Genomic DNA, 72089 nt, shown 5'->3' with positions numbered 1-72089 from the left:
GTGCCATGGAGTTTTGATGAATGGCATGCCTCGAATTCTAAAATTGAGTTAAAATTTAATTAAAGCGAGGGCCACACAATTATAAATTTTGTTTAGCATGACTAAATTAAATTCTTACATTAATTAGTTAATTCTCTCCCACCTATGAAATTGCGGTTACTATTTTAATTTGCAGCCTTAATTACTCATTAATTAAACAGCCATTTGCAAGACTAACTAGCTTTACACTAAAGTAGAGACATTTATCGAGAATAACCACCGTTTGCATTCTTGAGCCTTAGGCTTGAAATATGGAATTCCGACAATTAAATGACTTTTATCATGGCATTACAACACCTAGAGTTTATGATATGGACTGGCCTAAACCACTTAAAGTAAACTCGCATAATTAATAAACCAAACAATATTCAACATTCGAATGCAAGTAATTTTCCTTAAACAAATATACTACTAGTGTAAATGAAGAAAGAAAATGAAGTTGATATTAAGCCCAATGCATAACATGACCAAAACTCAACCCGTTTATCCTCCCGATTACCCGAATTCCTGTCTTATTTAGCAGTAATCCCAACACCCGACTAATGACTATTCTTTTATACTTCTTCAATTAACGGACTGATGATTTAATTAACACAAGGATGCCCGGTTTAGGCTCAAACCTGAGCCCATCAGCCTAACTTATTTTAATTACTAACGAGCCCAGATAATATCTAAATCCTGGGCCCAAAGGGAGCCCAGTATCATGTTACCAATGCCAGCCAATGCCAGCCCAATCCAATGACACAATGTGATGGCCACGTAGAGATTTAAGGTCGAATCTCTGCAGCCACATGATCGATTCAAAGGTTGTCCAAATTACACTAACAACCTTTTTGAACATATACAAGTAAAAAGTTTTTGCAACCTTGTATAAACATAGATACCACTAAACTAGAAAACACCCCTAATACTGACTGTTGCAAAACCAGTACATTAGAATCTGGTTCCCTCATGAATTCCAAAAAAATCATATTAAATCTTTCAATATAATCCTTAGACATTTCAAATTCATTCAGGAACGAATGTAAACACAGAACATGTTTATCAAATACTTTGAACCATGCTGATTCTCAAATAAGCATCATACGTGCATGTCCAATTATCCATACATACAACTATTGAATATGTACAGCAGAATCATACATACATATCCAATTACCCATACATATAACTATTGAACATGCACGACATTAAATGTGCAAATGATAGCTTAGATAACCTCTAAAACTACATATTTATTACAGAATATTAAAGTAGTACGAGAAGCAGGGAAACTAAGTTCAAATGCAGCCTGTATCAAACAATCAATCATCATGCAGGGTCTAAGAAAGTACCTGAGAATAAGGAAAAAATAAAGAGGGAGTGAGGAAGCAGTAATCAACAGCAGCTAACCCAGTTTAATCTTCAGCAATGTAGCAATAACTTCAAAAATCAAAAGAGCTTCAAACCAGAACTTCTCAGAATTACATCATTTTTCAACCAAGAATCAGAACTTCTTTTAACAAACCAATTTAAAGAACATAACTAAGACCAATTTATATCAAAAGATTGCAGAAATTCCTTATGTAATTTTTTTTCGTTTCTCCAACTCTCTTTCTGCGTATATTTCTGTGTGTTCCAGCTCCCTTAAATGGCCATTCAATTAGTGCCTTTTCCACTACAACTTATCTTCTCCATTTTAAATTATCCACTCAGATTAGTGCTTTTAGTTAATTCAATAATGCAAATACTACCCTACCACTATTAGAAGTTTCTCAATTAGTGCCCATTTGCATAAAACTTATAATAGTCAATTCTTATCAACACAATTAAACAAGAATTTAAACCAAATTATTGAACTGATCCTAATTACTCTGACTAAACCTAGAATACGAAGGGCTCAGAGGTTGCCATAATTAACAGAAGAAATCAATAAGTCAGATGACATGAACAATAACTAAAGAAACTCATGAATAAACCAGACCAAATTGACGAACAATTTTTAGTTCGACACAGAAACTAACTAGAACAAATTGAATTCGACGAAATAACCATTCTGAAAAATAAAAGAAAGGAGTAGAGGAAGAAAAAATAAAAATGAATTAGGAAAACTAAAATTAGGACACCTACCTCCAAATGATCGAACCCCATCTTGAATTAGATCTTAAATTTTTAATATGAAGCCGGAATAGACCTTAATCGAGTGTTCTCGACTGAGAACACACAACTAAGGTCGATTTCGACCTCAAATCCTCCAATATCTAACTGATTTGGAGTTTGTGATTTTAAGGTTTTTTTTAGATTCGAACAGTTATGGTGTCATTTGAAGGGTGTGAAGTGGGGATCTGGAAAGAGGGTAGTGAGATGGTTCTGGGTATCGATTTGGGGTTGGTTGGGTAAGCTATAGTTCGGGGTCAGATCTTCGATCCAATATTCGAAGAGCTACGGGGTGATTCGAGGAAAAGGGAGTGGGGATTTGTCATGAGGGGAGTGATGGGGTTCTGCAGTGTAATTTTGAAAGGGATTGGACCACCGGAACCGCCGTGAGGCGATTTCCGGTGGGCGGATGGCGATGGTGTGAGGTGGCGTTGCATTGGGTCTCTGAAGAGATGAGAGACGAAGGAGGGGGGGTTTTGAGAGGGGTAAAGGGATTTGGATTTTTGGTATATTAAAATGGGGGATTAATTCGGGCCGTTGGATAATTGGAATCTAACGGCTCAAATTAGCTCATTAAATGAAACGGAGTCGTTTTGGTTTCATGGGGGGCGGACCGATTCAGGGGTAGGTCGGGGTCGGGTAATGGAAATGGGGCGAAGTTCTGGTCGTTGGATGTAGATGAATGGACGGTTGAGATCTATTGAAATCGAAACGACGTAGTTCTGTACCTATACTACGTCGTTTCGATGGTTTCAGAGGATGGAAGTTTTGACCGGGTATGGGGCATGTTTTTGGGCTGGGTTAATTGATTTGGGCTAGGGATTTAATTTAAATTTGGCCCAAATTTTATTTCCTCTCTTTATTAACTCTTTTTTTCTTTTCTTTTCTTCTTTTCCTTTCAAAAATTAAAACTCAAAAATCTTAAATTAAATTATAAAACACTAAATTAACTTAAAAACACTAATTAACTCTAACTAATAATTATCACAAATAATTAAATGCCAAATTAAAAGAAAATCACACAATTTGACTAAAATTACAAAAATATGTTATTATTTTTTGAATTTTCATTTTTGTAAAACACCTAATTATTAATTAATTCCAAAAAACGTAAAATCAAATCTTAAATGCCAATGCTTTATTTTTTTTATTTTTAATGCATTAATAAAATTAAACATGCCCACAAATATATGCAAACAATCAGAAAAATCACGCAATAATTCCTAAAAATAACAAATAATCAAAGCCAAAACCTAATTTTGGGAATTATTTTGGAGTAATTCGTATGAGGCAAAAATCACGTGCTCACAGCTGCCCCTCTTTGTCCGGAAACATGAAGAGTTTTCGTGCAAAGATAAAGTGAGCGGATACGAGCGATTTTTGCCTATTTGAACACTCCGTGGGAAGCATTTTTTGAAAGATTTGACCAAACCTCTACTTCAAAGGTTTCTACATATCCTTGGCTATAAATGAATCAGGTCAATGTAGTTCGGAAAGTTTGGTAGCTGGGACTACCATGAAGCTGCAGTTTTATTGTTACTGCTGTTGCTGCTGCTGATACTGCCTACTGACCTCCTTGTTACACCATGACAAAAATAAAGAAGCTAGACTAAGCTATAATCTATGCTTTACAAAGATTTATTTTCAAACTTGATCTTGTGACTGATGTTGCCTCGTTGACTTGTATTTTCCTCAGAAGTTCCTTGGTGGCTGACTCGAATGGTATTCTTTGAAATGCTTTCCCTTCTTCTCCAGGCGGGCACCTGACTGCTGAACCCTTTTAAATGTCTTCCTTTGACTATTGTTTCCTTTCCTCTGTTCTCCAGGCGGGCTCCTGATTATTTGAAATTTGAATTGCTTCTTCCCTTCGTTCTCCAGGCGGGCTCCTGACTACTTGAAATTTGAATTGTATTCCCTTGTTCTCCAGGTGGGATCCTGATTGCTGAGACTCAAAATGTATTCCCTTGTTCTCCAGGTGGGCTCCTGATTGCTGAAACTTGAGTTGTATTCCCTTGTTCTCCAGGTGGGCTCCTGATTGCTGAAACTTGAACTGTATTCCCTTGTTCTCCAGGTGGGCTCCTGATTGCTGAAACTTGAACTGTATTCCCTTGTTCTCCAGGTGGGCTCCTGATTGCTGAAACTTGAACTGTATTCCCTTGTTCTCCAGGTGGGCTCCTGATTGCTGAAACTTGAACTGTATTCCCTTGTTCTCTAGGTGGGCTCCTGATTGCTGAAACTTGAATTGTATTCCCTTGTTCTCCAGGCGGGCTCCTGATTTCAACAAAATAGATAAAATCAAAGAAAATTTCTACCCCAGTTTGGTAGTTGGGTATATATATGAGTGTAAACTAAATCATGTTACCAAATATTATTACGAATTTGAAAGCTATGTCCCGTTATCTAGGGGGGTCCTGACAACTCCTAACTAAACGACAATTTTAAATCTAAGCTATATCTTTTAAAGGCATGACTTCTGCTAAATCCTGTTATCTAAACCAGTTTTAAACTATGTCCCATTATCCAGGAGGATCCTGATAACTTACGCGAATTTTGAAGCCAACTTATATTCCTTTTGGTGCACATTTGTCCTATATTTACTACTTATGATTGTTTTAAAGTTTAACCTAGGTCCCATTTTCCAGGAGGGTCCTGAAAACTTCAAATTAAATCCTATCTTAGCAATAAAAGCTTTTAAAGCCAACTTATATTCTTTTGGGGGGGTACATTTATACTATATCTTGCTACTCATGATTGTTATAAATTTTAAACTAAGTCCCATTTTCCAGGAGGGTCCTGAAAATTTATACGATCAAACCTGCATGGTACTTGCTTCCCTCACATGGTGCTTCCTGAAACAAATGCCATCTTGCCCCTGTTTCAAATCAAAGAAAATCTTGTCAGTTCAAAATGTGGTGGTTAGTTGTGGCATTCTTGCTGGGGAGGGTTTTCTCTTTGCCTTGCTTTGCTTCAACAAACTGTCTTGAACTGGTCGAAAGGACTGTTTTGACCTCATGACTGATCCTCAACTGCAAGATCTCCAACGGTTGTTTTTACTTCTGACCCTTCTATCTGAACTCGTATATATCCCATGACATTACTGAACCATTCCATCTATTCCACTTTTGCTTACACCCTATGTCTCATTTTTCATCATATTATCTCCAGCATGTCCTAGCCGTATTTTGCTTTGTGCAATTTTGAATCTTGGTAGTATACTTCGACATTCCTTCTTATTTGTCGGAACAAAGATAACCTTAGAAGAGCTTCAGGGGAGTAAAAATTAACAGGAATGAAATGCGACGATTTTGAGAATTAAGAATAAAGAAGAAAATCCAGATTTGGATGACTGTTGGAGATAGGAAAAAGGAACTTATCTGAGTGGAGTCACTGGAACCAATGATCATGGTATGCATTTTGGATTAATCAGCCAAGTCTATTTAACCAATCTCCTTTTCAATTGTTTTACTTTGTTCTCTACGATTTCCACAACCCAATTTTATTTTCCGCCAATTTACGGACCTTGTTCGACTTGCGGTGCCCTGAAAGGTTTTCACCGACAAACCTCTCTCATTTGTTTGTTCCTCAATTCCTTGTCACCTTATGTGCCCGCGAAGGTTTTCACTGATAAGACTCTCTCATTTTTACTTTCTCTCAGCTTTTGTCGCCTCATGGTGCCCGTGAGGGTTTTCACCAATATGATTTTCTCATTTTCATTACTTTTCCTGCTTGGACCAGAGTGTTATCCTGATATGAATCACCTCTATTTGCTCAACTTGGCGTCTCTCAAAAACTGATCGAAAGGTCTTTCTTTGGACCGTAATGTGGGCTTTTGGATATGGTTAGAAAGAAAGGGTATCAAAGGCTCAAAACAATTTGATATGGGTTTAAAATTACAACTCTTGGAATCATATTTCTTATTACAAGTACAACTTCTGCCCCAGTATCTTGCTTGGGGATCTTTTGATTTTTTATTTTACTATGACCGAACGGTGAGGCTGCCTACGTATCCTTAACAGGAATCAGGTCAAACGTAGTTCACACCTGAATTTCCTTGTTGTTATACTTTCTCTTTTCACTTCTTTTCTTTTCTCTTTTTTTTTCTCTTTTTGTTATTGATTCCAAAAGAGGGGTATGAAAGAAACAAATGCGGCTCAAAAGGGGGAACAAAGGGTGAAGTGTTTAGATAGCAGAACAAATTGCCTTCGTTATTTCAATCTTTGAAATAATGCCAAATACAAACAATCAACAGTTATAACAAAGAAATCATACATAATATCTTTTTACTGCGTCAGAATTGATAGCCATGTCTATGCATTTTCCTTCGATATCTGTTAAACATAAAGCACAGTTGGACAATACTCTGGTCACAGTGAATGGCCCTTGCCAATTTGGGGCGAACTTGCCTTTTGCTTTAGCCTGGTGTGGAAGGATATGTTTCAATACCTGTTGGCCCACTTCAAACTTCCGGGGACGTAACTTTTTGTTGTATGCTCTTTCCATTCTCTTTTGATATAACTGGCCATGACACACTGCTGCTAATCTTTTTTCATCAATCAAATTCAACTGCTCCAAACGGGTCTTGACCCACTCATTATTATCAATTTCAGCCTCAACGACAATCCGAAGGGACGAGATTTCAACTTCCGCAGGTATCACTACTTCAGTTCCATATACCAACAAATAAGGAGTTGCACCTACTGAAGTACGGACAATAGTGTGATAACCCAGCAACGCAAACGATAATTTTTCATGCTATTGCCTGGAACTTTCTACCATTTTCCGAAGTATCTTCTTTATGTTTTTGTTGGCTGCCTCAACTGCTCCATTCTCCTTGGGACGATATGGGGTAGAATTGCGATGTGTAATCTTAAACTGTTGGCATACCTATTCCATCAATTTACTGTTAAGATTAGCACCATTATCCGTGATGATCACCTTTGGGATGCCGAATCGACAAATGATATTTGAGTGAACAAAATCGACCACTGTTTTCTTGGTCACCGATTTGAAAGTTTTGGCGTCAACCCACTTGGTGAAATAATCAATGGCTACCAGAATGAATCTATGTCCGTTGGAGGGTGCTGGCTCAATTGGTCCAATGATATCCATGCCTCAAGCAACGAAGGTCCATGGTGCCGACATCGTGTGCAATTCTGATGGTGGAGAATGAATCAAATCTCCGTGTATCTGGCATTGATGACATTTGCGCACAAAACTGATACAATCTCGCTCCATGGTGAGCTAATAATAACCTGCTCGGAGAATTTTCTTTACCAGCACATACCCGCTCATATGTGGTCCACAAACTCTTGAATGTACTTCGGACATGACAGCCGTAGCTTGTCTAGCATCTATGCATCTTAACAATCCAAGGTCTGGTGTTCTTTTATACAAAACTCCTCCACTTAAGAATAATCCACTTGCCAACCGTCGAATTGTTCTCTTCTGATCCCCCGTGGCTTGCACTGGATATATCCCCATTCTGATGTACTCCTGGATATCATGGAACCATGGTTCGCCATCAAGTTCTTCTTCAATCATGTTGCAGTAAGCATGCTGATCTCGTACTTGAATATGCAAAGGATCGACATAGGCTTTTTCCGGATGGTGCAACATTGACGCTAGGGTAGACAATGCATCGGCGACCTCATTATGGACCGTAGGAATATGCCTAAACTCCACTGATCGAAACCGTTGACAAAGATCATGCAAACATTGTCGGTATGGTATGAGCTTCAAATCTCGTATTTCCCATTCGCCTTGTATTTGGTGTACCAGAAGATCCGAGTCTCCCAAGACCAAGACTTCCTGGACATCCATGTCTGCAGCTAGCCTTAAACCCAAAATGCATGCTTTGTACTCAGCCATATTGTTGGTACAATAGAAACAAAGTTGAGCTGTAATAGGATAGTGATGCCTTGTTTCAGAAATACGCACGACTCCTATCCCTACTCCTTTCATGTTAGCAGCCCCATCGAAGAAAAGTTTCCAACCTGGTTTTTCGGCCTGTTCTAGCTTGTCAATATGCATTACCTCTTTATCAGGAAAATAAGTCCTCAGTGGATCATACTCTTCATCGACCGGGTTTTTGGCCAAATGATCGGCCAATTCTTGGCTTACCTCTTTATCAGGAAAATAAGTCCTCAGTGGATCATACTCTTCATCGACCGGGTTTTTGGCCAAATGATCGGCCAATGCTTGGGCTTTCATTGCAGTCCGAGTCACATAGATTATGTCAAACTCTGTGAGCAAAATCTGCCACTTCGCCATTCTTCCTGTCGGCATAGGCTTTTGAAAGATATACTTCAATGGATCCAAGCGTGAAATGAGGTAAGTAGTGTAGGATAACAAATAATGTTTCAATTTCTGTGTCACCCAAGTTAGGGCGCAATATGTCCTTTCCAGGTGAGTGTACTTAACCTCATAAGCTGTGAACTTCTTGCTAAGATAGTAGATGGCTTGTTCTTTCCTGCCGGTGACATCATGATGCCCCAATACATAGCCAAATGAATTTTCCAAGACTGTCAAGTAAGGAATCAAAGGTCTTCCTGGTTCTGGCAGAACTAGCACAGGTGGGTTTGACAAGTATCCTTTTATCTTATCAAATGCTTTTTGACAATCATCAGTCCACTTGACCGCAGCATCCTTCTTTAGCAATTTGAAAATAGGCTCACAAGTTGTCGTGAGCTGAGAAATAAACCTGCTGATGTAGTTCAACCTCCCTAACAGACTCATCACTTTAGTCTTGTTCCTCGGAGGTGGCAATTCTTGGATGTCTTTGATCTTTGATGGGTCCAACTCGATGCCTCGCCGGCTGACTATGAATCCCAACAGCTTTCCGGATGGAAAACCAAATGCGCACTTGGCAGGGTTATGCTTGAGGTTGTACCTGCGAAGTCTCGGGAAGAATTTCCTCAAATCCCCAACGTGGTTGGCCTGATGCTTTGATTTTATGATCACATCATCCACGTATACCGCAATCTCCTTATGTATCATGTCATGAAACACTGTAGTCATTGCTCTCATGTAAGTTACCCCGGCATTCTTCAAACCAAATGGCATTACCCGGTAGCAATAAGTTTCCCACGGCGTGATGAATGCCGTCTTTTCTGCATCTTCTTCATCCATTAGAATCTGATGATACCTGGCATAGCAATCCACAAAAAATCCTATCTCATGCTTGGCACAATTATCGATCAAAATGTGGTTATTGGGTAGTGGAAAGTTGTCCTTCGGACTTGCTTTGTTGAGATTGCGGTAATCGACGCATACTCTGATCTTGCCATCTTTCTTTGGCACAGGCACGATATTAGCCAACCAAACAGGATATCGAGTGACCCGGATGACCTTTGCATCTAACTGCTTGGTGATTTCTTCTTTAATCTTCACACTCATATCAGTTTTGAATTTCCTCAACTTTTGCTTGACGGGAGGAAACACTGGATCGGTGGGCAATTTGTGGACCACTAAATCGGTGCTCAAGCCTGGCATGTCATCGTATGACCATGCAAAAATATCTTTGAATTCGATGAGTGCTTTAATTAACTCTTCCCGGATCTTTGGCTCGAGGTGGACACTTTTTTTAGTCTCTCGGATATTATCCGTGTCTCCTAAATTGACGGCTTCTGTATCATACAGGTTGGGTTTGGGTTTTTCTTCGAATTGAATTAACTCCTTACTAATCTCTTCGAAAGCCTCATCCTCATCGTATTCTGATTCGTAATCACAACCTACTTCTTGAATTATTATTTCAGAATCAGATTGATTTTTAAGACTGGGCTGAGGATTCCTTATGCATGTCATATCACTAGAACCAGCGTAAAAAGAACTGTACAGAAAAGAAAAACAAAAGAAAAACTATCAGGAAAGGGAAATTGCATTTTATTGAATGATGAAAAGATAACAAGGTTTTCACACTTCACACAGACTGAAAGATAAAAATCTGGATTACAACCCTGGAATGATCCAGACAATCTGAAGGAAAATCAAAATAAACTACCAAGACTCCTTTCGAGTGGGGAGAGGAGTGAATTTCCAATTATTAAGCTTTGTTTCTGGCCCAACGAATTGAATTTCTGCGTTGCTAGGACCTTCACCACTTTCCACCATGTTCACACCATCAAACAACTTTTCAAATCTTTCAATTAACTCCTCGTTAGGATTAATCATAGAACTAGGAATTGTTGTTACCGGGCGACTTCTGGTACCGGACTTGACAAATGATTTGGAAGGACGTGGGACTGGCTTTGGAAGGACCCATGCTTTCTGTTTTAGCTTTCTGGCCTTTCTTATGTCTGCGGCAGTGGGCTTGAATCCCAAACCAAATGTTCCCAAGTTTTCGGGAAGAGACACCGGCTGTATGATGCCTTACAAAGACGAGCCCAAACCTTTACCTAGTACAAAACCATTCTTTAACATCTCATAGGCTACCATGATTGATGCGGCGGTTATCTTTGGATTTGGAATGTATTTCCCCTCCGGAACTTTCTCTACCAACATCGTATCCGAAACCTGGTAGACCCATGGTCCCTGGTCATCTTCTACTTCAATGACTGGTACAATGGCATTGCTGCGATCACATAAGCTGTCTTCCCCATGCACAACTATTTCTTGTCTATCCCATTCAAATTTGACTACCTGGTGTAGTGTTGATGGGACTGCTTTAGCGGCATGGATCCATGGTCGACCCAACAGTAGGTTATAGGAAATAGCTATATCCAGCACCTAAAACTCCATTGTGAACTCGACTGGCCCTATCGTCAGCTCCAGCACTATGTCCCCAATTGAATCTTTACCTCCGCCGTCAAATCCCCGCACGCAAATACTGTTCTTATGGATCCTCTCCTCTTCTATTTTCAACTTGCTTAGAGTGGAGAGAGGACAAATGTTTGCACTTGATCCGTTGTCAACCAATACCCGGGTCACCACAGAGTTTTCACATTTTAATGTGAAGTAAAGAGCTCTATTGTGCTCAGTACCTTCTACAGGCAATTCATCATTAGAAAACGTAACTTTGTTTGCTTCGAAGATTTTGTTGGTTATTTTTTCCAAGTGATTTACGGAGATCTTATCAGGAACGTGTGCCTCATTCAAGATCTTCATTAAAGCTTGACGGTGCTCGTTCGAATGGATCAATAATGACAATAGGGAAATTTGAGCAGGCGTCTTCCTTAATTGTTCCACGATAGAGTAGTCATGCAACTTCATCTTCCTTAAGAATTCTTCTGCTTCTTCTTCAGTTACGGCTTTCTTCATTGGTGCTGGATTATTTTTAGCTCTTCTTAACTCCTCGGGAGTAAAACACCTTCCCGAGCGAGTCAAACCCTGTACTTCACAGATTTCTTCCTTGACTTCTTTCCCTTTGTACATCACCGTTACCCATTAGTAATTCCATGGAATAGCCTTGCTGTTGATTACTGGTAATTGGGTTACTGGCTTGATAATAACCCGATCTGCACAGGCTCCTTCCACGATTATGATGGGTTTGCTGGCCGCTCCTGTACAATCACCTTTACCCCATCCTGTTTCGTTGCAACTTTGCTTAAAGACCCCTTCTCTACTGCCATAGATGGCTCAACACTTTTTTTTCTCTACTTGAGCACCAACTTCTCATCTGCTGATTGTTCATCTATCTTGACTCCACTGGACCGAATTATCATGACGGTCTGTGATGGCTTCTTGGGTTCCCCCTTCGCATGTACTATTTCGATCATATTTGCCTCCTGATGGGCTGGCATCGGATTCCTGTTGATATTGGGTGCTTCGGGAGCTTGAATTTCAATTCTATTGGTATCAATAAGCTCCTGTATCGCACTTTTCAAGTGCCATCACTTTTCTGTATCATGACCCGGAGTACCAGAACAATACTCACAGCTGACAGTATAGTCAAGATTCTTTGGAGGAGGATTTGGTAGTTTGGACTGTATCGGCCTTAGCATATCTAGTTGTTTTAGCCTGTGGAACAGACTAGTGTAGGATTCTCCCAACGGAGTAAAGGTTTTCTTTTTCTGCAACCTTTCACCCTTGAGTGCTTGACTCGTCCTGAAACTTGGTCCGGGAGTATTTTGGTAGGCTCGCGGATGTGGATAAGTATTTGGTAGGACAGGAGCACGCCATTGAGCGTGGGCAGGAGGTTGGTTGTATACGTGTGCATGGTGGACGGAAAAATGAAGTTATGGTGGGGGATAGTAGTGTTGGGGTGGATTGTGGTGATAAGTTTGTTGGTGGGGTCGAGGTTGATTGTAGTGGTAAGGTGAACCTCTGGATCCAGACCAAGTTCCTTAATCAACCATTGCCGCTTTCTCTCTCTTCTTCTTCCCAATCCCTCCTATGCCACCCTGAATAGCCTGAGTAGTCGCTTTAATAGCCGAATAGCTCATGATTTTATTCGACTTGAGGCCTTCTTCTACCATGCCCCCCATCTTTACTACTTCGTTGAATGACTTTCCCACAGCTGAGACCAAATGGCCATAGTAAGTAGCTTCCAAAGCCTGTAGGAAGTAATCTACCATCTCAATTTCCTTCATTGGGGGATCTACCCTTGTTGCTTGCTCCCTCCATCTGAAACCATATTCTCTGAAGCTTTCACTGTGCTTCTTCTCAAGTTTAGTCAAGGACAATCGATCTGGAATGATCTCAAGATTGTATTGAAAGTGACAAGCAAATGCTTGCGCCAGATCATCCCATGTGTACCATCTCACATGGTCTTGGCGGGTATACCATTCCAATGCTGATCCACTCAAACTCTGACTGAAGTAAGCCATTAAAAATTCATTTTTTCCTCCAGCTCCCCTCATCTTGCTGCAAAAACCCCTCACGTGGGCTACTGGATCACCGTGCCTGTTGTATAGATCGAACTTGGGCATCTTGAAACCTCTGGTAATTGCACATTAGGGAACAGACATAGGTCCTTGTAGGCCACGCTGACTTGACCTCCCAACCCCCATATGTCTCGGAACGATTGTTCTAAGTTTTTAACTTTCCTGAACATCTCCTCTTGTTCGGTATTTTTGATTGATTTATCAGCTTCTATTGGGAGGTCAAAGCGAGGAGTATATGAATGGGTTTCTGAAGCTTTGAAAGTGGGCTCCGAAGGGTAGTATTAGTTGTCCTCGACCTGGAACATAGGCTCGCTAGGAGATTTGTGGAGTGTAGCTGGTGGAGGTGCTACGAAGACAGGAGTTACTGGTGGAGGAGGGTATGGAATTGGTTTAGGGGGTGGCGATTGTGGTGTATGAGACGTGGTGCCCCGGTAGTGCTGGTAAATGGGAAAGCTCGGGGATAGATCAGTGGCAGGATGATCTTGAGTCTGAGCCGGTGGTGGGGTGGAAGCAGGGTTAGCAGGGTAAGCTGGGGTGATTGTCCTTTAGACCAGGCCTGATACATCTCGGCCATTTGTTGCTTAAGTTTGAGCATCTCCTCTTTCATTTTACTAACGTCCAACTCCTCTACCTCAACACTTGTGTCGATATCTGGGATAGACATGATTTCTGGTATTGGTCATTTTGATCTGGTTTGGTAATGATAATGTGCCAGTATACTCTAGATAAACTAACTGCTTGAATTCTCTGAGAAAACAACAAACTTGTTAGTTTTTAGAGTTTAACACATATGTAATTACACATTGGGATGCAATGTACCTAGGCAATTAACCATTTTCTATCATGTATTTGCTCGGTTGCTTGTGTCATCCCAGCTTTTCCTGATCTTTCCTTTTATTGTCACTCACACCTATCTTTATTTCCCTCCCCTTTCTTTCATTTTATTCTCTTTATTGTGGTCGAATCTTATGAAGATTGCCTACGTATTATGACCCTGCATGAATCAGACCGAGCGTAGTTCTGGTGGAAACAATTATTAATACTCTTATTTATTTTTAATAAACGAAACAATTCAAAGACAGAAATGACATTACATTTGGACAACACTTTAAGAAAATGGTTTAAAAGACTCGACACGGACTAAAACTAAAACATGACTATTATACAAAAAGTTCCAACAACTATGACTATGCTTCACTCCACAATCTTTTGCTTTTAATTACTGGAACATCTGCTCACGGTGGGGCTTGACCCGGCTGACCTCCTAGTGTACGGTATATCCTCTCTAACTCCATTGCAAGATGACGGGCAAAAGTAGGTGCATGCTCTAAAAACCTTTCATAATCCATCCCTTGGCAGTTCACGTAACTTTGAGAAGTATAAACGGCCAAATCATGGATTTGTGCTCTGAAATCTTGGAGATTTTGGTCTTGGTTTTGCAATCGCTGTTGGCGAGTGGTGGCTATATCTCTTATGCGGTCTTCGCGATCTAAAGCTGACTCCAATTGAGCTCGACGTCTGGCCTGATCGAGTCTTGCCTGTGCTCTCTCCCTATCAATATCTGCGTGCTGATGTTCTTTATTGTACCTTCTCATTTCTTCCAACTGTGCATGGAGTTGAGCTTCTGAATGTATCCAATGGTCCTTCTCTCTCTTGAATTGAGCCATGTCTTTTTCGAATCTTATTACTTGGCATTCCTTACTAGATTTGGCCTTCTCATTTAACTGTATAATTTTTTTTCTTAGCTTTGTCTAACGCCTTTTCAGTCTTTGTCAAGATGGAATCATAATCTTGCATTTTTTCCATCAGATTGGCAATGATTTTCTGATCTTTCCAACTTCTCACTGGCGCTTCAGAGGCTTTCTTCATCTGTTGAAACTGAGCTCGGAGAGTTTTATTTTTGCTAATTAGACTCTTCTTTTCACCTTCTGCTTCTTGTTCCTGTAAGTCCTTCTCCAAATTGAGGTTCCTCAAGCTTTCTTCCAAGGTATGAATAGTTGCTTTGTACCCCTTTTCCTTTTCACCCCAAGCCAACCGTTCTTGGATTTTGTCATCAAAGGCTTGAACATGCGTTCTTTTTATGGGCCTTCTAGGATCAGGTTCTGGTGCATCATCCACACGGGATCTTTTCTCAAACCACCTAGCATAACCGGATTTATCTCACCTTTTGCAAGATCTGGAACTTGGGTATCATCTTTCAAGTATCGACAACCATTCCAAATCTGCTGGATTAAAGCATCAGGGAGAGTGGCTTCAGGGTGTAGTTGGATCACTTGCACACTCAATTCTTCATCATCAGGCACCACTTGGTATCTTCCTAACTGTCTTAGAACTCTCTGTGGCGCATACGACTGGACACTTATTAAACCCAACAGCAGCAAATAACTCTTCAAGGTTGACATGTGTATCACCTCTCTTACCGGGAGCCATCCCAAAGACCACTCAATTTGACTTGCCATTAAAGATCTTAAATGGGATATCCAGGCTTCCACCCCTTCTGGAGATTTATAATCTTTTATTCTTTCTTCATAACTCGATGAAATTGTCCTTGCTTGGACCATACTTCATGAACTTGGGGTGATGTCGGAGATGTTCGATCAACCACATTTGCAACAAAATATTGCAACCTTCGAAGAATTTTGCCCCTGATTTACACAGAGTCAACGCTCGATAAATGTCTGAGAGAATGATCGCGGCAAGAGTGTGATGTTCTTTGGTAGTGAGGACTTGTATGACTCTGGTTATGCAAACATCAATCGTCCGCTCTTTGTTTGGGAAGACCATAATTCCCAAAAAGCCACCATGAAAGCGAAGCGACGGTGAATCTGCCAAGTGTCCTTGTTTTGTTTGTTAGTAAGGCCCTTTTCATGAATTTCAAATCCATCCGACTTTTCGAACCTTGAATATAGGAAGTTGAAAGAACAACACCCTATGACAACGTTGCTTTTTCTGATTAGATTACTGATATTCAGAAGAACAAAAAATCGGTGTACTGAGGGAGCCTTTGGGAATATAAGATTCTGGTTTCTCAAATCTCCGTCAAAACTGGAATATCCAGCTATTTCTTCTAATGTGGGAGTAAGATCGAAATCAGAGAAGCGAAAGACATTGTGAACAGGGTCCCAAAAAGTCACTAGTGCCGTAATCAAATCATCGCGTGGTTTAACTTTCATAATATCTGTGAGAGCTCCCAAACACTTAATGACCCATTTCTAACCATCTCCTCATAATTCATACCACCACATCTGAAGCCGAAATAGAAATTCATCTACATCTGTGAACGGTGGGTTTTGGATGGTGCTCATTTTGTACCTGTGAGTGATTTTAATTTTAAACAAAATCAAGACTCATTTTGAAAAAAAATAAAAATCATTAATGTTTCTAAAAAAAATTCATTTAAAACACTTCGATGAAGATGATTTAAAGTCTGTGTTTGCTAATCGGCAAAATTTCTTTTTTTTGAAGAAAAAAAAACGACCAAAGGCGGTTGTTCTTGCAAAAACAGCCTTCCGGCGCCCTTTTGGGGACATTCGGCATATTTTGGACAAGAATGGCATCGCCTTACTTATGAAAACACAGTGATATTTATGTACCCATATTTTAATTATTTATTTTTATTTTTATTTATTTATTATTTTTTTAAAAAAATAGTTGGGCCCGACGTGGGTTGCCTACGTATCTCACATCCGGCGAGAATCAAACTTACATAGTTCGAAATAATAAAACCATTTTTAAAAGAAACACGACATTTCCTTTCCTTTTTAGAATTTCAAACTATTTTGGAAAAAAAAATTTCCTGTAAACAACCAATTTTCTTTCTCGGTTCTCACATTGATTTTCCTTTTCTAACTTTTCCTATAAGTTGGTCAACATACAAATCCGAAACAAATGGATGCACAAGTAGCAAGTAAGATGCATCAGGATGGTTTTTTCATTTCGGATGCACCTATCCTAGACAGACCCAACCCCTGTGTTGAGTCTCCGAAGTCAAATGCACATGATGCAAACAAACGTTCCTACTAGGAATCCGGCATGAAGCTGAGTTATTCTAAGTGTAAAACCTGGGGTATACTATTCTAGACCTGGCTTACCCAAGCGGACAGCTTGAGCCGAAGTGGGGGCAACGTACCGGGAGCACGAAAGTCTACCCGGCCTAGTTACTTGGCCCAACTTCGTTCTATTTGGTATGACTTCTAACAGAAAGGTGGGCCACGCGCACGTGTGCACCATAAATTCAGAAGACTCAGAAAGAAAAAGGGTTTCGTAACAGTTTAATATACAGTTCAGATAATATCAAAGCGGTAAAAAGCAACATTTAGCACATTAGGCCCAAACATGTGAATAAACTAGATAATAAATAAAGCTAAATATAACAATTATTCTAAGCTCAAATTCTTGAACCCAGAACCAGAGATTCTAGGTTCGGTCCCCAGCGGAGTCACCAGAGTTGTCGCACCTCCCTTTTTACCTACACCCGTAGGTATATAAGGGAGTTTTTCCAATTAAAGTGACATTATTCGAAATGGGATTATTTAAGTATTTCAGAGTCGCCACCTGGGATAATTTATGGTGTCCCAAGTCACCGGTAAAAATCCCGAATCGAGGAAAGTATTGACTCTGTATTACAGTCCGCGAGCCAGAAATCCAGGTAAGGAATTCTAGTAACCCGAGAGAAGGTGTTAGGCATTCCCGAGTTCGTCGTTCTAGCACGGTCGCTCTACAGTTATGTCCGGCTTAATTATCTGATATTAAAACAATTTGAACCTACGTGCAATTTTATCTTTAACCTCTTTTTAATTAAGAAAATTATCTTGAAATGGGTTACGCGTACGTATACCCATTTGTTTGGCGTGTCAAAAATCATGTCACGCGTACGTGTCCACGATTAATAACGCTTTATTAATGTTAAGAAAATTAGGCCAAAATTATGCGTACTCCGATTTTGCTTTTAGAATCGTAATTATGTCATGCGAACATGTACACAACCACGATAGTATTTTATCAAAATTAAGATTGTTTCGCCCGATGTTGCGCGAACGCATACGTTGGTCTACATTCTGGAACCTGTAATCATGCCACATGAAATACACCCGTGATCCGCGTCATACGTTGTTAAGATTTGGATTTGGGTCACATAAATGTGCACCCGAGTTTAGGATTAAAGTACGCGCCTAAAGCAACTACGCATTTTATCTCCGCGAGTGCCATGAAGTTTTGATGAATGGCATGCCTCGAATTCTAAAATTGAGTTAAAATTTAATTAAAGCAAGTGTCACACAATTGTCATTTTTGTTTAGCATGACTAAATTAAATTCTTACATTAATTAGTTAATTCGCTCCCACCTATGAAACTGCGCTTACTATTTTAATTTGCAGCCTTAATTACTAATTAATTAAACATCCATTTGCAAGACTAACTAGCTTTACACTAAAGTAGAGACATTTATCGAGAATAACCACTGTTTGCACTCTTGAGCCTTAGGCTTGAAATATGGAATTCCGACAATTAAATGACTTTTATCATGGCATTACAACACCCAGATTTTATTATATGGACTGGCCTAAACCACTTAAAGCAAACTCGCATAATTAATAAACCAAACAATATTCAACATTCGAATGCAAATAATTTTCCTTAAACAAATATACTACTAGTGTAAATGAAGAAAGAAAATGAAGTTGATATTAAGCCCAATGCATAACATGACCAAAACTCAACCCGTTCATCCTCCCGATTACCCGGATTCCTGTCTCATTTAGCAGTAATCCCAACACCCGACTAATGACTATTCTTTTATACTTCTTCAATTAACAGACTGATGATTTAATTAACACAAGGCTGCCCGGTTTAGGTTCAAACCTGAGCCCATCAGCCTACCTTATTTTAATTACTAACGAGCCCAGATAATATCTAAATCCTAGGCCCAAAGGGAGCCCAGTATCATGTTACCAATGCCAGCCCAATCCAATGACACAATGTGATGGCCACGCAGGGATTTAAGGTCGAATCCCTGCAGCCACATGATCGATTCATAAGTTGTCCAAATTACACCAACAGCCTTTTTGAACATATATAAGTAAAACGTTTTTGCAACCTTATATAAACATAGATACCACTAAACTAGAAAACACCTCTAATACTGACAGTTGCCAAACCAGTACATTAGAATCTGGTTCCCTCATAAATTCCAGAAAATCATATTAAATCTTTCAATATAATCCATAGACATTTCAAATTCATTTAGGAACGAATGTAAACACAGAACATGTTTATCAAATACTTTGGACCATGCTGATTCTCAAATAAGCATCATACGTACATGTCCAATTATCCATACATACAACTATTGAATATGTACAGCAGAATCATACATACATATCCAATTACTCATACATATAACTATTGAACATGCACGACATTAAATGTGCAAATGATAGCTTAGATAACCTCTAAAACTACATATTTATTACAGAATATTAAAGTAGTACGAGAAGCAGGGAAACTAAGTTCAAATGCATCCTGTATCAAACAATCAATCATCATGCACGGTCTAAGAAAGTACCTGAGAATAAGGAAAAAACAAAGAGGGAGTGAGGAAGCAGTAATCAACAGCAGCTAACCTAGTTTAATCTTCAACAATGTAGCAATAACTTCAAAAATCAAAACAGCTTCAAACCAGAACTTCTCAGAATTACATCATTTTTCAACCCAGAATCAGAACTTCTTTTAACAAACCAATTTAAAGAACATAACTAAGACCAATTTATATCAAAAGATTGCAGAAATTCCTTATGTAATTTTTTTTCGTTTCTCCAACTCTCTTTCTGCGTATATTTCTGTGTGTTCCAGCTCCCTTAAATGGCCATTCAATTAGTGCCTTTTCCACTACAACTTATCTTCTCCATTTTAAATTATCCACTCAGATTAGTGCTTTTAGTTAATTCAATAATGCAAATACTACCCTACCACTATTAGAAGTTTCTCAATTAGTGCCCATTTGCATAAAACTTATAATAGTCAATTCTTATCAACACAATTAAACAAGAATTTAAACCAAATTATTGAACTGATCCTAATTACTCTGACTAAACCTAGAATACGAAGGGCTCAGAGGTTGCCATAATTAACAGAAGAAATCAAGAAGTCAGATGACATGAACAATAACTAAAGAAACTCATGAATAAACCAGACTAAATTGACGAACAATTTTTAGTTCGACACAGAAACTAACTAGAACAAATTGAATCCGACCAAATAACCATTCTGAAAAATAAAAGAAAGGAGTAGAGGAACAAAAAATAAAAAAGAATTAGGAAAACTAAAAATAGGACACCTACCTCCAAATCCTCCAATATCTAACTGATTTGGAGTTTGGGATTTTAAGGTTTTTTTTAGATTCGAACAGTTATGGTGTCATTTGAAGGGTGTGAAGTGGGGATCTGAAAAGAGGGTAGTGAGATGGTTCTGGGGTATCGATTTGGGGCTGGTTGGGTAAGCTATGGTTCGGGGTCAGATCTTCGATCCAAGATTCGAAGAGCTACGGGGTGATTCGAGGAAAAGGGAGTGGGGATTTGGCATGAGGGGAGTGAGGGGGTTCTGCGGTGTAATTATGAAAGGGATTGGACCACTGGAACCGCCGTGAGGTGATTTCCAGTGGGCGGATGGCGGTGGTGTGAGGTGGCGTTGCGTTGGGTCTCTGAAGAGATGAGAGACGAAGGAGGGGTGGGTTCTGAGAGGGGTAAAGGGGTTTGGATTTTGGGTATATTAAAATGGGGGATTAATTCGGGCCGTTGGATAATTAGAATCTAACGGCCCAGATTAGCTCATTAAATGAAACGGGGTCGTTTTGGTTTCATGGGGGGCGGACCGGTTCAGGGGCAGGTCAGGGTCGGGTAATGGAAATGGGGCGAAGTTCTGGTCGTTGGATGTAGATGAATGGACGGTTGAGATCTATTGAAATTGAAATGATGTAGTTCTGTCCCTATACTACGTCGTTTCGATGGTTTCAGAGGCTGGAAGTTTTGGCCGGGTATGGGGCATGTTTTTGGGCTGGGTTAATTGATTTGGGCTTGGGATTTAATTTAAATTTGGCCCAAATTTTATTTCCTCTCTTTATTAACTCTTTTTTTTCTTTTCTTTTCTTCTTTTCCTTCCAAAAATTAAAACTCAAAAATCTTAAATTAAATTATAAAACACCAAATTAACTTAAAAATACTAATTAACTCTAACTAATAATTATCACAAATAATTAAATGCCAAATTAAAAGAAAATCACACAATTTGACTAAAATTACAAAAATATGTTATTATTTTTTGAATTTTTATTTTTGTAAAACACCTAATTATTAATTAATTCCAAAAAATATAAAATCAAATCTTAAATTTCAATGCTATATTTTTGTATTTTTAATGCATTAATAAAATTAAACATTCCCACAATTATATGCATACAATCAGAAAAATCACGCAATAATTCCTAAAAATAACAAATAATCAAAGCCAAAACCTAATTTTGGGAATTATTTTGGAGTAATTCGTATGAGAAAAAAATCACGTGCTCACACCCACTGGTCAGCACTATCCAGCCACATCCCGACTTCAGTTTTTCTGTATGAACAACATTGCCAAGTATGAAGCCTGCATTATGGGCATGAACATAGCAATCGATCAGGATGTGGAAGAGTTATTAATTTTGGGAGATTCCGACCTGATTATTCGACAAGCTAAAGATGAATGGGAAACTCGAGATATCAAGCTTATTCCATACAGGAAACATGTGGAAGATCTTAGAAAGCGATTCAAATCTGTTGAGTTCAGGTACATTCCTCGATTTCACAATGAGTTAGCCGATGCACTAGCTACTTTGGCCTCGATGCTGCCGTATCCAGGCAATGTCCACATTGACCCATGAGAAATTCAAATCCGAGAAAGACATAGTTACTGCAATACAGTTGAGATGGAACCAGATGTTCATCCATGGTATCATGATATCAAAAGATTCTTGAAAATAAAGGAATATCCCGAACAAGCCAGTGACCAAAAGAGAACCATTAGAAGGCTCGCCAGTAATTTCTTCTTGAGCGGAGAAGTCTTATATAAAAGGACTCCAGATCTGAACCTTTTAAGATGCGTGGATACCCAAGAGGCTGGAAGAATAATGAATGAAGTGCACGCAGAAGTATGCGGACCCCATATGAACGGATACGTCATTGCAAAGAAAATCCTTCGAGCAGGTTATTACTGGATGACCATAGAAAAGAATTGCTTCAGTTTTGTCCGAAAGTGTCATCAGTGTTGGGTACATGGTGACCCGATTCATGCACCGCCTTCAGAATTGCACCCTATGTCAGCACCGTGGCTGTTTATTGTTTGGGGTATGGATGTCATTGGGCCAATCGAGCCGAAAGCTTCAAATGGGCACAGATTCATCTTAGTTGCCATTGACTATTTCACAAAGTAGGTTGAAGAAGTCACTCTCAAAGCCGTCACCAAGAAAGTAGTGGTGGACTTCATGCATTCCAACATTATCTGTCGTTTTGGTATTCCTAAAACTATCATTACGGACAATGCTGCAAATTTAAATAGTCATTTGATGAGGGAGGTATGTAAACAATTTAAGACCACACATCAGAATTCTACCTATTATCGGCCCAAAGCTAATGGTGTTGTTGAAGCACCGAACAAAAACATCAAGAAAATTCTTAGGAAAATGATTCAAAGTTCTAGACAATAGCATGAAAAATTGCCTTTTGCATTGTTGGAATATCGCACAACCGTGTGCACATCAGTTAGGGCAACACCTTACCTATTGGTTTATGGCATTGAAGCCGTAATACCCGCAGAAGTGGAAATCCATCCCTTCTAATCATCGTTGAAGCTGAGGTTGAGGACAATAAATGGTCAAGACCCGTCTAGAATAGTTAACCCTAATTGATGAAAAGCGAATGGCCGTAGTTTTCCACGGGCAGTTGTATCAACAAAGAATGGCCCGTGCCTACAACATGAAAGTGCGGCCTACGAACTTTGAAGTGGGACAGCTCGTTTTGAGACGTATTCTCCCGCATCACAAGGAAGCAAAAGGAAAGTTCGCTCCAAAATGAAATAGTCCGTACATTATAAGAAAATTATTGACAAAAGGGGCATTGTACTTGGGAGATATTGAAGGAAATGACCCTAAAATAGTTGTCTATGCAGACGTGGTCAAAAGGTATTACGTTTAACCCTTCTGCCGTACAGATATTCTCCGATTGACGAAGGTTTTTTTTTGGTAATTAAAATTTTTTATTAATCATTAAAAGTGAAGGCATTACAAAGCATAGCTTAGCTACTCCCAACTAGCTAATTCTCATGAGATTTACAGGAAAAACACTAAACTATCTTAGCATACTAGACCATATTGCTATCAATGCACTATGCTAAAAATACAACTTTTGCACTAGTTTCTTTACATTCCCAATAGCTCTAAAATACATATGTAGACTATCTCCCTTGCCCAGCTTGAATGATCTCTGAATGTTTCTTGAAATATTCTCTAATTCCTTTCTTTCCATAGAGCATGTGTATATTCTGCATACATGAGAAGTTTTTCTACAGTTGATTTCCCTTTTGTGTGCTGACAAGTGATATGTAGTTGTTGCTCCAATGTTTAACTACTAATGTTCTGTACCTTTGCCCATTGACTCAGTCCACACCACAACCTTTTAGCATAGTCACATTCAGCAAATAGATGATTCCTTGTCTCCAAGTTAGTTTGCATAACACACATGAGTCATTTACACTAAGTCCCTATTTCTTAAGTCTGTCCACAGTAAGTAACCTCCCTTGGCATTGAAGCCACATTGTGATTATAGCCTTAGGTCTGGCAGCATTGCTACACATTAGACTTCTCCAGGTAGTTTTAGGTAATATTGGACTCAGTTGAAGATATATCTGCTTAATGATGCTTTTCATATTCTTTAATGGTATGTGCAGCTGATTTATGATCTCCCTTGCTTCCAATATCTTCCTCACCATCCAGCTTGCATTCATAAGGATAGGCATAGAATTTATACACTGCTCTTTGATGTACACAGTATGAATCCACTTAATCCACAATTTGTCTTGCTTGTGAGATAAATCCCAGAAAGTTTTGACAATGGCAGCAGTATTCCAGATGTGAAGGTTGCTTAAGTTGAGTCCACCAACTGTCTTAGGTAGACACACTTTATCCCAGGCAATGAGGGACCTTTTTGTGATTTCATTACCACCAGACCACATGTAACTTCTACAATAAGCTTCTATTAATTTAATCACTTTGACTGGTAATTGAAATATTTGAGCCCAATATGATTGGATTCCAAACAGCACAGTCTGTATTAATTGGACCCTTCCAGCATAAGACAACTTTTTTGTAGTCCATGAAGTAATCTTTGCTACTATTTTAGTGATGAGAGATTGCCATTGTAACATATTCAGCTTCTTTGTGTCCAATGGTACTCCTAGATATTTGAAAGGTAGTTGACCTTGAGTATATTCCATATTCTGGCATATTGTTTCTATAGTCCCTCTTTCCATTCCTCCATAGTATATAACACTCTTATTTAGATTTGCTTGCAATACAGAAGCTCTTAAAAAGGTTGTGAAGCATTCTTGTAGCCTTTTAGTTGAGGATATGTCCCCTCTAGAAAACAACAAGTCATCAGCATAACTTAGATGAGTTATTTGCTGCATCTGAGATGATATTTGAACCACTTATCCTAGTGTAATTCATTGAGAAGTCTGCTCAAGTATTCCATAGCAATGGAAAACAAGAAAGGAGTGATTAGATCTCCTTGCCTTAGGCCTTTAGCAACATTAAATGGCTCATGAGATTCCCCATTCAGTAGAATGGTGTAGTTAATGTTTTCACACAAGCCATTAACCATTTGATAAACTTTTCTAGAAAATTCAATCCTTCTAGAACCTGTTCCAAGTAAACTCATTCTATAGAATCGTAGGCCTTTTGCAAGTTAACTTTGATCATACATCTAGGAGAGATGTGTTTTCTTCCATATGACTTAACCAATTCATGTGCAAGTATAAGGTTGTCCACAATCCTTCTCCATGGCATGAAACCTTCCTAAGCTTCTGAGATGATGCAATTCATAACCTTTTGTAATATCCCAGCAAGAACTTTTGCAATTAACTTGTACATCATTGTGCAACAAGCATTATGTCGATAGTCCTTCACAATATTTGGATTTGCTATCTTTGGAAGCAGGGTTAGTGTGGTGCAATTAATAGCTTTAAACATGATTCCAGTGTTAAAGAACTCTGTAATAGCATCACATACCTCAAGTTTGATGATTGGTCAAGCTTGCTTAAAGAAGGTAGCATTAAATCCATCAATCCTAAGAGCCTTGTGATCACCAATTGAACCAAGTGCTTCACAAATTTCAGCATTTGTAACTTTGGCACATAACTCAATCTGTTGGCAGTGGGGCAGTCAAGGTCCATTTCTCATCACCATCATATTAACACTTGGAAGAGAAACTGTGGTTGATCCCATCAAGGATTTATAAAATGTTGTAAACTCCTCATTGATAGCTTTAGGATATTTCAGCTTTATGCCTGACAGGGAAGTGATATCCAGAATCTGTCTCTGGTGCTATTTTTCCTTCATTACTGTTGTAAAATACCTTGTGTTTGAATCATCTAGTTTGATCCATGTAGCTCTGGATTTTTGCTGCACCACACTTTCTTCAATCATAGACCATTTCTCCAATTGTTGTAAACACTGCTTCTCTTGCTCAGCTAGGGAGTCAGAGTACCTATGTTGCATTTCTTTTTGAAGCTCCTTCAATGCAGTTCTAGTCTTTGTGATTTTCTCAGTGAGCCCTTTAAAATCTTCATTGTTAAGTTGCTTTAAAGTTGGTTTCAGTTGTTTCAGATTGAGCCATACATTTCTCATTTTCCCTCCTGTCTCCCTTCTTTTCCAACCATCATCAACTATCTATTTGAAACTTCTATGTTCAGTCCAAACATTGAAGAATCTGAAGGGTATTTTCATGTTATTCTTAAGGGCTCTGAATGGTATCATTATGGGTACATGATCAGAAATAAAAGGTTCTCCAAACTCTACTGTCAGATGTCCATATTGCACCATTCATTCATCATTTGCTATCACTCTATCAATTCTACTACAAACTCTGTCTGCTCATTATTGCTTGTTTGTCCAAGTAAAGTATTCACCTCTCCAAAGAATTTCATTTAAAAGAAGACTATTACAGCAATTTGAGAAGTCATGTAATTCTGCCATAGTTATTCGTGAACCTTGTCTATCATATGGGTATAGGACTGCATTGAAATCACCACATAATAACCAAGGTTTATTACTTCTAGAAGTTATCCTCTGCAACCCATCCCATAGAGCTTTCCTCTGTTCAACTGTGTTATAACCATAGATGACTGTAAGTAAGAACTTGATTCCATTTTGTAAACCAGTGACCTGACAATGTATGAATTAAGCAGCTTCTTGAACCAGTTGGATATCATACTATTTAGGATCCCAAGTGATCCATATTTTGCCATTTCTTGCTTCCTTATAGTTTGATAATCTTTCCCATTTAGGAGTAACTCTACCAGCAACATGTAATGCCTTATTTTGTTTAACTCTAGTTTCTATGATAGCAACTAACTTTATATGATTGTTTTAAGGTACTGCTTTAATTCCTTCTGCTTGTACCTCTTATTTATTCCCCTAATATTCCAAAAGAGCCAGTTGTTTATGATAGCCTAGTGTTACCCCATAAATTAGGAGGTTTAGCTTTCACAATTTTCTGTTCCTCATCAGGCAAAGCTTGAAATCCATTTACTGTTGCAATATCCCTAGGAGCAAGATAATTTTGTGTTGTTGCTTTTACACCTGAGCTTGCTCCTTTGATCTAACCTGTGTCCAGCCTCCTTCAGTATTCATATCTGGTGTTGCACAGCACTTTTCCGTTTAACTTGGTTATCTGTATCTTCATTTTGTTCCATCTGTACTGGTTCCTTTTTTTGTTGCTCTTTGTTCTTAGGTACCTATGTTGGAACTAGTCTAGATCTTTTGTTCCTTTGGTTTTGAACTGGTTTGTCTATTTGTTTTTTCTTCAAACAGTCATGTCCAATCATCAATCATTTTGAGCAAAATTTTGGTTTCCATTCAAACTCAATGGGCTGTTGAAACTGTCTACCAGACGGATCATTAACAATTATTTCAGTAGGAAGCTTCTTTGTTACATTTACCTCTATCAATATTCTAGCATAAGACACTCTAGTTTGCTTGGTGGTGCATTGATAAGCAAACAGAAGATTACCTAGAGTACTAGCCATCCTGCTCAAAGAATTTATTCCCCAACAATTCATCAAAAGTTTAGGGAAATTTACCAATAATGGAATCTCTATTAAGAATTCTGCGTTGAAATCAAATTCCGACAACCATTGCTTAAGAATAACAGGCTTGCTATTAATAATATAAGGCCCTCCATACAGGATTTCTCGTAAATCACTCAGACTGGGGAATTTGACTGTGTAATAACCATTTTCATGTAAAAATAGATCTGGTTTAGCTATGTTATTCTAGTGTTGGGAAATATAGCGATGCATCTGGTTATAGCCCGGCGTTTCCCCAATTACATAAACAATCAGAGCTTCCTTCCATTTTTCTGTCTCATTTTCTACCTCTAATTTGTCTAAATTCACCACATATTAACCATCTACTACTTCTGGAGCAATATAGGATAAGGCCATACCATTTTCTGCAGATCTATTTCCAGCAAAGAGTTTCACCCAAGGCGTTCCAATCAAACTTACTTTCTCCTCTGCAATTGGCTCAATTCGAATCTGATTAATCTCAATTAGGCCTGAGCATGTTCTGGTCTCTTTTTTAATCATCTTCTCCACATTGCTAATTGACTTTCCTTGATTAATTGAGGGACTTGGGCTTAGAACCAACTTTTTTGATGCACCTGTGTGAGCACTAGCATTCCCCACTTATAGAGTTCTAGTCGTGAATGGTGGCCCAGTTGGGGTTACAATTTGTTGTGTATTACCACATTCAATGGTATCAGCGATAATAGTTGCACTGACGGAACTTCCAACCGTAACAAGCGGTGGATTTTTGAACGACCGACCTCTTTTCTTAGCCATGGCTACCAAGGTCGGTGCAGGTTAGCATAACCTACGCCGAGAGCAAAGCTAGAGGATAATGAAGGCTTTCATTCTCGCTACCCAAACACTGTTAACCTTTTGTAAACCCTTTGAGCCGGTTACCTTTATTTGACTACCCTCTTTGGAACCCGAAAATGTTTGTCAAAAAAAAAGACAAAACAAAACAACAAAAACAAAAAAAAAATCAAAAACAAAGCTTCCTGAACTACGTTTGACTTGATTCTGAAAGGATACGTAGGCAGCCTCTCTCTTGGGTTCAGTCACACCAAAACAAAAATCCACATTTTCCCAAAAGTTGAAACTTGGGTAGGATTTATAATGGTTCGGCGAGGGTCCGCCTGAGAGGTTCCAAAATTATAATTCAATCCAAACTCTTTTTACCCCAAATTATGTTCAAGCCCTTCTGATCAACCGGTAAAAATGTTCAAAATGGAGGATATGGTTACTTGAATCTGATACAACCAAATGAGAGAAATAAAATGAGAGAGTCTTATTGGTGAAAACCCACACTGGCATCATAAGGCGATGGTAAGCAGAGAAATTGAAAATGAGAGAGCTTGTTAGTGAAAACTCTCAAAGAGCACTATAAGGCGGCGTTGAGAAGAGAAATGAGAGAGGTCAGTTAGTGAAAAACCGCAAAGGGCACCACTGATCAAAAAACAGATCCCTTACAACCATCGGCACTGATAGAGTCCTGATAAGGTTTCTCGATTTTGAGGTATGAGTTATGATGGGTTTATGAGAGTTGGATGGTTTGCGCAGATCGGGTATCCAGTCCAAGAAGCATGTCATGTCTATTGAAGTCTGCATGCATTCTAGATAAGTCCTTTTTTCCTTTTCCCGAAAGGGACACTTCTCGTTTAAATTCATTATCTTGTCCGTTATTTACTTTTCTTTGAATCCCTTTCGATTTAATTCTCGTCTGAAACTAATACAAAGGAAAGATGGAAAGATTGGTTTTACAGGGTTTTGTTGACAAAAGCTGAAATTCAAGAAAAGCACCCGGCCTCAGCAGGTGCATCAAGTCGACCTCAACTAGCCATGTTAGCCGATGCTCTAGAGTAAAAAACTCTTGAAAATAAAGGAAATCATAGTCAAGTGCCCATAAAGGCCAAATAAGATGGAAAAAGGTCAAGCCCCACATGGGTTAATCATTAGGTGGAATTTGGGAAAGTCAAGTCCCCTAAGGTTTAGAAATGAAACCAATTTCCAAAGAGCCAACGAGCAACGAAAATATTTATTGAAAAAACTGGGTCGAGATCAAATGATTGAAACAATCAAGGCCATAAAACTAACCACCTTTTCAAACTGACATTCCCAGCATAACCCGTGGACCTTTCCGGCATAACCCAATGACTTTCCCGGCATAACCCGTGGACCTTTTCGGCATAACCCGATGACCTTCCCCAGCATAATCCGAGGACCTTTCGGATAACCCGATGACCTTCCATGGCATAACCTGAGGACCTTGCCGACAAAACCCAATGACTTCCCCGGCATAACCCGATGACCTTTTCGGCATAACCCAATGACTTCCCCAGAATAAACCGAGGACCTTTCCGGCATAACCCGATGACTTTCCCCGCCATAACCCAAGGACCTTTCCGGCATAACCCTGTCACGACCCGAATCAGAGGGCCGCGACGGGCACCTGGTGCTTTACTCAACCGAGTACCAACGTAACATATCTTTCTTATCATACTATCATGAGTAAATGAGCCAGAAAACCGGTCATGAGATAACAAGAATAAAACATAAGGGAATACTCAATATATGAAGACCCAAAATGATATACAAACTCATATATGTGACATACGGGCCTATAAGGCCGACATGACCATTTGTAAACTCAAAACATAGGACGACAAGGCCATACAAGTGTCCCTACACCTGACATCTATCTACAAACCTCTAAGAGTACATAAAATCATAAAGATCGGGACAGGGCCCCGCCATACCAATTAATACATATCCAAAGCATACTAACCAACTAGGCAACTCCGGAGCAAGTGGAGTGCACCAACACCTTCGCTGAGCTGATAGCCCACTAGGAGGACTGTCAACCTATCAATCGGGACCTGCGAGCATGACATGCAGCATCCCCAGGCAAAAGGGATGTCAGTACGAATAAAGTACCGAGTATGTAAGGCAGGAAAGCATAAACAAGAACAGTAATGTAAAGATAGATATAGGAGATACAACTTGTAACATCTGAGTGCCTCTGGGAGCTACTGACATGAAATGCATAATACATATATATACATGAACTTTTTAAAAACATTCGCCTCTGTGGGCATCATCATCATCATATCATAACCGGCCTCAAAGAGGACTCGGTAAAAATGTACCTGGCCATCATAAGGCTCAGTAGAATCGTACCCGGCCACGTGGAGCTCGGTAAACCCAACTGATCAGTGGTTGCACAATAGGTGCCATACCCGGCCGACTATACCACGGCTCGGTAGAGTAAAATAGATACATATATATAATGCAGGCTCGACTCATGGAATCACGTTCTAACCCTTTCGGAGTGATGTAAGGTCATTGCACCTTCGATTAACATTATGGACATCCCTACCATCAATATGAACCTTAGTGGGATTTAAGGATCATACACACTTGTTTAGAATAACTTTATAAGGAAAGAACAACATGGACAACCTTAGTTTCTAGGAGTAGATCCGTTATGAATTAGCATACCGTTTATGTTCATGTCACTTTAGATCATGCCAAAAGAAAGAAGTAAGTGCCTTAACATACCTTAAACCCAATTCTACATGAACTCTCACGTAAAGCTAGAAGACTGATAGTTGTGCATGACGTACTAACAGCTTCAACTGTTCAGGATGAATGAACTATATCCAATACTGAAGCTTATGTTTTCCACAACACTTTTCCTTTTACTACTTTTGTACATTCAGCGGGCAAGAATCTTCCTCAGCTCTGTCCCAACTGATTCTCAACTGCTTAAGCTTGACCTTCCAATTCTTGACAATTGTTTTTCACCAGATTTCATGAGTTTAACAGATTGCAAATTGCCAGAACGTTTTGTCCGGACATATCTATGATACGTGCAAGGAAGTGGAAGGTGGATTCTTTGAATTAGTTAAGTTGCTTTTCCATGACAAATTTCAATGGGTCCATTAAATCTAGTGGTAATTCCAGAAAGAAAGTCCTCCACTGTTGATCATAATAAAATCTTGGAATGGCTTGACTTGATTATTATACTATTCTAAATAAAGATACTTCCATCTACAGAAACTACCTAATAGATAAGGAGGATTGTCTACTAATAGATATTTAAAAAATATCTTCCACAAGACATCAAAAAGATAAGTTGCCACCTTTCTATTCCATCTTAAGAGTCATGAATATGGTCAAGGCCTTGCTGCCACGTGGGGTAGGGATTTGATAATCATTATCTGCTTATAAGGTAATTAGGTAGTGTCCTATTACCCGATAATTAATCAATTATCCGCATAATTAAGAATTATCTTAAATTACTGAAAATTGTACTTATTTTTTTAATACACTTTAAACATCCTAATATCATGGTCATATAGTACCTTGTATGGTACTAGTCTGTAAATATTGGGTATCATCGCTCGGCCGTATTTTATCCCAATATGTCCACTTGGATGAAAATTCATTTTCCTTGACTTCCTTCCCCTCTCACCTTCACGAATTTACCCATCACTTGTTTGAAATAGCATAATCCGTATAATCTCCAAATAATCTTTTCCTTGGACTGGTGTCAATTACCCTACAAAAAATTCAATGTAAAATACTACAATGTGCAACATCATCGTAATATAATACAGCGGAACATGATATCAACGTAATATTGCGGGGCGTAACATCATTCCCCCCTTTGGAACATTCGTCCTCGAATGTTGACTAATGCTCTTATCATTTTCATAACTTATATCTTCCGAATACATTAGAACTTCCCTTGCCAACTAAGCGACTGTTCTGTGAATAATTCCAAGGTCTAGGGCATTCCCCTCTTAGGCCTCCGTCTCACCCCACAACTTGTAGTCAGAATCCTTCCAATCTTGTAACTGTTGCTACCTTTCATTATGCAGCCTGTGCGATTTTGACCTTGTAAGTGTGTCCAATCTCTAGGCTTTACATGTAGATCTTGATAGGATGTCCCTTTGGGCATTTATGAGTATACTGAAGTTCTTTGCTCGGTACTTGGTTGAATTCACGAATATTGTTATATCTTATCGCATAGGTTCGTTTAACCATCTGTATGAATTTACTACCATAACTCTTACTTTAAGTTATCGTTTCTGAGGTCTGCTACCAAATCCCAGCTCACTCTCGTTGCTCATTCCATATGTATAAATTTAAGTCCTTTAATGTTTCCTTATTATTGCTCATCTTTAGAATGACGGCCTAATCTTATGTCATACTTTCTAACTTTTGTCTATCCATTGTTGATTCACCTCAATATTGATCTACAATATACCACTGATAACTTAACCTTTTATGTAATATTGCTGCTAGGATTCACGTTTTATCGGGCAACATCTGGAATGATTAGATTGATCCACTCGGGGCGATACCCAGCACTTTCATAACTGTACCTCATGCACTGGCCTCTGATCTATCAATGACATTTCGGGCAGGAACCCTTACTTCCTTTCCTTGACGTCGTGTTTGTATAATGCACTGATATCGTAGCATATCTGTAGGCTTTGAATAAGTACAATCTCATACCTTTTTCACATTACCGCATTATTCTTCTACCACTCCATGATTAGTAGAACCACTAAATTCTGACTTCATGCCACATCACTCCATATTCCCCCCTTTAGAGGAGTACTAAGAGCTAGAGCTACGACGATCTACCTAAAGATATTTTACCTCTATATATTTGACGTCTTTTCACATCATCGATTATCCTTACTCGCCTTGTGGTAATGCTTTTTGTACCAAGGATAATAAAATTCCTGGCTCACAAGGATGACACTTAGTGTAACTGGCGCACATAGTCCCTTAAGCTTAACTTTGATCATATTGCTTGCTTTAGGGAAGCGACTTCCTGAATGACCATTAAAGGGCATTCTTTTGTCATCCATTCTATTATCGCCGGAATGCAACCTCTGAAATTCTCATGATGCCGACTATTATGTTATCATTTAGTCCCTAGTTCACGTTTAATTTATCTTGTTTACCAGCCCATACTGATTTCTACTACTCCGGGGGTATATCTTTTCCTGCTGGTAATCGCGTTAGAGTTGCGAACTTATTTCTCGAAAAAAAGATATGACTTTATGGCCTATACTCCTTTGTTGTTTCAAGTCCTGTCACCTCTCATCTTTTTCCTTCACTGAACTATAGACTCTATAATTCTGTCATTTTCATCATCATTGTTTTTCCACCATTGTCATCCATGTGGACATCTTACTCATAATTCTTCATTAACTCTATTCTTATTTTCCTACTAACATTTATGTCTATCACTTTATTCTAAAAGCACAAACAAGACATTCTTTTGCTTTTAACTCCCCTTACTTCATTTCACTGGCTCTTCGGGATGCCTAAAATTCTCTCTCTTAGGGACACGAGCCATGCTAAGGTAATATTTATCCCTTCAAGGCTTCTAGTGGCTATCTTTATAGTACTCGTATCTAGTTGTACTATTTTAGAGTGCGCCATCTGGGTATCTCACAAGGAGATTTATTAGCACATTTGCATTATGCTTCAGAAATTGTCAACTAACACAAACAATCAATTCACCATTATGGGTTATCCTAACCCCAACCGGATCTTGATATCTCGTCTTTTTCTTAATCTACACATGTTAGCCCCCAATAGGGTATAACTGAGATGGTATGCTCAATTATACATACCTCTGTTATTGTTGAGGGTAACTTACAATGCTTATATTTTTTTGCCGGAGATGAAAATATTGATAATCTTTATTAATTAGGTGCCTTGTACCCTTCCCATCTTTCTCCTTTTACTTGTTGAAGCTTGTATCTATCTTTTGAATCTTTCATTGCCTTTAGGGGTGGATAGATATTCTTTGCCTTAAGGCTCCTTATCGAGAAGCTTACACTTCTTAGTACACACATGGTCTACTGAAGACCTTATATTTACCCATCATATGCATCATGCAAAATCGAGCTCCTGTAACTCAACTCTTTCACAGCCATATACAATCTTTTACCAACCATCTTTTTAAATATAGGTATCGTTGTATTATGACTAAAGTCGAATTTAGGAGTTTGAATTCTTACAACAGAGCTCTGCCACACGATCTAGAATAAGAAGAAAGAGTGAAAGTCCTAAATGCCTATAGCCTCCTGCTTATAAGTGTGGTGCACTACACACCCATAAACAAGACTCTACTAGACACGACTTGTAGAATCCCTAGGACATAACTGCTCTGATACCACTTTTGTCACGACCCGAATCAGAGGGCCGCGATGGGCACCCGGTGCTTTACTCAACCGAGTACCAATGTAACATATCTTTCTTATCATACTATCATGAGTAAATGAGCCAGCAAATCGGGCATAAGATAACAAGAATAAAACATAAGGTAATACTCAATGTATGAAGACCCAAAATGATATAACCACTCATATATGTGACATACGGGCCTATAAGGCCGACATGACCATTTGTAAACTCAAAATATAGGCCGATAAGGCCATACAAGTGTCCCTACACCTGACATCTGTCTACAAGCCTCTAAGAGTACATAAAATCATAAAGATCGGGACAGGGCCCCGCCATACCAATCAATACATATCCAAAGCATACTGACCAACTAGGCAACTCCGGAGCAAGTGGAGTGCACCAACACCTTCGCTGAGCTGATAGCCTACTAGGAGGACTGTCAACCTATCAATCGGGACCTGCGGGCATGACACGCAGCATCCCCAGGCAAAAGGGATGTCAGTACGAATAAAGTACCGAGTATGTAAGGTAGGAAAGCATAAACAAGAACAGTAATGTAAAGAGAGATAGAGGAGATACAACCTGTAACATCTGAGTGCCTCTGGGGGATACTGACATGAAATGCATAATACATATATATACATGAACTTTTTAAAAACATTCGCCTCTGTGGGCATCATCATCATCATATCATACCCGGCCTCAAAGAGGACTCGGTAAAAATGTACCCGGCCATCATAAGGCTCAGTAGAATCGTACCCGGTCACGTGGAGCTCGGTAAACCCAACTGATCAGTGGTTGCACAATAGGTGTCATACCCGGCCGACTGTACCGCGGCTCGGTAGAGTAAAATAGATACATATATATAATGCAGGCTCGACTCATGGAATCACGTTCTAACCCTTTCGGAGTGATGTAAGGTCATTGCACCTTCGATTAACATTATGGACATCCCTACCATCAATATGAACCTTAGTGGGATTTAAGGATCATACACACTTGTTTAGAATAACTTTATAAGGAAAGAACAACATGGACAACCTTAGTTTCTAGGAGTAGATCCGTTATGAATTAGCGTACCGTTTATGTTCATGTCACTTTAAATCATGCCAAATGAAAGAAGAGTTTAGCCTTAACATACCTGTGAGCTTAATTCTACATGAACTCTCACGTAAAGCTAGAAGACTGATAGTTGTGCATGACGTACTAACAGCTTCAGCTGTTCAGGATGAATGAACTATATCCAATACTGAAGCTTACGTTTTCCACAACACTTTTCCTTTTACTACTTTTGTCCATTCAGTGGGAAAGAATCTTCCTCAACTCTGTCCCAACTAATTCTCAACTGCTTAAGCTTGACCTTCAAATTCTTGACAATTGTTTTTCACCAGATTTCATGAGTTTAACAGATTGCAAATTGCCAGAACGTTTTGTCCGGACATATCTATGATACGTGCAAGGAAGTGGAAGGTGAATTCTTTGAATTAGTTAAGTTGCTTTTCCATGACAAATTTCAATGGGTCCATTAAATCTAGTGGTAATTCCAAAAAGAAAGTCCTCCATTGTTGATCGTCATAAATTCTTGGAATGGCTTGACTTGATTATTATACTATTCTAAATAAAGATACTTCCATCTAAAGAAATTACCTAATAGATAAGGATTGTCTACTAATAGATATTTGAAAAATATCTTCCACAAGACATCAAAGAGATAAGTTGCCACCTTTCTATTCCATCTTAAGAGTCATGAATATGGTTAAGGCCTTGCTGCCACGTGGGGTAGGGATTTGGTAATCATTATCTGCTTATAAGGTAATTAGGTAGTGTCCTATTATCCGGTAATTAATCAATTATCCACATAATTAAGAATTGTCTTAAATTACTGAAATTTTACTTATTTTTTTAATACACTTTAAACATACTAATATCATGGTCATATAGTATCTTGTATGGTACTAGTCCGTAAATATTGGGTATCATCGCTCGACCCGTTTTTTATCCCAATATGTCCACTTGGATAAAAATTCATTTTCCTTGACTTCCTTCCCCTCTCACCTTCACGAATTTACCCATCACTTGTTTGAAATAGCATAATCCGTATAATCTCCAAATAATCTTTTCCTTGGACTGGTGTCAATTACCTTACAAAAAATTCAATGTAAAATACTACAATGTGCAACATCATCGTAATATAATACTGCGGAACATGATATCGACGTAATATTGTGGGGCGTAACAAACCCGATGACTTTCCCGGCATAACCTGAGGACCCTTCTGACATAACCCCGACATAACCTGAGGACCTTTCCGGCATAACCTGATGAACTTCCCCGGCATAACCCGAGGACCTTTCCGGCATAACCCGATGACTTTCCCCGGCATAATCCGAGGACCTTTCCGGCATAACCCGAGGACTTTCCTCGCCATAACCCGAGGACCTTTCCGACATAACCCGATGACTTTCCCGGCATAACCTGAGGACCCTTCCGGCATAACCCGATGACTTTTCTGGCATAACCCAAGGACCTTTTTCGGCATAACCCGAGGACCTTTCCGGCATAACCCGGTGATTTTTCTAGCATAACCTGGTAATCTTTTCCAACATAGGGTACCACTCCCTAGCTGATGCCAGCATAACATGTTAGTCTTTTCTAGTATAGGGTCTCACTCCCTAGTTGATGCCAGTATAACCTAGTAATCTTTCCAATTTAGGGACTCCGGTCCTCATTTGGTTTCATTTTAGATATAAGGTCTCCACCCCCTAATCTCTTTTTCTCAAGGATACACAATCCTGATTTTATTGCTTTCAATAAAGAATTAGTTTAGTTTTTTGCAATAACTCACGATTTTTCCTAGTGAAAATTGGGGCAGAAAATTTCGTTCGTTTGTTTTGGTGCCTAGACAGGCTTTCACCATAAGGCGCGAGGTTTGATATGACCAAAAGAAGAAGTTTCAATCCAAATAAAAGAAAAGAAAAGGAAAAGAAGTGAACCCAAAGTGCAAAAGTGGAGAAAAGATATGCATTGCTCAAGATATGATTGAAATCACAAACTTTGCATGTCCTGCCTTGATTTGAAAAGCTGAAGAAAAATAAACCAGCAGTTGCAACTAACGAGCATCAAGATTCACATCAAGTCTGCAGGAAGAACCAGCGAAGACTCAAGATCAAGCTTCAGAAGGTCTATGGATAGGAATCTTGTAACTCATGGTTGATAGGCTTAGTTAGTTTAGCTTTTCATCTTTCATTTTGGGGTAATAAGGAGCTCAACAAGCAGAAACAGCAGTGAAATCACAATTTTTCGGTAGTCCCAGCTACCAAAACTTTCAGAACTACACTCACCTGATTCTTTTATATCCAAGAATATGTAGGCAACCTCCGAAGCAAGGTTCGGTTAGACTTTTTCCAAAAAAAAAAAATTCTTCCCATGAAGCTTCAAACGGGCAAAAATCGTTAGTAGTTGCTTATTTTCTTTGCCCGAAAACTCTTCATGTTTTCGAGGAAAGAGGGGCAGCTGTGAGCATGTGATTTTTGCCCTATGTCAAATACTCCTATAAATTAAAGAAATAAATATTTTCCAAATTGTTTGCAATTTTATAGAATTTTTGTAGGATTTTATTAATTGTTTACATTTTTGTACACGTTTAATTTTGTTAAAATCATGAAAAAATGTCAAAAATACCATGCATTGCATTTAGATTTTTGTTTTGATAATTTAAGGATTAATTAGTTCATTAATTGCTTTATTAAAATAAAAATCACAAAAAATATCATTCATTTATATTTTTTAGCTTTAAATGCTAGAATAGTATTTTTCTCTTCATTAATTTAGGAGTAACTAATTTTTGTAAATATTATAATAGATAATTACTTTAATTCTATAAATTAGATTAATTTAGGATTTAATTTAGGATTTTAGTTAATTAAAGGGGAAAAAAAAGAAGAAAAACAAAGAAAAGAAAAAAATAGGAAAAAGTATTTGGTTTTATTTCTTTGAAATTAGGCTAATTTTAAAATTGGCCCAGTTTAATTGTTAAAATCTCGTTCAAACCCAAGCCCAATACCCAAATATACTCGGTCCAATCCCCTTAGTCACAAAACAATACCATTTTCTTGGTTTTAATCCCAGCCGTTGATCTCCCATGATTTAACGGCTGGGAACTAATTGTCCCTTTTGTATAATACTGTTCGAACAGCCTTCCCGCTAACTCCAAAAACCCATATCAGTCTCTCATCTTTCTCAAAGAGACTAAACCCTAGCCGCCTCTATATCCTCTGTCAGCTACGCCTTGATTCGTCGTCCGGAAATTGTCTTGCGGCGGTGGAGCTTTTCCAAACTACACCAAATTAACACCCTGTAATCGCCTCTCCCTCCCCATTCTAAATCCACAAACCATTTCCTCCAAATCCTTACCAAATTGCTCGAATCTTAGATCTGGAATCTACGCCCAAACCCTAAATTGACCAAATCACACCAAAATCACAACCCACACTCCTCACACCCCTCTGAACCCTAATCTATAGTCAATTTCCCTAAAACCCTCGCCAAGTTCTTTGAATCTCAAATCTAAAATCCCCTGAACCCTAACGTTTTCCCCTTTTTTGATTTCCGGTCAATGATTGGTTGTTTGAACCCCAAACTTTCATTAATCGACTATTCTTGTTGAGAACAATCGATTAATGTTAGTTCAAGTTCATGTTACCCTATGAAAGCTTGGTCAAAATTCGTAGTTGGTCCGGTCTTTTAAAATGAATTTAAGTAATTCTTTTCACTCTCCTACTTATTTTTGTTATTGTTTCTTTTTTCTTTTGCATGTTCAGTTTCTTATCTAGCCGCATGATTTAGATTTTCTCTTTTTCTTTGGTTGTTAGTTTGATTACTGACATCTATTTTATTAGAATAACTGAAATATGTTTTTAAAATTTCACCATTGGAAATTCGATTTGCTTAGGTTCAAGTTTAATTAGGTTTAATGTTTTACGTTTTGATAAATTATTTGTTCTATTTTTCCTTTTGTGTTTGTTTCTCTCTTATGTTTATTTCAACGTTTAATTAAGTTGATTAGGATAATGTTAAGAGTTAATTGATATCATATTTAGCCGATTCCTGATTAGCTTTAGAAAACCTTCGCCTTAGATTTAATCTGTTTAATTGAAACTAGTTGAGTTTGATTTCTGTGTTTTCTTTGCATTAAGCATTCTTGATTTTTTATAGTTGTTGTATGGTTACAAATTAAATGCAATTTTGTTTAGGATTAGTTAGATAAAACTTGTCTATTAGGTTTAAACCTTAGAATTGAAACTTAGACCCTTTGTTTAATTTTCGAAATAGAATGTGAATACCCTAGGGCTACAAATTGAAGCAAGTTTAAGAAATCCTAATCATCTAATTGATTCTAGAAAGTCCTAAATAGATTTCTAGAATCACAATAGGATCAGATTTGTTTAGAATTGAAATATCTAGCAATTGAAAGGGTAAAAGTAGGGTTTCACATAAGGTAAAAAATCAGAATATTCTAGATTTGAGACAGTTGCCCCATTCTTAGTAAAAATGTGATAAAATTGGGTGGGAAAAAGGGCATACTGTTGTCCAGAGATGATGTACTATTCTGAAACTTCAGAATATAAGTTAGAATATTCTATTTTGATGCCATATTTGTGCACTCTATAAAAAGAAAAGCATTCACTCATTCTAAAGGGGATGAACCAACATTTTCTGCATCCAAAAGGCTCTGAAAATAAAAAAAGAAAAATTCCCTAAAACTTTTCTAAAAACTTCAGTTTTTTCTAGTTAGAATTCTAGGCTGATTTTTTGATACTCTGATTTTGGGAGACATTTGAGTGTTTGGATTCTGGGTTTTCTGGGTGATTTCATATTGTTGCTGCTTGGTTTTGTTGGCTGCTCTTTCTTTAGAGTTTTCGATCAACATTTCATCGGTCCACTACTTGGTTCTTGATGTTGTAAGGTACTGATTTCACCTCTTTAAATGTACTGCCTGCTTTGAAGTGATATAATATCAACAAATTTGCAAGTTATGTATATTGAATGAGTTTCATGTGATAGTTGATTAATCTATTATTGATATAGAAGATTTTACTGTTTGAGCTTAAAATAGGGAATGAGCTAGCATGATCCCCTTTTGTTTGGTTTACTAATGCTTGTAACTCCTTCTTTGAAAGATGTTTAAGTTTGAAGATTTTTTTAGTCAAGACCTTATACTAAATTTGAACTTTGAAATGATATTTCTTCTTTCTTTCTGCCTACTTTATTATTTAATTAGCAATACATCAGTAAATGGAATCCCACAAGTACTGAAACCTGTATTTTGTTTTTTGCTCTTTTGTATGTGAGTGGCAATAAGGCAAAGAAACCTCAAGGCCGGAATTGAATGTTGGCTTGTAAGCAACAGCTCTATAGCTGATTTCTTAAAGTTGAAGCTGGTTTGAAGGATTTTGTAACAACTGAAAGGCTCAGAATTAGGAAGAAATGTCATTTTTTATCCTATCTTAAAATTATTCTTTCTTTAGACATATAGTTGTATTTAAAAGCATATTGTAAATTTGTGGATTGTCAGTAGTAAATGGACTGTTGGAACGTTTTAATTTCAAATTTTTGTTATGTTTAATTATTAGTTTAGGTTCATAACAATATAATTTCTTGGTAATAAGCACAACCCATTATCGCAGAACTGTTTGAACGTAACACAAGTTGGCCCAGACTTGCAACAAGGCCCAATCTAGGAATCACCTGAGCAAGTCTAGGTCCAGGCAGATGGGCCTGGGCATTAAACCCAATAGTTTGACCCTCAATTATAAACTTTCCTTGTGAACTCTAATGTAAATCCATTTCCGTTATATTTTGCAAATCATAGTAGTGCAATTAATTTCCAAACATGAATTGTATCTTGACTTTTAGGTTCTGATTTTCTTACATAAAAACGAATTGATTTATAATCTTTGACAAATGTGTATATCATGTAAGATTTGGCTAGCTTTAAAACGTAAAGTTAGATAGGCCCAACCTGTAAATATTCGCGATCGGGCCCGCCTATTGTAAGCCCAATGTGGGCCAGCTTTAGTTTTAAAAATCGGACTGGGCCAAATTCCAAGCCCAATGCAGCTTCAAATGCTGATTGATCCCTAGCCAATTAACTAATGGGCTATTGCTGGTGTCACGACCCGGATTTCTCGCCCTCGGGAGTCGTGATGGCACCTACTAATGTGAGCTAGTCAAGCCGACTATTTGAACCAATTACCTTTTTACCCCTTCTATATTCTTTAACAATTATAAAGCAATAATGTGTAGACAACAGAATTTACAATAAGCGGAAGAAAAGTAATAAATTATCTGAATATGTATCTAATACAACAGTTTAAGCAACGACTACCCAGAACCGGTGTCACAGTTTCACAGACTATCTAAGAATACTACATACAAAGTCTAAAAGATAAAAGATACACTGTTTCTGAACTAAGTAAATAAAACATGAGTAAAGGGATAGAGGGAGATGCCAGGGCCTGCGGACACCTGCAAGACTACCTTGGATCTCCGCGTGGACTGAAGGCAGCCACCCAATCTACGGTCCAAAAGCTACTGCTCCAGGATCTGCACGCAGTGCAAAGTGTAGTATCAGCACAACCGATCTCATGTGCTGGTAAGTGCCTAGCCTAACCTCGGCGAAGTAGTCGACGAGGCTAGGACCAAACTACCAATGATAAACTGTGCAATTCAACTATATATAACGAAAAAGAAGAACAGTAATATACAGTCAAGTATGGGAGGGGTACGTAACATGCTGCGGGGAAACTATCAATTTAGAATAGAAAGACAATAGGTAATTGAAAGAAACAACATATCTCAAATATCAACAAAGAATCAGAAATCAATAAGTGTACGACATCAACCTTCGTGCTTTTACTCTCATCCTTACCATAAAATCAATATAATAGGCACGGAATGGTACATCGTGCGGCACAACATCACCCTTCGTGCTTTACACTCTTTCCTCACAAATCATACATGGCATCACCCTTCGTGCTTTAACACTCTTCCTTACCAAACAATACACGGCATCACCCTTCGTGCTTTAACACTCTTCCTCACCCAAACAACAATCACAAACAAAAGGACAAGGAAATAAATGAAATTACAATAAAAATTCTGGCAAGGAAAATAATATAATGATTCTCTTCTCTTTTTCACTTTTACTTCTCAACTCACTTCACAACTTGAGCCAATTCTCTAAAAGGTTCAATTACCACTTATACTTTCACATTTCATTATACAACTTGAGCCAACGCTCCTTAATGTTCAAATGTCACAATTACTTCCACAAACTTTGCCCAACGATAAAAATCATCACCAAAGCATGAATAATTCAATGAAGTCATAATAATCACAATATAAGACTCACGTGCATGATTGACACCAATGTATAGATACTCGTCACCATGCCTATACGTTGCACTCAACAAATACCATATAGCAAATAGGACTCGACTCTTAATCCCTCAAGCTAAGGTTAGACCAAACACTTACCTCAATTCCACGAACACAATTCAAGTATCTGATATCGCTTTACCTCTTGATTCCACCACCAATTCACTCGAATCTAGCCACAAGTTACTTAATTACATCAATGAATGCTAAATGAATCAATTCTAATGCATGAAAATAAGTTTTCTAAAGTTTTACCCAAAAAGTCAAAAATTGCCCCCGAGCCCACATGGTCAAAACCCGAGGTTCGAACCAAAACCCGATTACCCATTCCTTCACAAACCCAAATATATAATTTATTTTGAAATCAGACCTCAAATCGAGGTCCAAATCCCCAATTTTTGAAAAACCTAGGTTCTACTCAAAACACCCAATTTCCCCCATGAAAATCATTGATTTTAAGTTGAAATCATGTGAAAAGGTGGTATTGATTGAAAACAATGAGTTAAAATTGACTTACAATCGATTTGGAAGAAGAGTTGTCTTTGAAAAATCGCCCAAGAGAGTTTTGGTTTTGAAAGAGTGTGAAAAATAAAAGATTTCCGGCTAAGTTATAAAATTGCAGGTTGAAGATGTCGCAATTCGACCATGGTTCGCAATTGTGAACCCAGACTTCTGCTAAGCTCGCATTTTCAAAGCAGCTTTCGCATTTGCAAAGTGGGAATTGTGAACAACATGTCGCATTTGCGATGATTGGGGATCCAAACCAAACATGCACACCAACCTAAAACATCATTCGGACTCGCTCGCGTAATCAAATCACTAAAATAACATCAACAACTATGAATTTAGCATCAAAATCATGAAATTTCTTAAAAACTTCAAATTTTCCAATTTTCTCAAATATGGTACGATTCACGTCGTTTCAGGTCCGCTTCTTTCCAAATTTTACAAACTCATCCTAAATCACATATAAGACCTGTACCGGGCCCCGAAACCAAAATACGGGCTCGATACCATCAAGTTTTAAACACATTTTATTTTCAAAACTCATAAATATTCCAAAAAATAATTTTCTTTAAAAATTCATTTCTCGGGTTTGAGACCTCGAAATTCGATTCCGGGCATACGCCCAAGTACCATATTTTTCTACGGACCCTCCGGGACCATCAAATCACGGGTCCGAGTCCATTTTTCTAAAATGTTGACCGAAGTCAACTTAATTCGTTTTAAAGTCAAAATTTATCATTTTCCATATATTTTCACATATTGGCTTTCCGGCTATGCGCCCGGACTGTCCACGCAAATCAAGGTGAGATAGAAAGAGGTTTTTAAGGCCTCGGAATGCAGAATTTACTTTTAAAACAAGTGATGACCTTTTGGGTCGTCATCACATTCTCCACTTCTAAAACAACTGTTCGTCCTCGAACAGACAGAAGAAGGAAGTACTTGAGTCGGGGAAAAGATGGGGATAACAGCTCCGCATATCGGACTCAGACTCCCAGGTCGATGCCTCAGCAGGCTAACCTCTCCACTGAACATGAACAGAAGGAAAACCTTTCAATCTCAACTGACGAACCTGCCTGTCTAGAATAGCTACCGGCTCCTCCACAAAGGACACGTCCTTGTCCAACTGGACAGTGCTGAAATCTAACACGTGGGATGGATCGTTGTGATACTTTCGAAGCATGGACACATGAAACACTGGATACATGGCTGATAAACTCGGCGGTAACGCAAGTCTGTAAGCCACCTCTCCCACTCGATCAACAATCTCAAACGGGCCAATGAACCTAGGGCTAAGCTTGCCCTTCTTCCCAGATCTCATCACGCCCTTCATAGGTGACACTCAAAGCAACACCCGCTCACCGACCATGAAAGCCAAGTCACGAACCTTGCGGTCGGCATAACGTTTTTGCCTGGACTGAGCTGTACGACGCCTATCCTGAATAATCCTGACCTTGTCCATGGCATCCTGAACTAGATCCGTACCCAACAACCAAGCCTCTCCCGGCTTGAACCATCCAAACGGTGACCGACATTGCTTACCATAAAAAGCCTCATAAGGAGCCATCTGTATACTCGACTGGTAGTTGTTGTTGTAGGAAAACTCTGCTAAAGGCAAAAACTGATCCCACGAGCCTCCAAAGTCAATGACACAACCTCGGAGCATATCCTCCAAAATCTGAATGGTCCTTTCGGACTGTCCGTCCGTCTAAGGATGAAACATTGTGCTCAACTCAACCCATATGCCCAACTCTCGCTGAACTACTCTCCAAAAATGGGAGGTAAACTACGTACCTCAGTCCGAAATGATAGACATGGGCACAACATGAAGGAGAACTATCTCCCGGATATAGATCTCAGCTAACCTCTCGAAAGAATAGGAGACTGCCACAGGAATAAAATGTGCTAACTTGGTTAGCCTATCAATAATAACCCACACTGCATCGAACTTCCTCTAAGTCCATGGGAGTCCAACAACGAAGTCCATAGTGATGTGCTCCCACTTCCACTCAGGAATCTCAATCTTCTGAAATGAACCACCGGGCATCTGATGCTCGTACTTAACCTGCTAACAATTCTAACATCGAGCCATATATACAATGATATCCTTCTTCATTCTCCTCCACCAATAATATTGCCGCAAATCCTGATACATCTTCGCGATGCCCGGATGAATAGAGTATTAGGAGCTGTGGGCCTCCTCCAAAATCAACTCTTGAAGCCCATCCACATTAGGCACACAAACTCAACCCTACAATCTCAAAACTCCATCATCTCTTAGGGTAACTTGCTTGGAACCTCCGTGCTGCACCGTGTCTCTAAGGACACACAAATGAGGATCATCATACTACCGATGTCGGACACGCTCCAATAAAGAAGAACGAGCGACTGTGCAAGCTAACACACGGGTAGGCTCAAAAACATCCAACCTCACAAACTAATTGTCCAAAGCCTGAACATCCAAAACAAAAGCGGTCTCCCAGCGACTGGAATATAAGCAAGACTGCCCATACTGGCTGACTTCCTGCTCAAAGCATCGACTACCACATTGGCCTTTCTCGGATGATATAAGATGGTGATATCATAGTCCTTTAATAGCTCCAACCACCTTCTCTGCCTCAAATTTAGCTCCTTCTGCTTGAACAAATACTGCAGACTCTTGTGATCCGTGAACACCTAGCATGCCACACCATACAAATAATACCTCCAAATCTTCAATGCGTGAACAATGGCTGCTAACTCCAAATCATGAACTGGATAATTCTTCTCATGAATCTTCAACTGCCGCGAAGAATAGGCAATGACCTTGCCATCCTGCATCAACACTGCACCAAGTCCAATACGAGATGCATCACAATAAACTATAAAAGGCCCTGAACCTGTGGGCAAAACCAATATCGGTGTCGTGGTCAGAGCTGTCTTGAGCTTTTGAAAGCTCGCCTCACACTCGTCCGACCATATAAACTGGGCACCCTTCTGGGTCAACCTAGTCATCGGGGTTGCGATAGATGAAAACCCCTCCACAAACCGACGATAATAGCCTGCCAATCCCAAAAAACTCCGGATCTCTATAGTTGATACTGGTCTAGGCCAGTTCTTGACTTCCTTAATCTTCTTCAAATCAACCTGAATAACCTCCGTTGATACAACATGACCCAGGAATGCAACTTAACTCAGCCAGAACTCACACTTCGAAAACTTAGCATACAACTGACTATCCCTCAAAGTATGAAGAACCACTCTAAGATGTTGCTCATGCTCCTCCCAACTACGGGAATAGATCAAAATATCATCAATGAAGACTATAACGAACGAATCCAAGTAAGGCCTGAACACTCGATTCATCAAATCCATAAAAGCTGCTGGGGCATTTGTCAACCCGAATGACATCACCAAGAACTCATAATGCCTGTACCGAGTGCGGAAAGCTGTCTTAGGGACATCAGATGCCCTAATCCTCAACTGATGGTAGCCAGATCTCAAGTCAATCTTCAAAAATACCTTGGAACCCTGAAGCTGATCATCAATTTTCGGCAATGGATACTTATTCTTGATTGTAACCTTGTTCAACTGCCGGTAATCAATACACATTCTTATCGATTCGTCTTTCTTCTTAACAAACAACATCGGCACACCCCAAGGCGAGACACTAGGTCTAATGAAGCCTTTTTCAAGCAAGTCTAGCAATTGCTCCTTCAACTCTTTCAACTCAGGCGGGGCCATACGATACGGTGAGATAGAAATGGGCTGAGTGCCCGGAGTAAAATCAATGCAAAAGTCAATATCCTGTCGGGTGGCATACCCGGCAAGTCTGAAGGAAATACCTCAAGAAACTCACGAACAACAGGCACAGAATCGATAGGAGGAACCTCAGCACTAGAATCACGAACATAGGCCAAATAGGACAAACACCCATTCTCGACCATACGTTGAGCCTTCATATAAGAGACAACATTGCGGGTAGAATGACTAGGAGTCCCTCTCCACTCTAAACGAGGTAAACCCGGCAAGGTTAAGGTCACAGTCTTGGCATGACAATCCAAGATAGCTTGATAAGATGATAACCAGTCCATCCCCAATATGACATCGAAATCGACCATGTCCAGAAGAAGCAAATCTACACGAGTCTCAAGACCTCCAATCACAACTATACATGAATGATGGACTCGATCTACCACAATAGAATCACCCACCGGTGTAGATACATAACTGGGAGTACTCAAAGAATCACTAGGCATGACCAGATACGGTGCAAAATAAGATGACACATAGGAGTATACAGATCCCAGATCAAATAAAAATGAAGAATCTCTGCTACAAACCATAACAGTACCTGTGATAACTGCATCGGAAGCCTCAGCCTCAGGCCTGGCTAGAAGAGCATAACATCGGGGCTGGGCCTCACCACCCTGAACTACATCTCTAGGATGACTTGTTGCTGGCTGGCCTCCACCTCCAGTGGCCTGAGCTCCACATCTAATACCTCTACCTCCACCTCTAGCACCTCTACCCCCACCTCTAGCTGGCTGGGGAGGGATGTGGAACACTTGGTGCCTGAACCATGGAACGGGAACCCTGATGCTGAGAGATACTCGGTGCTCGAGGGCAAAATCTAGCAATGTGACCCATATCACCACAAGTGTAACAAGCCCTTGGCTACTGAGACTGCTGACCCTGATGACTTGAATGACCACCCCGAAAACTCTGAAGCGGCGGTGCACTGATAGGAGCTGGTGGTGCATTGTAGGACTGTTGATCAGAATACTACATATGGGAACCACAACCACCTAAAGCACCGTGAGAAACCTGAAGTGTTGACTGAAAAGGCCTAGGAGGATGGCCTTTGCCATACGAATATCTGCCTCCAAACGAGGTACCATTAAATCGGCCTAAATGACGAGGCCTCTTGTCAGACCCCTAACCACCTCCCTACGATAGAACCGTCTCAACTCTTTTGGCCACATTGGCCGCCTCCTGGAAAGAAATCTCACTCCCAGTCTCCTTGGCCATCTGAAGTCGAATTAGCTGAATAAGTCCCTCAATGAACCTTCTCACCCTCTCTCTCTCTCTCGGTGGGAAGTATGATAAGAGCATGGCGGGCCAAGTCGATGAATCTGGTCTCATATTGAGTAACAGTCATAGAACCCTACTGGAGACGCTCAAACTTCCTCCGATAGATCACTCTCTGAGTGATGGGGAGAAACTTCTCCAGAAATAGCTGAGTAAACTTCTTCCAAGTCAAAGCCGGTGATCCGGCTGGTCTAGCCAAACAAAAATCTCTCCACCAAGTCTTGGCGGATCCAGACAAGCAAAAAGTAGCAAAATCGACCCCATTGGTCTCCACTATCCCCATGTTCCTAAGAACCTCATGACAGCTGTCTAGATAATCCTGGGGATCCTCAGAAGATGCACCGTTGAAAGTAGTAGTGAAGAGCTTGGTAAACCTGTCCAACCTCCACAAAGCATCGGCAGATATAGCTCTTCCATCACCGGTCTAGGCTTCCACTCCCGGTTGAACTACTCCAACTGGCTGGATTGCTGGAGTTTGGAACTAGGGAGCTACCTACTCTGGAGTGCGAGTAGCAGGAGTCTGGGCTCATTCTCCAGCCTGAGAGACGGCCGGTGCTAAAGGAAGCAAGCCTGCCCGGGTGACACTCTCTATAAGGCCCACTAGACGGACCAGAGCATCCTGGAGTACGGGGGTAGCAATAAACCCCTCTGGGACCTGAGCTGGGCCCACCGGAACTGCCGAGGCGGAACCTCATCATCAAAGTCAACTTGAGGCTCCGCTGCTAGTGCTGCTGCTCTGGGATGAGCTCTGCCCCTACCTCGGCCTCGCCCTCTGCCTCTCGTGGGAGCTGCTGTTGGGGGCTCGGGCTGTTGGTAAGTGGATGAGGAAGCACGTGTCCTCACCATCTGCAAAGAACAGAGTAGAAATTCAATTAGCATTGAGAAACTAAGCTGCACGACAGGAAAGAATAAATGTGAAGTTTTGCCTAACTCTACAGCCTCTGGGGGATAAATACAGACATCTCCGTACCGATCCCTCAGACTCTACTAAGCTTGTCTGTGAACTGTGAGACCCATGTAACCTAAAGCTCTGATACCAACTTGTCACGACCCGGATTTCCCGCCCTCGGGTGTCATGATGGCACCTACTAATGTGAGCTAGGGAAGTCGATTGTTTGAACCAATTACCTTTTTACCCCTTTTATATTCTTTAACAATTATAAAGCAATAACGTGTAGACATCGGAAATTACAATAAGCGGAAGAAAAGCAATAAATTATCTGAATATATATCTAATAGAACTATTGCTCCGGGATCTACACATAATGTAGAGTGTAGTATAAGCACAACCGACCCCATGTGCTAGTAAGTAACTAGCCTAACCTCGGCGAAGTAGTGATGAGGCTAGGACCAGACTACCAATGAAAACCAATGCAATTCAACTATATATAACGGGAAAGGAAGAATAGTAATATACAGTCAAGTATGGGAGGGGTAACATGCTGCGGGGGAACTATCAATTTAGAATAGAAAGACAACGGGTAATTGAAAGAAACAACATATCTCAAACATCAACAAAGAATCAGAAATCAATAAGTGCACGACATCACCCTTCATGCTTTTACTCTCGTCCTCACCAAAACAATCAAGTAATAAAAACGTACACGGCAGCACCCTTCGTGCTTTTGTTCTCGTCCTTACCATATAATCAATATAATCGGTACAGAATTTTACATCGTGCGGCACGACATCACCCTTTGAGCTTTACACTCTTTCCTCACAAATCATACACGGCATCACCCTTCGTGCTTTAACACTCTCTCACCAAACAATACACGGCGTCACTCTTCGTGCTTTAACACTCTTCATCACCCAAACAACAATCACAAACAATAGGGCAAGGGAATAAATGAAATTACAATAAGAATCCCGGCAAGGAAAATAATATATCTCTTCTCTTTTTAACTTTTACTTCTCAACTCACTTCACAACTTGAGTTAGTGCTCTAAAAGGTTCAATTACAACTTATACTTTCGCATTTTATTATACAACTTGAGCCAACGCTCCTCAATGTTCAAATGTCACAACTACTTCCACAAACTTTGTCCAACAATAGAAATCATCACCAAAGCATGAATAATACAACGAAGTCATAATAATCACAATATAAAACTCACGATCATGCTTGACACCAACGTATAGATACTCGTCACCATGCCTATACGTAGTACTCAACAAATAATACATAGCAAATAGGTCTCGACTCCTAATCCCTCAAGATAAGGTTAGATCAAACACTTACCTCGATGCCACGAACACAATTCAAGTCTCTACTATCGCTTTACCTCTTGATTCCACCACCAATTCGCTCGTATCTAGCCACAAGTTACTTAATTACATCAATGAATACTAAATGAATCAATTCTAATGCATGAAAATGAGTTTTCTAAAGTTCTACCCAAAAAGTCAAAAATCGCCTCCGGGCCAACATGGTCAAAACCCGAGGTTCGAACCAAAACCCGATTGCCCATTCCCCCACAAACCCAAATATATTATTTGTTTTGAAATCGGACCTCAAATCGAGGTCCAAATCCCCAATTTTTTAAAACCCTAGGTGCTACCCAAAACACCCAATTTCCTCCATGAAAATCATTGATTTTGAGTTAAAATCATGTGAAAAGATAGTAATGATTCAAGAAAACGCGTTAAAATTGACTTACAATCGATTTGCAAGAAGAGTTGTCTTTGAAAAATAGCCCAAGAGTGTTTTGGTTTTGAAAGAATGTGAAAAATGAAAGATTTCTGGCTAAGTTATAAAATTACAGGTTGCAGATGTCGCAATTGCGACCAAGGTTCGCAATTGCGAACCCAGACTTCTGCTAAGCTTGCATTAGTGAAGCAGCTTTCGCATTTGCCAAATGGGAATTGTGAACAATATGTCGCATTTGCGACGACGGGTTACAAACTGGGGGATCGCATTAGCGATAAATCCCTCGCATTTGAGAGGCAAGCTGGCCTGGGCTATTTTTTCACATTTGTGGCATAGCCTTCGCATTTGCGAACTCGAATTTGTGAGCCGCAAATGCGAAGCCTGCAATGCAACAGCTGAAGTCTACAATTTTTCAAGTCCAAAATCCACCCTGTAGCCTATCCAAAACTCACCCGAGCCCTCGGGGCTCCAAACCAAACATGTACACCAACCTAAAAACATCATACGGACTTGCTCACGCATTCAAATCACTAAAATAACATCAACAACTATGAATTTAGCATCAAAATCATGAAATTTCTTAAAACTTCAAATTTTCCAATTTTCTCAAATATGGTCTGATTCATGTCGTTTCAAATCCGCTTCTTACCAAATTTTACAGACTCATCCTAAATCACATATAAGACCTGTACCGGGCTCCGGAACCACAATACAGGCCCGATACTATCAAATTATGGGTCCGGATCCGTTTTCCCAAAATATTGACCGAAGTCAACTTAATTCGTTTTAAAGTCAAAATTTATCGTTTTTCACAGATTTCACATATTGGCTTTTCGGCTATGCGCCCGGACTGCGCATGCAAATTGATGTGAGATAGAAAGAGGTTTTTAAGGCCTCGGAACGCAAAATTTACTTTTAAAACAAGTGATGACCTTTTGGGTGATCATAGTTGACCCCAATTTTCCTTATAAAAAATGATTAAAGTTCCAACACATATACCCAAAAGCATGTACATAGTTAATAGCTTTATATTGAATTTCAAGATAGTTTTAAATATGAACATCCATAGGTTGCTTTTATTGAGTACAAATCTTTTTAAAATAAATCGAGGCATGCCATTCACAATTGAATCACCTAATCTATGACCCTCGCATTAATATCATAACTAGTGTAGAAAATACTTTGAATATTCGTAGTTTGTTTTAGGTGTGTTCATAATGAAATTATCATAGCTACGGGTACGGTTCTCGTGACGTAGTTGTGATAACTAATTTCCAAATTCGGGGGTACATTTATGTGACCCAGCCATAACTTTTAATAATGTTAATAAATTAAACATATTGTAGATAGTGGGTATGGTTCCCGTGACACGATTCGCAATGTGTTTCAGACAAACAAGTATACGACAATCGTAACATGTTCCAGAATAATTCCATAAATAATTAAAAGCGATTATAAGGCTAAAATGCACGATAGGTTTAAAACGTGTAGTAAATCAGATAATAGACGAATTATTAATAGTTTAAGCGACCGTGCTAGAACCATGGAACCCGGAAATGCCTAACACCTTCTCTCGAGTTAACAGAATTCCTTATCTGGAATTTCTGGTTTCACAGACTTTTAAATAAAGTCGATTTTCCTCGATTTGGGATTTTAAAAATAAACTGGTGACTTGGGACACCAAATAAAATATCCCAAGTAGCGACTCTGAAAATAAATAAAATAATTCCATTTCGATTATGTCACTTTAATTGGAAAAACTCCCTTATATCTGCCTTCGGGTGGTAAAAAGGTGGTGTGACAGCTACTATAGAAAACATATATTATAACATAACATAACAATTAGTTCTAAAAAAACTTGACTTTTATAGTGAATGGCTAGCCGTTATATAGCGGTGTTGTTATAGAGATGTTTGAGTGTATATTTTAGGTCAGATGATGCAAAGACATGCTAGCAACATTAATTTATTCTGAAGCCAACTCTCAATAAAGATGAATAATTTCAGAGCTTAGTGCAACAAAGACTTTTTTTAAAATCAAATATTGATTCTAGTATAAGATATTTTCCCGGGCTTTTAGGATCAAGTTGTTCATTTTGTTATGCTTCTGTCCATTAATAAGATACAAATTGCATATCTTAATTAGGTATCCACTTGTTTAGATATGTCTAGCATTATAGGCGGAGTCAGAATTTGAAGCTAATGGATTCGGGGTTTTATTTCTTCTAAATTACTAGATTTTAAATGAATAACTTATACATATTTAATGAACTTTTAAAGACAAATATAGAGTTTGGACTAAAACTACTAAAATCTGTTCAACCCGCGTCCAAAGCTCTAGCTCCTCTGAGTCTGGCATTGCATGTGTGAATTAATGAACCTAGTCTTAATTAAGGCTTACCTATGTAGTGGTATTCTTAGATATAATTTATCATCATTTCTATTCAATCCCATGCTACCTCCCTTTGATAAATTTAACAGTGTTATAATTAGTAAGAACCTTGGGAGATGAGCTCAGCCTTAACATGCACTCTATCTTTACGGAATCAAAATGATTTCCTTCTTGCTTATTCTTTATTGAAATTTAAATCAAATATTGACTCATTTTAAGATGACATTATGATTACACTAATCTTTTGGGTCAATGCTTCGGAATTTAGGGGCGGCAACCGGGCGGTTCGAGTCGGATATATAGTTTGGGTAAAAAATGGGTAATGAAAAAAACGGATAAATTATCCGACCCGATCCATATTTAATGCGGATAAAACAGGATTAACCGGTCATATTATCTATGACTTCTTGCATATGATCACTTTTGGAAGAATTCTTAGTCTCCCTAACTAAAGGAACTCCCAATTTGAGGCTTTACAAATGTAAAAGTTAGACCCATTGATTATTCATTTTCTAAATGAATAATATGGTTTTTATCTATATTTGACCCGTTTTTAAAAAGTTCATTATCCAACCCAGTTTTAATGAATAATATGGGTGGTTAACTATTTTTTTTAACCATTTTGCCATCACTACTTCGGATTCATGATGAAATGGGTTTCCTTTCTAGCCTCGTCTAAGTTTTCTTAGCTAGCATTCAGACATAAATTTGCTTGAAGCTTTAAAAAAAAAATTGTGTTAAAAAATATTTTTTGAAAATTAAAGTTGTAGTTGGATATGCATTTTACTGAAAAAATGATGAAATCTGTAAGTAGAAGAAAAGATTAGGAACATGAATATATTTCTTCAAATTTTTTTTTCTTAAAACTGATCAAATTTCATAAGCAAACAATTTTATGTCCAAATAGGAGTTAACTTTAGAAAAAATACACTATGTACAATACACGTGAATACGGTAATCACGGATCTTACTTTACATATACTTAGCGTATTTTTGGAAAGTTAAAAAGCTATGGCCAACTTGACATTATTATTCTAGCCTCTAGGTTAATTTGGTTGTAGTAAGTGGATGTCTCGATTTTACCAAAGCAGATATTAGAGATAAATAGCTATCAAAGGGATGATAAGATAAGATAAGAATAATAAATAATAAAAGAAAAATAAAAAGGAAAGGTTGACTAAATAAAGGTTACGATTCTGCCGTTTAAACAAGGTATAAAGGTAGAAGCAAATGAAATGAGTTCCCCTTATATATTAGAGCACGGTCCAGTATAAGAGAAATAGTTATCAAAGGGATGATAAGATAAGCATAATAAACAATAAAAGAAAAATAAAAGGAAAGGTTGACTAAACAAAGGTTGACTTCCTGGCCGACAAAAACTACAGCCCTAAAAAGAAGGAAAAAAAAAAAAAAACAGGGAACCATCATCAACACCTCGTCTTTACCAAACCATCCGACCAAGAAAGGGAATTGCAATAATGATTATTTACATTCATTGCTAAAGCGTAAAATTTCAATCTCATCTTTTATTATTTAATTAGCTCACTATCACGAAAATAATACAAATGAACTATATGTGATAACGTTTATGCTGTTGATTGATGCAAAGTGAAATTAGGTAGCCAATAGATCGTTTAACAAGATATAGTACTAACTTTATACTATATGTGAGATTAAGAAAGAGGCTCAAGGGTCAAGTTAAATATCCTTGCTTAACTTTAATTACATAGGCTAATTATTATGGACTAATTGAGCTAGGGTGGTGACCACTTGGCTATCATGGCTAGGTTAAGAATGAAAAGTTGTAGAACTTTTCTTTTTCACTTCTTCCTCTTCAAAAAAGTGGTAAAGTGATCACTTCCGGTCCTAGATTTTTAACAGCTAGTTCTGGTAAAACCCTCACGTGGCACATCTTTTCAAAATGAGATTATCGACAACAAAACATAAAGTTTTTAATCTTATTTCTTACTATTTAGTATTACGAATTAACTCCTATTTATATTTAATTTATTTTTTATTGAAATTTATTTAATAGCATATCTAATCACGCCCAACTATGCCTTCTAAAAAGGACAAAGCGGTCGCTGCAAATATATTCCGGTTAACAAATCTGAAGTCGAATCTCATAGGAAATTAACCTATCAATCACATCTATTGGACTCACGGAAATTCACGTATTCAATCTTCAGAGATATTTGATTAACAAATCGGGTGTTTATTAACTAAATATTAAGTAATAAAATTTCAGTTATTAAGAACTAGCTATAAACAGTTTGTAAGGAAGAATGAATTGTCTAAGGTTCTGATTTTCCCTTTTGTCGGAATCCTTTCCGCTATGTTCGCTATAAATTTGCCTAAGTCTTCTCTATCGATCTTGAGCACTCTTACTATCGTAACTCTCTCCCGAGTAATTAAAACAATATACTAGACATATTTTCCCGAATTACACTAGCTGGCCTTAGTTACAGCTCACTTAGATTGCACCCAAGGTTTCGTTATCCTTAATCCCACCTTTAAACCCTTCGTATTGATCCCTCATATACGTTAGGAGTGGTGTTGTTTAATAACTACCTAAATATGCACTCTCTCCCGAGTAATGCATACTAAATAGGTACAACCGATTGAGGGCCCTTCAATCAACAGCAATCACAATATAGTTGAACAAACAGAGAAAATATTAGGGCAAAATCTATATTAACATAACGCGAAATTCATCCTCCAAGAGGTTTCATCAAAACCCTAGATTAGGAGTTTAGCTACGCATAATCGTTTTCACAATCATAACGATAAAATTCATCTTCAATGATAAAAACAAGAGGAAGAAAGGTAAAAACTCTATGTTGAATCTTCCGTCTTGCTTCTTGCCTGTTCTTGCCTTCAAAATTTCTTCAAAAACCTCGATATCCTCTTTTTTGGGCGAGCTGGGCTTCTTATAGGTCAAGGAGAATCATCCTGAAAATTACACAATTGACCTTGCATTATTTGGCTCTGAACACCCCGTCCGTCGCCGCGGATGGACCGCGGATAGACCGCGGATTTGGCACAACTTTTCTCCGCGGTCGCGGACCTGTCCGCGGCCGCGGACCTGACCGCGGACCTAGGCGCGAATTTGGTCCTTGCTCTTTCTTCTCCTTTTCGATCGTGTTATCCTCCGATTTGCCTTTCATGCTCCATATTGACACCAAAATACTCTTTTAGCTTTCTCCTAGCTCAGAATGGCTCTTGCAAAGCATAAAACTATTAATTAGAGCATTTTGTTATCTTTTACAATCAAATATTGATAAAGTGCGGCCAAATTAGAGTTTAAATATTAGCTAACTTGCATGATTATCAAACCACACTCTACAATGGCCTAACTTCACTGAGCAACTCCCCTACTCGTCATACCAAGAACATTTTACAAGAATTGAGCCCAGTAGTGTAACATCTTCGCCTCAAGAGTTGACTCTCCCATGCCACGTAATATTCCTAACTTTACTCACTTACTCTAACACAAAGGTTAAGACTCGCCTTTCCTTCATGAATCAATTGCCCTTTCATAACAAACGAGAGTGGTTCCACACACAATAACAGTTAAGAACAATTAGGAACTCAAGATAGAAGAATTCACTCACTCTAAAAAAGAACACTCAGATGCCACAAAAAAATGCACCATAGGTTTCCGGTAGTGTACTACTCCACTAATCGAGCTCATTCAGTCTAGGATCAATTAGGATGTCATTTGGTTGTATTGTAGGCTGCGGAACGGGTAGAAAATATTTAGGTATAAGAGTGACTACATGTCACGACCCAAACTGGAAGGCCATGACTAGCACCCAACCATACTTGCCGAGCACCAACGTACATTTCATCTAACATTCTTTATTATCTTTTAGGGCTGACGAGATCAATATAAATGGTAGACCTGGATCATGGACAACCAGCAATAAAATATGACGGCATGAACATACATAGCAGGGGATGACCAGACAATCAAGAAACTACATATAAGGTATGAGCTACCACGCTACCATGAAAGACTATACAACAAAAACCAGCCGACAAGGCATACCAAACTATACATGAGTCGACACTTGTCTATGAGCCTCTAAATGAACATAAGTGCTGCAACATAGCCGGAACAGGGCCTCGACATACCCATAATATCTATAACAAAAATGCATACCAAGACCACGGCAAGTCCGGAGAAGGGATCTCACCAATCACCGCTGAACTGGACAGCCTACTGTGGTGGGGGAGCTGCACCTGCCTGTCTATCAGGACCTGCAGCACGACATGCAACGTCCACAAACAAAAGGACGTCAGTACGAATAAAGTACTGAGTATGTAAGGCAGGGAACCATAAATACGAACAGTAATGTAAGCAGGGATAGAGAATATACAACCTGGAACATCTGAGTATCTTTGAGGGCTACTGACATGAAATGCATGATACATATGTATGTATACATAAACTTTGAAAACATACGCCTTTGTGGGCATCATCATCATCATATCGTACCCGACCATAATAGGCTCGGTAAAAACATACTTGGCCATCATAAGGCTCGGTAGAATCGTACTCGGCCACGTGGAGCTCGATAAAACCCAACTGATCAGTGGTTGCACAATAGATGTCATACCCGGCCGACTATAGCGCGGCTCGGTAAAGTAAAATAGATACATATAATGCATGCTCGACTCATGGAATCACATTCTAAACCTTTCGGAGTGACGTAAGATCAGTATCCTCTGTACACGTTATTAGGACCAACTCTTCATTACGAACCTTATAAGAATCAGGAAGTACTAACAACATTGATAACATAAGAATAAGAGAAGCAACATTAACATCAATCATTCCATAAGAGGGAAAGCAATGTAAGTACTGCTAGCTTCTAAGAGTTGAGTATCTTTGGAAGCTCGTTCATTACATTATGTACAATCGGAGTCATGCAAAAGAAGAAAAAGGATAGCCTCACATACCTTGTATATACTGCCCCAATCACAAGCTATGAAATTGTCACAACTCCTTAGTCTACAATAAGAGAAACGATACTATCGTTATCATTTAAGCGTCATAACTATTATGTATCGACCACAACCTATTTTACGTTGAAACGGACAACACCTCCCCTATATATATGACTTCACACCATTCCAAACAATCACCAAACAGCCCAAACAACATCAATAATAAACATATTGAGCCTCCCAAAACAGTCCACGCACAACCTTATTACATCATACATACGACGACCACCGTAGTCGTGTCAAACGACCCAGAAATGTTACGAATCACTATCAGCCCACAACCCTACATATATATGGTGGTCCTCCACACCCTTCCACCTCCAAAACTCCACAAAATAGTTGTAAAACACGCAGCCGAATAGCAACACAAAACAGTCCACAAAACAGTATGCTACAAGTGAATAACTCGAACTCACGGCTTCCGATCACCGTCCCGTGAGTTCTTACATGTATAGAACGAATTACCATGAATTCACAGCAGAGAAAAATGTATGAAAGATGGCAGTAACTTACCTTACTTGTTGGATAACTCAGCCCTTCCCTTGGTTCTTCAAACTCTAGGTTTTACCTTCAAATAGAACTTGAAAGAGAGGGAAAATCGATTAGTGTTTGTGTGGGATTTTTGGGGAGGAGTTGCAGGGGTTAACTTTTGTTTTGAGGGTCTGAAATATAGATGAAATAACTGAGTTCATAACCCCTTAAAAGTCCTCTCTTGGCCGACTTAGGTCTTTTAATTTTGTCCCATCATTTTGGCAAGTAGGTGATGCACCTACTTGTCATCTACCAATCTGCGCAGGCTTGCAAAAATATGAATATCTCTATACTCCGAGATTGTATTGACAAATGGTTTAATGCGTTGGAAATTAGACTTGTAGATCTTTAAATTGGTGGGTAGATCACCCCGTAATTCCTTGTATATTAGGAGAAAATCTTAGAAACATTTAACCTAATGTTTAAGTAAAATTATGAACCTAAGTTGCGACAACGTTTGTCGACTTTTGTTTCATAACTCGTTTGACTTCAAGACTTATGATACGGATATTATATGATTCAAACACCTTAATACATGACCTTGAGTTTATTAAGAACCTCTAGGTTTACCTGAAAATACGAGTTACCGCATCCTTGATTCTTTTAACTTCTAATACTTGTTAATCACCCTTATACACCCTTGTATCACTTAAGACCAATAGGATTAACTTCTTATCATCTCAAAGTTAATTCCTTATTGAATTTATGTTAACTAATATATGGCATTAACTAACGCGTGTGGATATGGGTTGTAACACCCTTCCCCCCTTAGGAACATTCGTCCTCGAATGCAAGGGTTCATGGGGAGTTTAAATCATCATGGATTCCGGTCAAGTTTCTCCCATAAATAGAGGACAAACTTGCAAGCGGTTAACTCAATGTATGGACTTACAAGATTATGCAAAGCATTATGGACATGTACATTATCTGCATATCGCCATTTTATATTAAGGAAGAGTATTCTCAAGTTATTGTTTACCTCATAGAGCCATTTCACCTTCCAATATATCATGTGTTCCACCAGCATCCTTGTTATCTTCATTTTGGAATAGGTACGGGTATTTAGACTTCATATCCGCTTCTTCTTCCCATGTTATTTCTTCCATATTCTTGTTCCTCCACAATACTTTGATGGAAGCTACATCTTTTGTTCTCAGCTTGCGGACTTGTCGATCTAATATAGCCAATGGCACTTCTTCATATGATAGGTCCTCTGTAACCTGTACATCTTTGATAGGGATAACTCGAGAAGGGTCTCCAATACATTTCCTCAACATAGATACATGGAATACCGGGTGGACAAATTCCAATTCGGATGGCAATTCTAACTCATAAGCAACCTGTCCAATCCATCGAAGAATTTTATACGGCCCGATATACCTTGGACTCAGCTTACCTTTCTTCCCAAAACGCATAATACCCTTCATTGGTGAGATCCTCAGGAAAACCCAATCACCAACCTCAAACTCCAGATCATGACGTCGGACATCGGAATAAGATTTTTGCCTGCTTTGTGTCGTCCTCAATCGCTCCTGTATCACTTTCACCTTCTTAATAGATTGGTGAATCAAATCTGGCCCATATAATTTTGTTTCACCGACTTCGAACCATCCAACTGGTGATCTACATCTTCTCCCGTATAGTGCCTCGTTTGTGGCCATTTTAATACTGGAATGGTAGCTATTATTGTAGGCGAATTCTATGAGTGGAAGATGGTCATCCCAATTTCCCTTAAAATCTAGAACATATGCTCGTAGCATATCTTCTTGTGTTTGAATGGTACGTTCAGCCTGTCCGTCAGTCTGCGGATGAAATGCAGTGCTGAGATTCACTTGTGTGCCAAAACCCTTCTGAAAAGACCTCCAAAAGTTAGCTGTAAATTGAGCTCTTCGGTCTGATATAATAGATACCGACACACCATGAAGCCTAACAATCTCCTTGATATACAACTTCGCATAATCTTCAGCCGTGTAAGTTGTCTTAACTGGCAGAAAATGGGCACATTTTGTAAGTTGATCAATTATCACCCAGATGGAGTCAAACTTATGATAAGAGCGAGGTACTTCAATAATGAAGTCCATATTAATCACCTCCCATTTCCAGTTTGGAATCTCTATATTCTGAAGCAATCCACCGGGTTTCTGATGTTCTATCTTTACTTGTTGACAATTGGGACACTGGGCTACAAATTCTGCAATAGACTTCTTCATGTTATCCCACCAATACTGCTCCTTGACATAATGATACATCTTTGTCGAGCCGGGATGGATGGAATATCGGGATTGATGAATCTCATTCATAATCTTCTCTCGCAACCCTACCACATTAGGCACACATAATCGTCCCTGGTATCTCAGTGCCCCATCTCTTCCGATCTCAAAAGCCATACTTTTACACTGTTGAATGTTCTCTCTTAATCGTACTAAGATAGGATCTTCATATTGTCATGCTTTTACCTCGGCTACCAAAGATGATTCTGATGTATTCTGTACAGTAACACCTCTGTCATCAGAGTCTAACAATCTGATTCTCATATTGGATAGATGATGAAGCTCTTTAGTCAACCCCCATCTACCTGCCTCAATATGTATAAGCTTCCCATTGATTTACGGCTGAGAGCGTCTGCCACAACATTGGCTTTACCGGGATGATACAATATCTCGACGTCGTAGTCTTTCAATAATTCAAGCCACCTACGCTGCCTCAAATTCAACTCTTTCTGCTTGAAGATGTATTGTAAACTCTTGAGATATATGTAGATGTCAACATGGACGTCGTATAAGTAGTGCCGCCATATCTTCAAAGCATATATTACTGCAGCCAATTCCAAATCATGGGTTGGATAATTCTTTTCATGCTTCTTCAATTGTCTTGATGCATAAGCAATCACCTTCCCACGTTGCATCAATACGCACCCCAAACCTATACCTGAGGCATCAAAATATACCATATAACCTTCTGTTCCTTCAGGAAGAGTGAGCACTGGTGCGGATGTCAATCGATTCTTCAGCTCCTGAAAACTACGTTCACAAGTATCAGACCACTGGAACTTGGTAGCTTTCTGTGTTAACTTAGTCAATGGTGATAATATAGAGGAAAACTCTTCCACAAACCGCCTATAATATCCTGCTAGCCCTAGGAAGCTGCGGACTTCTGATGGTGTTGTAGGTCTTGGCCAATTCTTTACTGCATCGATCTTCTGAGTGTCGACATTATACCCTCGTCAGATATCACATGGCCAAGGAACACTACTGAGTTCAGCCAAAATTCACATTTGGAGAGCTTAGCATATAACTTACGATCCTGAAGCATCTGTAATAATATCCGCAAGTGGCCCGCATGTTCCGCCTTCGAACGAGAATATACTAGAATGTCATCAATGAATACAATCACGAACACATCAAGATAGGGCCTAAATATAGTATTCATGAGATCCATAAAAGCTTCTGGGGCATTTGTTAGCCCGAATGACATCACCAAGAACTCAAAGTGCCCGAATCTTGTCTGGAAGGCCGTCTTTGGAATATCCTTCTCCTTAAACCTTACCTGATGATACCCTGAACGTAAATCAATCTTGGAGAAATACTTGGCACCCTGGAGTTGGTCAAACAGGTCATCAATTCTTGGAAGTGGATACTTGTTCTTTATAGTAGACTTATTCAACTATCGATAGTCGATACACATCCGTAACGACCCGTTTTTCTTCCGCACGAATAGGACTGGTGCATCCCAAGGTGAAGTGCTAGGTCTAATGAATTCCCTATCCAGCAAGTCCTTCAACTGCATCTTCAACTCTCGTAACTCTGTCGGGGCCATTCTGTATGGAGGGATACAGATCGGTTGAGTGTCAGGCAACACATCAATGCTAAACTCAATCTCTCTTTCAGGAGGAAGGCTTGGGAGTTCATCTGGGAAAACATCTAGGAATTCGTTGACCACGGGGATTGATTGTAAAGTAGGCGGTTTCACCTCCGCATCCCTAACGCGAACAAAATGATACATGTAACCTTTTGAGATCATTTTCCTTGCCTTAAGATAGGAAATAAACCTACCTTTTGGTGTAGCAATATTCCCTTTCCATTCAACGATGGGTTCACCAGGAAATTGAAACCTAACCATCTTCGTACGGTAGTCAACATTTGCATAGCATGAGGCCAACCAGTCCATTCCCATTATCACATCAAAATCAACCATTTCTAACTCAAATAAATTTGCCAAGGTTTGACGACTACAAATTATCACAGTGAAACCTCTATATACCATTCTAGCAATCACAGAATCTCCTATCAGAGTAGATACCGCAAGGGGTTTACTTATCAATTTAGGTTCAATGCCAAACTTATTAGCCACAAAGGGTGTAACATATGATAATGTAGATCCCGGATCAATCAGCGCATATACATCATAAGAAAACACAGATAGAACACCTGTAACAACATCTGGAGATGACTCGAGATCCTATCGACCTACTAGAGCATGGGTTCGATTTTGACCACCCCTCAAACTCGGCACTGCACCTCTACTTCTACCACGACCTGTTGACTGCTGAAAACCCCGTGCTGGAGGTCGAACTAATGAGGAAGAAGCAGACACAGATCCAGTCGGCTGAGCCATACCATCACCTCCCCTGTTAGGACAATCCCGCATCATATGGCCAGGTTGTCCGCAAGAATAACATGCATCAGAACCTCTACAGCACAGTCCAAAGTGGGCCTTGCCGTAATGATCATAACGTGGTGTTGTAGGTCTCGTCTCACTAGTATCCCTGTGATGTTGCGAGCCTGATGCTTGCGAACTCTGACCTGGACTAGAATGGGTAAATCGATCATATTGAGCCCTCTGAAACTGTGGGGGAGCACTAGCTACAGGTGGCGCCGAACTCCTCGAAGACTGGGGCCTGACACTGCCTTTGAAGTCATTAGAATACCTTGCAAATCTCGCCCTCTTATACTGCCCCCTATCCTTCTCCCTATCTGCCCTCTGCTGGCGCTTACGATCCTCTAGGGTCTGGGCATAAGCCTGAATACGGGAAATATCCATGCCCTCCACCAAGGAGGCTGTCGTGCACTCATTTATCAGATGTGGTCCCAATCCGTTCACGAACAAATGCACCCTATCACTCATCTCGGCCACCATATGGGGAGCATACCTTGCTAAAGAATCGAACCGTATACTGTACTCTCGCACACTCATATTACCTTTTCTAAGATTCAAGAACTTATCAGCTCTAGCTCGTCGTATCTCAACTGGCAAGTAGTGACGAAGAAAGGCCTCAGAAAAATTCCTTCCACACAGTTGGAGGAGGGTTTGGACCCCTGGATCTCTCCCAACTATCATACCAGAGCACTGCTAAATCCCGTAGCCGATAAGAAGCCAACTCTACTGCCTCTATATCACTAACAAGCATAACCCGAAGTGTACGATGAACCTGGTCAATAAAAGTCTGTGGGTCCTCCTTGGGGTCTGATCGGGTAAACACTAGAGGGTCTAAATTAATAAAATCACGAACTCTCGTACTAACTGGTTTCTCAGCAGCACCTGTATTCTACCTCTGAGCCTGAGCAGCTACCAAGCTAGTCAATAACTGCAAAGCACTCAGCATATCCTGGTCTGTAGTGCCAGACGGAGGAACTGGAGGTGTTGGGTGCCTCCTAATATCCTCTGGAGGAGACGGGGTAGATGAGGTATGAGACGGCATCTCACTCTGAGCCTCACTTTGACGTGCTCTGGCTTGGGGAACCTGACTGGTACCCTCTCCCGCAGCTGTATCAAGTCGTCTACTAATTGTTTGCTTCCTAGTCGAACGCATCGCTGAAAGAAAATAAGGTGACTATTAGAGACAAACACTTACGACTCAACTCTACGCACAATATAGATTCAGGAAGAAGGTAACAACCCTAGATGTCATGTAGCCTCCTGATTATAAATGTGGCGCGCTACACATCCATAATCAAGACTCTACTAGACATGGCTCATAGACAATCCCTAGGACAGACTTGCTCGGATACCAAGTTTGTCACGACCCAAACTGGAGGGCCATGACTAGCACCCAACCATACTTGCCGAGCACCAACGTACATTTCATCTAACCTTCTTTATTATCTTTTAGGGCTGACGAGATCAATATAAATGGTAGACCTGGATCATGGACAACTAGCAATAAAATATGACGGCATGAACATACATAGCAGGGGATGACCAGACAATCAAGAAACTACATATAAAGTATGAGCTACCACGCTACCATGAAAGACTATACAACAAAAACCAGCTGACAAGGCATACCAAACTATACATGAGTCGACACTTGTCTATGAGCCTCTAAATAAACATAAGTGCTGCAACATAGCCGGAACAGGGCCCAGACATACCCATAATGTCTATAACAAAAATGCATACCAAGACCACGGCAAGTCCGGAGAAGGGATCTCGCCAATCACCGCTGAACTGGACAGCCTACTGTGGTGGAGGGATCTGCACCTGCCTGTCTATCAGGACCTGCAACACGACATGCAGCGTCTACAAATAAAAGGACGTCAGCACGAATAAAGTACAGAGTATGTAAGGCAGGGAACCATAAATACGAACAGTAATGTAAGCAGGGATAGAGAATATACAACCTAGAACATCTGAGTACCTTTGAGGGCTACTGACATGAAATGCATGATACATATGTATGTATACATAAACTTTTAAAACATACGCCTCTGTGGGCATCATCATCATCATATCGTACCCGGCCATAATAGGCTCGGTAAAAACATATCTGGCCATCATAAGGCTCGGTAGAATCGTACCCGGCCACGTGGAGGTCGGTAAAACCCAACTGATCAGTGGTTGCATAATAGGTGTCGTACCCGACCGACTATAGTGCGGCTCGGTAGAGTAAAATAGATACATATATATAATGCATGCTCGACTCATGGAATCACATTCTAAACCTTTCGGAGTGACGTAAGATCGGTATCCTCTGTACACGTTATTAGGACCAACTCTTCATTACGAACCTTATAAGAATCAGGAAGTACCAACAACATTGATAACATAAGAATAAGAGAAGCAACATTAACATCAATCGTTCCATAAGAGGGAAAGCAATGTAAGTACTGCTAGCTTCTAAGAGTAGAGTATCTTTGGAAGCTCGTTCATTATATTATGTACAATCGAAGTCATGCAAAAGAAGAAAAGGGATATCCTCACATACCTTGTATATACTGCCCCAATCACAAGTATTGCAATTGTCACAACTCCTTAGTCTACAATAAGAGAAATGATACTATCGTTATCAATTAAGCGTCATAACTATTATGTATCAACCACAACCTATTTTACGTTGAAACGGACAGCACCTCCCCTATATATATGACTTAACACCATTCCAAACAATCACCAAACAGCCCAAAAAACATCAATAATAAACATATTGAGCCTCCCAAAATAGTCCACGCACAACCTTATTACATCATACAACGACGACCACCGTAGTCGTCTCAGACGACCCGGAAATGTTACGAATCACTATCAGCACACAATCCTACATATATATGGTGGTACTCCACACCCTTCCACCTCCAAAACTCCACAAAATAGTAGTAAAACACGCAGCCCAATAGCAACACAAAACAGTCCACAAAATAGTCCGCTACAAGTGAATAACTCGAACTCACGGCTTCCGATCACCGTCCCGTGAGTTCTTACATGTATAGAACGAATTACCATGAATTCACAGCAGAGAAAAATGTATGAAATATCGAATTAACTTACCTTACTTGTTAGATAACTCAGCCCTTCCCTTGGTTCTTCAAACTCTAGGTTTTACCTTCAAATAGAACTTGAAAGAGAGGGAAAATCGATTAGGGTTTGTGTGGGATTTTTGGGGAGGGGTTGCAGGGGTTAACTTTGGTTTTGAGGGTCTGAAATATGGTTGAAATAACTGAGTTCATAACCCCTTAAAATTCCTCTCTTGGCCGACTTAGGTCTTTTAATTTTGTCCTATCATTTTGGCAAGTAGGTGATGCACCTACTTGTTATCTACCAATCTGCGCAGGCTTGCAAAAATATGAATATCTCTATACTCCGAGATCGTATTGATAAATGGTTTAATGCATTGGAAACTAGACTCATAGATCTTTAATTTTGTGGGTAGATAACCCCGTAATTCCTTGTAAATTAGGAGAAAAGCTTAGAAATATTTAACCTAATGTTTAAGTAAAATTATGAACCTAAGTTGCGACAATGTTTGTCGACTTTTGTTTCATAACTCGTTTAACTTCAAGACTTATGATACGGATATCATATGATTCAACCACCTTAATACATGACCTTGAGTGTATTAAGAACCTCTAGGTTTACCTGAAACTACGAGTTACCACATCCTTGATTCGTTTAACTTCTAATACTTGTTAATCACCCTTATACACCCTTGTATCACTTAAGACCAATAGGATTAACTTCTTATCATCTCAAAGGTAATTCCTTCTTGAATTTATGTTAAATAATATATGGCATGAACTAACGCGTGTGGATATGGGTTGCAACACTACACCTCCTTAGGCACTTTAATACATACACTTTAACCTTTAAAACCCCACAGTTATGTCAAACCATGACTGCACCTACATATCATTATATATTAACCCTATTCTTCTTTAAGCACAATTACATCAAGAGCCACCACTTATCAAGGAATATATTTTTCACAACAATACAACTATTATTTTCCTTTTCTCTTTTTTTTTTGAATTCAAGTGGCTCTTACTTGTTCAAAATAGTGCACATTACTCCTTATTTCATTAGTTCCACTCAAAAGCCAAACCAACCACCCAACACTTTAAATTTTACAAAGTTCATAACAATTCAAGTGCTCATGAGAGGTAAAAGGTTCAAACAGATAATTAATTCAAACAAATGGGGGTAATGCTTTTAATGTGGTTGCCAAAGAAACAGGATTACAGGCTCAAAGGGGTTAACTACGATACATAACAATTAGGCGGGTAATATATATATATATATATATATATATATATATATATATATATATATATATATATATATATATATATATTAATATAACGCGAAATTCATCCTCCAAGAGGTTCCATAAAAACCCTAGATTAGGAGTTTAGCTACGCATAATCATTTTCACAATCATAACGATAAAATTCATCTTCAATGATAAAAACAAGAGGAAGAAAGGTAAAAACTCTATGTCGAATCTTCCGCCTTGCTTCTTGCCTGTTCTTGCCTTCAAAATTACTTCAAAAACCTCGATATCCTCATTTTTTGGGCGAGATGGGCTTCTTATAGGTCAAGGAGAGTCGTCCTAGAAATTACAAAATTGACCTTGTATTATTTGGCTCCGAACACCTCGTCCGTGGTCGCGGATAGGCCGCAGATTTGGCACAACTTTTGTCCGCGGCCGCGGACCTAGTCGCGGATTTAGTCCTTGCTCTTTCTTCTCCTTTTCGATTGTGTTATCCTCCGATTGGTCTTCGATACTCCATATTGACTCCAAAACACTCTTTTAGCTTCCTCCTAGCTCGGAATGGCTCCTGCAAAACATAAAATTCTTAATTAGAGCATTTTGTTGTCTTTTAGAATCAAACATTGATAAAGTGCGGCCAAATTAGAGTGTAAATTGTTTAACCAAAAATAGGGATTTCGGTCAAAGCTTATTTTTAGAACAACTCAGATTACTGATAATCGAGTAGAAATAGGAATAATTTATGTAAATAATGACTGAATAGAAAGCAAAGTAAATTAGTATATTCCAATAGTATTTCGTGTCCTTAAAAATGTTCAGTCCTCACATTTTATAGCTATTTCTAAGTAATACGTTTTTCTCCTTTGATAATGGAGTCATTATGGATAATTAATAGCATTTAATGTATGTTATAATTGGTAATTATAATAGATTCAATACAGATTCCATAACGTTTTTCGTAATTAATGCCTATTAATTACCAATAATACATATCTATACCCCTTTTGCTACCTAGGTTCATTCTTTTGATGCGACTTCTGAGTATCAAGAGGTTCGAGCACCTATCCTTTCTGATTTTCTTGGATCTCTACCCATTCATTCTTTAATGCTTGTGACGCATGGCATCTTCTGATTGGTTTTGTAACTTTTCAGCGTCTTTTAGGTCTTTTTTACGGCTTCATCAATTACGAAGCGACAACTTCCATCATGACGTTTCCATCATTACACCTTTTCCTTTGACGATTGCTTCTGAGTATAAATATAAGTTTCGCCTTTGTCTTTCTCATAAAAAGTTTAGAAGATTCACTTCTTGTTTTCTTCTTCCTCGTACTACTATTTCTTCTTTAAACCCTAACCCTCGAAGAGCCCCTATTGTTGATGACCTTCCTCTTGCTCCTGTTAGAAGCAGGAAAGGAGGAAAACTTCGTAGTTTAGGGTCTTCATCGACACGGGGCTTTTCTATTCCTCCAGTGAGTTCTACTCCACCTTCTAGAACTAGGGGTTCTCTTTCCAGAGATCTTCGTCTAGAAATAAAGACTCTAATGAACCCCTTCGTGAACCTTTGGTAGACAAAATTGTTCCTGCTGAACTATCTTTTTACACTGATAGGGAATCGATCAGAAATCAAGTTTCTTCCATGTCTTCTTTAGATCGTGCTGATATTTACCCATCTCAAATCACTGAAGGTCTGATCTCTGTTGTTCGTAGGGATTGCCACTGGAGACATGATTTTCCCATTATAATTCCCAATGCGAACCAAAGGATTACATCTTACTTGACTGGATTTTCTTTTGTGTATATATACCCTTTTACACTGAATTTTAAACCCCCCATTGATCCTGTTATCATCGAATTCTGTCTTTTTTCGACGTTTGTTTAGGATAGATTGGCCCCATTGTGTGGAGGGTTGTTGCATGCTTAAGGCATTTAACCAATATGGCTAGTTTGCCTTTTACTTTCTTCCATTTGATTCATCTTTACTTTCCTAAACTTTTCTGCCATGGGATTTTCACTTTAGTAGCGAGAGTTAAGAGAGTGTTAGTTAGCCCAGCGGATGATAAGGACCGTGGCTGGTATGTCAAGCTTGTTGCTACCCCCACTGTTGGTTTAGTGGGTGAAGAAAATGTTCCATTTCATGAGAAGCGGAATTTTGTACGTAAGTTTTCTTTTTACAATTTTTTCTATCTTTTCTCTTTATTTTTCTCACTACCGTTTAACCTTTTCCTCTTTTCCAGCAACCATGGGAACTGTTGATGAGATTCCTAATTTCCGTGGTTAGGTAGGAAAGTTATTGAATGTTTCTCCAATAGAAGGTACATCTTGGAAAAACCTATCGCATAGGTTTGGTTGGAAGGTGAAAACTCATGGTAAAGACTTTTCTCATCTCTTCTTCATATTTTTATTCACCCTTTCTTTAGAATTTGTTTTTATCCTTCTTTTTATCAGAATTTCCCATTCGAGGTATTAGTGCTGATGATGTTGTAGCTTCCAGAGTTTTTTTGGAAAGAGCTCAAGAGATAATCTTGGGTTCTTCATCGAAAAGGAAGGCTGATACGACCCATGATTCTGAAGAAAAAAAAGAAGAAGAACAGGATGGAAGTTCCTTGATTAAAAGGCCGCGGGCTAGAAGACGCGTCTTTTCAGATGATGAAGCAACTCCTCCCCGTTTTGTTCCCATATCGAGCCTGTTGAAGCCACCTTGGTGAGCTCTGATGATGACACTCCTGCGGCAGCTCGTGACTCTGATGATCAGCTTTTTTCTCGTGGGTTTGATTGTAATAATTTGGGTTTAGTTTCTGATGAAGTACCCCTTGCCTCATTTACCATGCCTATTCCCGTGACGTCTTCTTTACCAATTGTAATTGCTGCTGTTGCTGCTCCATCCCAAGCTATTTTGACTTCTTCCATAGTTCCCCCTACTACTGTCCTTCATATTGAGGTTGGTTCCTTGAGTGGAAGTGGAGCTATGAAGCAGATTATCATCGAGGTTCCTGCCGATGGTAACCTTTTGAGAAAGTCAGGTCGGGCTGACGTGTGGCTGAAACCTCTGATCGGTCCAGTTGAGAAATCCAAGCTCAAGAGTCACAACTCTTTGACTTGGATGAATGACATAGTGCAGTCATCATTAAAGGTATTTTCTTTCTTTTCATACTTTACTAAATCCTTCTTCTATTAAGGTTCTTACCCCTTTTTTAGATCAATCTTGTTGGCATAGAGATGATGAAGAGGGTTTCTCATATGGAGCAATTAATGCATGATTATCAAATTGAAGCGGACAACTGGAAAGAACAATATGAAAGCCTTCAAATTGATATGGAAGTATTGGAAGAAAGCAAGTGCACCTTAGAGTAGCAATTGAAGGTTTTGACTTCAGAGTTAGCAGTTGAAAAGGCTTTCTCAAATCAAGCTGGCAAGGACAAAAATCTCCTCGAGACATCGTTTTCTAAGCAACTCTCCAAAGTCAGTGAAGAGATTAGAGAGTTGAAGGCTTTGCTAAGTGAGAAAGAGGTTTATGCCGGTGAACTTGTGCAAATACTTACTCAGACCCAAGAAGATCTCCGTGAGTCTTCTGATAAGGTCAGTTTTTTAGAAAGTTCACTTGCTCCTCTGCAAGCTTATTATGATTCTACCTTGGCTGAGAATGAAAAGCTTAAAAATGAGATTGATCAATGGGAGAGAGATTATGAGATTCTTGAGGACAAGACTGTTATTGAAGTGAGTTGGGCGATTTTAAACACATGCCACAATACCTTTTTGGAGGCTAGCCAAGAGGGTTTCAACTTGGATGCTGAGTTAGCCAAGATAAAGGAAAATATTGAAAAAACACAGCAAGGCCAAGAATTTCATTCTCTCATGGATGATACTCCCGAGCATGTTGAAGACGATATGGGTCGGTGAATGCCCCAACTCCTTCAAGCCAACTCGAACCTT

The sequence above is a fragment of the Nicotiana tabacum genome, chromosome 18 (genome assembly GCF_000715075.1).
Source record: "Nicotiana tabacum cultivar K326 chromosome 18, ASM71507v2, whole genome shotgun sequence".
Taxonomy (NCBI): domain Eukaryota; kingdom Viridiplantae; phylum Streptophyta; class Magnoliopsida; order Solanales; family Solanaceae; genus Nicotiana; species Nicotiana tabacum.
This window is presented reverse-complemented; position numbering follows the sequence as displayed.